Source organism: Plecotus auritus, assembly GCF_963455305.1.
Source record: "Plecotus auritus genome assembly, chromosome: 2".
Classification (NCBI taxonomy): domain Eukaryota; kingdom Metazoa; phylum Chordata; class Mammalia; order Chiroptera; family Vespertilionidae; genus Plecotus; species Plecotus auritus.
In genome coordinates this window covers 9,882,423-9,953,368 of record NC_137771.1, presented here as the reverse complement: position 1 = coordinate 9,953,368, position 70,946 = coordinate 9,882,423, and the positions used below count along the sequence as shown (strand labels likewise).

General features: G+C 53.2%; 1 protein-coding gene across 2 annotated transcripts; it reads left to right on the top strand.

The window, feature by feature from the left end:
• Window positions 1–12,981: 12,981 nt before the first annotated feature.
• Window positions 12,982–61,965, top strand: PADI2 (peptidyl arginine deiminase 2). 2 transcript variants are annotated; one of them, XM_080657731.1, is made up of 17 exons: window positions 12,982–13,182; window positions 25,126–25,309; window positions 26,268–26,340; window positions 32,993–33,054; window positions 36,771–36,888; window positions 37,313–37,438; window positions 42,707–42,772; window positions 44,184–44,362; window positions 45,242–45,345; window positions 46,083–46,194; window positions 46,942–47,049; window positions 49,699–49,850; window positions 52,109–52,253; window positions 53,172–53,265; window positions 54,934–55,019; window positions 57,740–57,868; window positions 59,019–61,965. In XM_080657731.1, exons 1-17 carry the CDS (start codon window positions 13,091–13,093, stop codon window positions 59,250–59,252), a joined length of 2,064 nt encoding a protein of 687 aa, XP_080513857.1. In that variant the 5' UTR covers window positions 12,982–13,090; the 3' UTR covers window positions 59,253–61,965. The 2 variants fall into 2 exon arrangements, with proteins under 2 accessions (XP_080513857.1, XP_080513856.1); XM_080657730.1 differs by lacking the exon at window positions 42,707–42,772.
• Window positions 61,966–70,946: the final 8,981 nt, after the last annotated feature.

The window sequence follows — 70,946 nt, the reverse complement described above, 5'->3', positions numbered from 1 at the left end:
GCCACATTTTTTAAACTTAAACTATATAGGTAGGTACATTGTTATTAACTTAATTAGGGTACTCCTAAGCTGGCCTTTCCTAAAAACTCAAGGGGCCAAAGAGCCGCATGTGGCTCGCGAGCCGAAGTTTGCCAACCACTGGGCTAGGGAAAATGTCACACTTTTAAGGCACAGTGGAATGTGTCTCATCTTGTTATCGATTTAGATGGCAAAGCGTGGTGCTTATTATCAATGACACTACATCTGTGCTAAGAGAATACAGTACATGTGTGGGGCCATGGCACCTAAATATTTACTGCCTGATGGTCTATGGAAAAGGTTGGCCGACCCCCAACTTTGGTCCATCTTGGCTTCACCGCAGCCAAGGGCCTGGACTGCAAGTTTGACTTCATTGCATGCCGATGTCGGCATGGTTTCCATTCAAATACAAGCTCCAACGCTCAACCTTTTATCTGCAACTTTGCGTGGGCTCCCCACAAGCGCACTTGACTCTTTTCCTCTTCACTCTGCCAACACCAGCCCTGCACTCGGCCCAGAGCCACCCCTGCCCCCGGCCCCCACCCCCAGCCAGCCCGGTCCTTTCTTTCCCAAACAGCCCGTCATTCTGCAACTATTTCCTGATTCCTCTTCTGTACCCAGCCCTCGGGAAGTTGACATTCGAGGAGGGTGGGGGCAATGCTTATGCACCAGACCTGCCCCTGCCTTTCCCACCCACACACTCAGCCATCTTCCTGAAATTAATCACGGAATCTGCAAATGACAGGGTGTAAAACCCAAGGCCCCTCAACTGTGTGAATTACAGAACCGCCGAGCTTTTAAGCTCTTGGGTTAGTAGAAGCTTAGAATGGACGAAATGCAGGACATTGGACCATTAAAATGTTAGGATTAGGAAATCTTAGGGTGTTGAATTGTTAAAAATGGAAACATTAAAATGTTGAAGTGGTGGACTTGTTTAACCTGGGCATGCTAGAATCGCAGATTCTTACAACAATGGAATATCGGAGTGTCCTGGTGGAAGAGACCTTCTGGGTGGTCAGGAACCCACGTCCTATTTGGGGCAGGAATCCCTTCCCGACCCCAGCAGCCTTCCTCTCCCTGTCTGACTTCGGTCCCAGGGTCTCATTGCCCAGTCGCACTGTGAGCTGCCACCCAGAGCTGTCCAAGTCTCCAAGCCATAATCACATGGTCCCCTCCGCCCGGCTCATCCTTCCCCTCTCTCTCACCTCCCTTCCTCTCCCTCTTGACAGACTAGCCACCCATCAAGGGTCTCCCCAGATGTCACCTCCACCAGGATGTGCCCCTTCATTTCCCTGGGCAGAGGTCACAGCCCCCCTCTATCCTCAGGTTCATCTTAAGACTACAAGTCACTTTCATTCTCAGAGCCTCAGTTTCAACATTGCAAAATGGCCAGAACGAAAGTACCCCCTCCGAAAGGATTGCTGTGGGAATGAAATGAGAGACACGGAAAACACGTAGGCCACACCTAACATTAGCTGAAGCTCCCAGGACATTCTGGCTCCAGAGCCCTTGCTGGGTGCTCCAGGCACACCCCTCCAGAGGCAAATGCAGAATCGTTTGAACACGGTGTTGAGCCTGAGCCAGGAAGAAGAGAAGTGTGCACCTGGCAGGGAGGTGCCCGTCCAGGAAGACTTTCTGACGGAGGATGGCTTCCCTTTGCCAGGAACCATTTAGATGGTGGTGGCAGATGAAGGTCAAGTATGGGGTGAGGCTAGCATGTGATTTCACCCCAGCATTGGATGAGTGACAGGTTAGAGGGCAGGGCTGGGGTAGGAATGGAGGAGTGTTTTGAGCAGATCTGGCTAGAAATGCCTGGGGGTGCTCACCTGTCCCCTGTGAGCTCCCCACAGACACCTCCCCCTTTCTAAACAAAAGTTATGACTAGATCAGCCCTGTGGTTCTTTTTCTTTTTCTTTTTTTCTTTTTTTTATTGATTTTAGAGAGAGAGGAAGGGAGAGGGAAGGAGAAAGAGAGAAACATCAATGTGAGAGAGAAACATTGATCTGCTGCCTCCTATACATACCACAACAGGAGATCAAACCCTAGGCATGTGCCATGACCAGGAATTGACCAGGAATGTCCTTCTGAAGCATGGAAGGACATTCAAGCCACACCGACCAGGGCCCTTGTGATTCTTATTACAATCACAAGATGCCCTTCAGCAAAAACCGTCAGGAAACTTGGGGGGATGGAAAGCCCTATTATCTGCAGGGCCTGGAGATTACATGGCAGGCCTGGGCCACACAGTGAGCTCACAGGTGCAGACAGCGCACAGGGGCCTGGGGGTCTGCTTTCACTGGGGTGGAGGTCGGGGTGGAGGCCTAGGGTTTCATAGGCCCACTATTGGCGAATGTAAAACATACGAGTGGGAGTTTAAAGTGCAGGAAGAGAACGGAACAAGTAGCCCAGACAGTCAGTGGTGGAAGCAACCAAGATTTCTGAAACAGAGCAGCCTCAACGCCGGGAGGCGCCCTGGCTCCGTACCGAGCCCTGTGGCTGGCCCCGGCTTTCATCGGGAGGCGTAGCTGTCATTGAAGTGGCCGCACTCAGAGCTTCAGCCAGCACTTGCTTTACAAAAAGGAGAAAACCCCCCAGTCAGGGCTACACCAGGGGGTCAGTCATCTAGCCTGGTGGGTGTTAAGGGCGTTAAGATTTTAGCTCTGACAGAGGCACCACAGCAAGCAAGGCAAGGAACCGTGCACTTATTGAGCACTTACTGTATGCCCGGTGCTATGTTAAACATTTGCTGTGGGCTGGTTTGGTCACCATCAGGCCCACTGTTTCGAATGAAAGTGTAACAGGAGAGTTACAAATCCAACTCTGCTGTGTGACCTTAAGCAGGTCATGCCCCTCTCTGAGCCTCAGTGTCCTTATCTGTAACACGGGGATAACAATATTAGGCTCAACCAAATAAATGTATCAACCTTTGACAATTTTTGGCCTATAAAAAGGGCAATTTCACATAGTTCGACCTGAAATCTACCCTGGTAAGGTACTGGGAAGATTAAATGAATAAATTCATCTAATTTCCTTGGCCTAGTGTCTGGCACATAGTCAGTGCTCAGTAAACAGTAGCTTGTCTTATTTAATTGTTCTCCTTGTTCTCATGACAACATTGAAGCTCAGAGAGGTTAAGGAACTTGTCCAAGGCCACCCAGCTGGCAGGCAGCAGAGCAGATTCAAAGCCAGAAGCAAACTCACTCCCCTCTGGAGCAGATGGGACAGGGAGCGATGCCCAAGTCTTCTTTGCACACCTGCTAGCTGGATCCTGGGGCTGGGCCCATGTTACCTGAATCACAACTGGCTGAGGCTGAGAAACAGGTGACAACCCAACCTTGAGGGCACCCTGGAAGGGCGGGGGGGGGGGGGGGGGCGTGTGTGGGTCAGGAGAACTCAGCCGGCAGGGATGAAGGGAGAGTGGGGTCAAGGTCAGAGCCGGCTACAAGCTTTTCTGACTCAGCTTCCTTTCCTGGCACAAAGAGCATGGCTCTCTGTACGTGGGAGTCTGGGAGAGGGAGTCCATGCCTGTGCGCACACGTGTGTGGGTGTGTGCTGCCTTGTGGAGGGGGCCTGGGTGGGTGGGGCATGAGCATGTGCATGAGCCTGTGTGTGTGAGATGTGCATTTCTCCTGCGTGTTTCGTGTGTGTGTGTGTGTTTGGTGTGTAGGGCGTGTGGGGCTATGATGACAGGTCTGAGGCACAGAAGGCCTGGGTCTGAACCCTGGCTCTGCCACTTGCCAGCCGTGTGACCTTGGGCAGGTTACTGCAAGTAAAACCCAACAATCCCAGACATGGAAGGAGAGAGATGGTTTCAGAAGGATTATTGCCCCCCTGTCCAGGGAAAGGGTTCCACTTTAAGGGACCTGACTTCACAACAACAGAGTGCCTGAACCCCAACCCCAACTACCTTGGGGGAAAGAGGTCCCAAAAGCTAAAGGAAGGCGCTCAGTGAGGTTAGACAGAGACAGAAGTCGTCCCTGATCTTTCAGGATCATGTGGGCTGGCACACGTGTGCGCACAGGCACGGACTCCCTCTCCCAGACTCCCACGTACAGAGAGCCATGCTCTTTGTGCCGGGAAAGGAAGCTGAGTCAGAAAAGCTTGTAGCCGGCTCTGACCTTGACCCCACTCTCCCTTCATCCCTGCCTGCTGAGTTTTCCTGACCCCTTCTCCTCCAGGCTCTTCCAAGGTGCCCTCAGGTCAGAAAACATCCCGCCTCCTTGCTGCGAAGATGGGTATCTTGCGCCACCTTGTGGTCACCACCTCTTCCATCACCCACCACCTTTTCCTTCTGTATCTTCTTGCCATTGACCCACGGATGCCCTGAGAACTCCAGAGCAATTCCAGTCTCTTCACCATATTTATCTCCGGTGCCCAGGCGACAAGGCTCACCCCAAGAGAGACTATTGTGAGCAAGGTGGCCACAGTCCCTGCCGAACAGTGCGGAAGAGTCTGGACCAGGGGTCCTCAAACTACGGCCCGCGGGCCACATGCGGCCCGCCGAGGACATTTATCCAGCCCGCCGGGTGCCACTGCCTGTCCTGCTTAGCAGCCGACTCCCGGGCTCGCAGTGCGCATAGGAATTTGTTCATAGTTTTTTTTTTTAAACTATAGTCCGGCCCTCCAACGGTCTGAGGGACAGTGAACTGGCCCCCTGTTTAAAAAGTTTAAGGACCCCTCGTCTGGACCAGCACTTCCGATAGAAATATAACACAAGCCACAAATGCACACCTCAGGTGGACTTTTACATTTTCTAGCAGCCACGTATTTTAATAAAAATAAGCAGGTAGAATTGATTTAAGTAAATTTTAATTCAACCCAATAAATCCAAAATATTATCATTTCAACCCGTAGTCAATATTTTTTAAGTACCTTTCTATTTTTTTTTTTTTTTTGCATACTAATTCTTCAAAGTGAGTGTGTTTTACACTTACCGCACGTCTCAATTTGGACCAACCACATTCCGAGTGCTCAGGGGCCTCGTGCGGCAGCAGCTATATTGTTGGAGCACGGCTATGTTTAACATAGCACCGGGCATACAGTAAGGGCTCAATAAGTGCACCACTCTACACAGACTTACTCTGGCCTCTTGACAGCCCTTCAGGGACTTGGCCCATCACGTCTCATTTGAGATTCCCCTTTGCAGCTTTGCTTTGGGCCGTGGAGTAGTTAAGAAGCAAAGTTTTGTCCTCCCACTGAGCTGAGTTTGAACCTCTATGACCAGGAATAAGAAGCTGGGTAAGTCATTTTACTCTGAAATGTCAGATGAGGATAACAGATGTCCTAACCTCTAGGGTTGTAGCAAGAAACCTGGCAGGAAGTAAATGCTCCATAAATGGTGACCTGACGAGCCAGAGTCTGAACCACTTTTCGGCACTGTGATGGCTAACTTCATGTATAACCGCATCTAGGCTATGGCACCCAGTTGTTTAGCCAAACACCAGACTGGATGCTGCTGTGAAGGGATTTTTTAGATGTGATTCACATGGGAATCAGCAGACTCTGAGTAAAGCTGATGGGCCTCCAGACCATGGGTGGGCCTTATCCAATCAGTTGAAGGCCTTAGAGCAAAGACTAAGGTTTCCAGAAGAAATTCTGCCTCACAGATGCATCATAGAAACCCGGCTTGAGTTTCTAGCCTGCAGATTTCATACTCTAGACCCGTGGTCAGCAAACTGCGGCTCACGAGCCACATGTGGCTCTTTGGCCCCTTGAGTGTGGCTCTTCCACAAAATACCACGGCCTGGGCGAGTCTATGTTGAAGAAGTGGTGTTAGAGGAAGTTTAAGTTTAAAAAATGTGGCTCTCAAAAGAAATTTCAATCGTTGTACTGTTGATAATTGGCTCTGTTGACTAATGAGTTTGCCGATCACTGCTCTAGACTATAACATCAACTCTTCCCTACTTTCCAGCTATGGAGCGGGAGGGAGGAAGGGAAGGAGGGAGGGAGGGACGGAGGGAGGGAGGGAGGGAGGGAGGGAGGGAGGGAGGGAGGGAGGGAGGGGAAAAAGATCCATTTCTGTAGGTGATGGTAGCCATGAAGGCTTTGCAGGGTGAGGACAGGGCAGGACACACCTCTGCTATAACTACTCACCTCTGCTCACTCTGCATACATGCAACAGGCAGCCTCCCCTACCGCTAAGGGAAAGGTGCTGCAGGACAGAGAGCTGAGGCAGGAGTGGAGATAACAAAAACAGACAAACAGAAGAAGTAGAATTAATGCCCCCATCCCAGAGCCCCTTGGTCTCCAGCTGGCCAGAGACCCCTGGGATCAGAGGGTGGGCTTTGCTGGGAGAAGGGGCTGTGAGGGAGCAAGGAAAGGCCTGGGTGTGGGAGCTGCTCTGAGGGCAGGCCTGCCAGGGGTCCTGGGACTGCAGAGGCAGGATGCGGGGAGGTTCCTGGGCACAGAACGGCTGCTTTGGGGATGGCTGGCCCAGGCTCCCAACACCTCACCAGTCTGTCCTCCTATGAGAATTCCTGTCAAGGTCAGCTCCACAGGGCAGCCAGAGAGATGTTCCTAACGCGCAGGTGGACGAAAAGGTGCACGTACTAAGCCGGACCAGCTCAGGGGAGGCCTGCACGGCGGGCCTCACAAACGCAGAGACCGAAAGCAAGCACACAGGATGGTCTGAACATAAACATTTCCCACTGAAATCGGGTCATGGCAGAAGTCACACTGAGGCCTTTAGCTTCCTTAACAAAGGTCAGTCTTTGCCTTAATCGAGCTTGTCTGTTGTCTTTTTTGCATCTGGGGTAAGAGGCCTTTGAAATGCCTCAGGAGACCACAGAACTCCTCACTGTTATCTTGTTCCCTGAATACCAACTCCATGTGCTGTAAAAGAGGTATGTGTCTCTCCATTTCACTGGGGATCCAATCCCAGAGATCTCCTCACTTTGCTTTCTCCCGCCCCCTCAGTCTACCCGCCGTGGATTTCATAGAACCCTTCTTTCGTCTCCTCCTTTGATTCTAATGTATAAAATAAGCTGCAAAAATCCATGCTCCGGGGCCTTTTCTCAATCCATTGAGATTGTGCTTCTCAGGAGTTGTCATCAGTTTGGCTCGAATAAACTCATAAAAATTCTCTACGGGTTTGGACATTTCTTACATTAGTACAACCATCACCTGCGTCATTGCCATGTTTCAAGGTCATTCCGAGGCTTTCCTGTGACCTTAGGATAAAGCCAAACATTGTTCATATGACTTACAAGGCATTACGTGACCTGACCATGGCCAGGCCAGCCTCTCCCCCAGCCACCTGCCTCATGGCTCTCCACTCTGCTTCCCTACCTCCCCCAACCCCATCCCTACCCCCTTCCCTGGCCAGGTGGAACTCGTCTGGCCCTTGCACATGCGCTTCCCTCTGGAACATTTTCATCTCCCTTCCCCGAGCTCAACCCATCCTCCAGGTCTCACCTTAGACACCGGCCCCCTCCCCTCTTTCTACATGACAGCCCTGCTCCCCTCTCCTGGGTCCCAAGGCCCTGGCCCCTCCAGAACTTCTATATAGGAGGGATTAGGCACGACCATGTGCTCAGGTGGCTTTGGGGGGCCTAATGGTGATCACAGGCACTCCCCTGTGCCCACCCTCCCCGCCCCAAAATGACCACAGCTTTACTGAAGCTGCCTGTTTTCACAACGTAGTCCCCCTGGAGCCTGGTCCAGCCTGGCACACAGTGGTACTTAGTCCATAGCATCCTCTCCTCCCTGCTTCCTTTCCTTTGCTGTCAGCTGGGTGACCTGGCACAGCCCCTTCCCCTTGCTGAGTCTCCTTGGCTAATTAGAACCTTGCTTGGACTTGCAAACTCTGTGAAGTTCTGGACAATAGGAAGGGGATGATGATCGCACCCTAGGAATGCATGCTCAGAACACATTGTGGAGGTTTTGTAAATCCTAATATATAAAAAGCCAGGGGCTGTCATGACCGAAACAACCAGATGGACGACCAGACACAGGCTGCATGGGGCGACAAGGCCAGCAGGGGGGTTAGTGAGGGATGACCAAATGACTGAACAGCAGGCTGTGTGGGGTGACCAGGCTGGCATGGGGGGGGCAGTTGGGGGTGACCAGGCCAGCATGGGGGGGAGTTGGGGGTGACCAGGCCAGTGGGGAAGGGCAGTTGGGGGCAACCAGGCCAGCATGGGGGGCAGTGAGAGGTGACCAGGCCAGCAGGGGGGGCAGTTAGGGGCAATCAGACAGGCAGACAGGTGAGCGGTTAGGAGCCAGCAGTCCCAGATTGTGAGAGGGATCCCAGATTGGAACGGGTGCAGGCTGGGCTGAGGGGACCACCCCCCCCCCATGCACAAATTTTGTGCACCGGGCCTCTAGTATGTTATAAAATAGCATGTCAAGCCAGAAGGTTATTTTTACAAAAATTTTAAATGACTGTACATATGTGTAGAAAATAACTACCATTCATTGGGACTGAGTTTATGCCAGGCCCTGATACGCTGAGCATTATCCTGTGTTACTCCTTCCCTCCGGGGGGCTGGGTGCTGCTATGAAAGCAGTCCCCCTTACCTGCAGTGTGGCTTTCCACAGTCTCAGTTACCCGAGGTCAACCACGGTCCAAAAATATTAAGTGAAAAATTCCAGAAATAAACAATTCATAAGTTTTAAATTGTGCCCTATTCTTAGCAGCAAGGGGACCCGTCTGCCATCCACAAATATGCCTTTTGGGGGATATTTGAGCTGGTTATTTTTAAGAAACAAGAGACTTGGGAAAGACCTTTGACCTTCCCCCTCAGTGCCTAAAAGAATGGAGACAGAGGACCTGCTTCAGGGAGGGAGCTATCATCACAGATCATTACAGTTTCAGATGAACTAGGTGTGATAGGGAGGAGCCTAGGAAAGCCTGCGGTCAAAACCCTCCTTGTGTCCCATTATTAAAGACGGCCCAGCAAACGTGTGTGTACCAAACGTGTGCTTCTCTCTCTCCATGTGAATTGCCTTCCTGCCCTCTGGAGCCCCAAACCACTGTCCCACCCCTTTCTCCTTAGAGCAGTGGTTCTCAACCTTTCTGATGCCGCAACCCTTTAATACAGTTCCTCATGTTGTGGTGACCCCCAACCATAAAATTATTTTCGTTGCTACTTCATAACTGTAATTTTGCTACTGTTAATGAATCGCTAGCAGGTTGAGAACCTCTAGCAGGGTCGCCTAAGACCATCGGAAAACACAGATATTTACATTACGATTCATAACAGTAGCAAAATTACAGTTATGAAGTAGCAACGAAAATAATTTTATGGTTGGGGGTCACCACAACATGAGGAACTGTATTAAAGGGTCGTGGCATTAGAAAGGTTGAGAACCACTGCCTTAGATCAAGATGGCATTTAAGCCTCAACTGCCCCATTTGTCCTGGGGCCCCAGATTCTTATGGGACCTCCATATGTACCTACGTAATTAAATTTGGTTATTTTCTCCTGGTAATCTACCTCATGTCAATTTGATTATTAGACCAGCCAGAAGAACTAAGAGGGGAAATTTTCCCTGCCCCACGGTAGCAAGATGAAATTTCATGCCCTCCCGCTCTGTCCTGCCTGGGATGGGAATCATCCCTTCGTCCATAGCATCCACGCTGTACAGGGTACCAGCCTGTTAGTCCCGTAGTAGCCAGCTCCGTTATCAGATTGACGGTCGCAGTATCACAGTGCTTGTGTTCAAGTAACCCTTATTGTACCTAATAAAATCACATTCACATAACTTTTATTACAGCTTATTGTTATAACTGTCTGTTGTTCACCTCTTACTGTGTCTAATTTAAAAATTAAACTTTATCATAAGTATGTATGTAGAGGAGAAAACAGTATATAGAGGGTTTGGTACTACCCATGTTTTCAAGTGTCCCCGGGGGGGTCTTGGGACATATCCCCCACAGATAAGCGGGCACTACTGTATCTCCCATATGAAGGAGAAAGCCGAGGCCCAGAGATGTCCCCCAGCCGGTTAGGGGCAGAGCCGGACTTGACCCCAGGTTAGCCAAGTCCAAAGGCCATGCAAGCTCTTTACCACCAGACTGCTGGTACCTCTGCACAAATTGGGGATAATAATAGCTCCCACCTCACAGGGTTGTTGGGAGGATTAAATGAGCTAAGAGGTGTGAAGCCCTGGGATCAGCTCCTGGCACAGCCTCCGGGCTCAGTAGGTGTGGTCCCGCACAGCCCCCTTGCACTGGCACTGCCTCCGGGCCAGCAGCCCTTGCGAGGAGATCATTCTCAAAGAAGGAGGTCATTCTCAAAGGCATTAGCAGTGATCATCTGGTCCTGGGGTCACGGGGAAGGAGGTTTTTTAAGTGTTCCCAATGGTCAGATATTACTTGTGTATTTCTTTCTTTTTAAATTCTTGCTCATATGATGCCCTCAGGGAGCTGTCAGGCTCCTTAAGGCCGGCCCGTGAGATGTCTGAGTCACCTTGCAGGTTCCCCCCAAGGCCTGGCACAGAGAGACCCCAGTCAAGGATCATAAGAGCCCCTCCCAGCCCAGGTTCTCTGGTCACAGGCCTGGCAGGAGCCAGAGTTGGGGGTTTGGGGTGCAGATCGGTGCCAGGAACCTGCCCAAGCTAAGCCTGCCCTTTGCTGGCATTCCCCAAAAGGCACAATGAGATCATGGGATGTCTCGGGGCTCTTCCGGGCCCCAGGGGAGCTGTGGGAGCAGCCTGATGCCTGAGACCTCCGGCCCCGAATCCACCAACAGCTGTGGCCACTTCAGCTATTTTAAACCCTTGGGCACCAGGAGGCTCCCATCACACCAGTGAGCCCTGCAGCCCAACATCAAGGGCCCTGAGCCAGGGGCAGAGCCCTGAGTGTGGGTCGGCAGGGCCAGGCTGGATTGTAAAGGAGAGGAAAATGTCTTTTTTTTTTGAGCTCTCCCTTTTTGCCAGACACTGCACTGGTGTTTTCCATAGATTGTCTCATTTAATGTCACCCTTACATTGATGCCGAGAGACCAGTTGTTCACAGATGAGGAAAGTGAGGCTGCGAATGGCAGGGGTGAAGTGTCCGAGGCTCCACAAAGCCTAGAGCTTTCTCACCTACCAATCAAGAGACAACATGCCTCCTCTGTTCTTACCGCTTTGCCCCCTCTGCCATCCCCGCTCCCCCCCCCACCTCCCCCCCACCCCCCGGGCCATGGCTGTGCAAGTTGCTACCCTGGCTCTGCCACTCTAAGGAGTCATGAGGCTAAGGGCAAATTCCTTAACCTTCCTGGGGCTCACTTGCTTGGTCTGTGAAGTGGCAGGGTTATTGGGAGGGTGTAATGATTCCATTCCAATACCTGAAAAGTGCCGGGCAACAGTGCATGGCTCACAGGAAGAATGAACAAGGCTTACTTTCCTCCTTCCCTCCTGGCAACCACCTGTCTGTCTCTACCCCGCCCCTGCTGTGACCTGCCCGGGCTGGGCTTCCGTGGGAGTGCAATGTTCCGCCCCAACTGTGGGCCCCACTTTCCCAGTGGGTGAAATAAGGGTGTCATGCTCTATGACCCCCAGGAGAGTGGGAACCCTGGCATATACCCAGGATCTGCCACACAGTCATTCCTGGCAGAGGGGTGCCCGGACAGGAGTTCACCTCAAAGGCCTCAAAGTGAGCTCTGAGCTGCACCTCTTCTTCCTCTTTGACAGGTGGCCACCAGCTAGCTGTCTCTTTATTGGGTGATGCACTCCAGAGCCCATCAGAAGTTACCAGCATCTCCCTGTGTCTGTGTGCCTTTGGGGTGGGGATGGAGGGGTGGGGGGAGAGACACGTGCCTCCCTAGCCTCACCAGGCTTTCCCCTTCCCCACCCACATTCTTCCCGGATCCTGGCCACCCCGGAGCAGCTGCGCTCTTCACCATCTCCTAACTTGGGCTTCTCGAGGAGCTGAGGAGGCCGCTGGGGTCAGGGGTGTGTCTGAGCTCTTCACCCTTCTGAGCCTCCACCCTTCGGGGCTCCCATCCTTCCAGCAGACCTTCTCAAACATTCATCCCCTCCAACCTGTCCCTCCCCTCTTATAGCCCATTCACACACACACCCCTCCGCTCCCGTCCCCAGCAAGGACTTGCTCACACGTGGCTGAATTATTTGAACAGACTTGGCGTCAGGGCTGGAGGGCCTGGGACAGGGGTGGGGGCTGGACTGGATGTCCCCCTGCACCTCAGCCTCCACAAGACACAAAGCTGGTGTCTGCAGCGGCACCTCTGGAACCCTCCTTTGCCCAGTGGCCCAGCCAGAACGGCGCCCCCTCACTGTCCCTCCACTGGAGCATCAATATTTCAGCTCACAAACACTGGCCAGATCAATCCCTTTCTCTCCAGCCCTCACGCAGCCCCAGCGGGGGTCTTCATTGACCCTCCCCAGGGGCACCTCCATGCACCGCAGCCAGAATGGCCCCTTTTACTTCCACACCTGACCACTCCTCGCCAAGCCAAGGCTCCCATCGCCCACCCACCAATGCATTGGCTTGGCAATGTGGCCCTGTAGGCTGCTGGGGTCCCACTCCCCATTCTCCCCGATCTGATTGTTGGGGGGTGGAGGAGGTGTCATGCTGTATCTGACTTCCTGCCTCTGCTCAGACAGCTCCCTCTCTTCCCTTCCCTACTTTGCAAAGGCCTCCTTTACAAAGGCTCTGGTCCCGGACCCCAGGCCAGGTTAGAGCCCCCACTCCTCTGGGCTCCCACCACCTTCTGTCCTCGCCCCTGTGGCAGCTCCGCATTCGTGTTATCTACCCCGCAAGGCTGGGGCGCCCGAAGGAGGCACTGAGCCCGCATCCTGGCGCCCAGCAGCTGGGAGCCCACTGAAAGTGTGCTGAATGAATGACCAAGTCAGCCACCGAAAGGAGAAAATTGGTCTCCGCTGATCTCCTCGCTACCGCAAGGGGGACGCCGAGGAGTTGAGGGCGTGGTCATGGTTGACTGACGGGCCCTCAGCCCAACGGAGAGGAGCCAGCAGACCGCCCCGCCCACGCCCCGCCCCCCGGCGGCCGAATAAGGGTGCGCGGAGCAGCGGCCCGCGCCGGCGGCTGCAGCGGCTCACCTGTGCCAGGTGCTTCAGGCGGCGGATCAGCGAGCACCCGCACGGGGCCGGCATTGCGGGGAAGATGATTCGCGAGCGGACGGTGCGGCTGCAGTATGGGAGCCGCGTGGAGGCCGTGTACGTGCTGGGCACGTACCTCTGGACCGACGTCTATAGGTGAGCAGGTCCCGCGTCTGCCCGACCACCTCGGACCCGGGCTCCGCGGGAGAGCTCGGCCCCAGATATCCCGATACCCTCCCGGGACTCGGGACCGACAGCCTTGCTCCAGCCTGAGTTGCCCTTCATCCCGCGCCCAGAAAATCTAAGAACCTCACCCAGAAACCTGACAGCCCCAAACCTTGTATCAGCCTCCCCGAAATCCTGAGGCCCTCCTAGACACCCCAGCACAGCCCCAGCGCCCTCACTGCCTCTTTCCCAGGCCCCCTCCTCTGCACCCCAGTCTTCGGCCCTCTCCAGCACCCAGGGCGACCTCAGCACCCCCTCAGCTTTCCCGCCTTCCTCTCCCCTTTCACTTCCCCACTCTCCCCTCAGAACTGCCCTTCTCTCTTATGCCCCCCTTTTCCTTCAGCCCCTCACCTTCCACCTCAGCCCAGCCCCTCACCCACTCCCAGCTCAGCTGAGCTTCCTCTGGGATTTGCTGGGAGCTGCCCTGGGGCGGACTCTGGCCCTGGGGGTGCTCAGGCTCCGATTTCACCCTGTGGGGGCTGCTGTCCTCGGGCACTGGCTGTGGGCTCCATGTCCCCAAATGCCTTCCCTTGAGGGTGCGGAGGTGGGGTCTTTGTCAGAAGAATGTCCCTATTCGGGACCTGTTCCCCCACCCTTCTGTCCATGAACGTGGTGGGGTGCAGGATTTCTGAGACAGCCGAAAGAGGGGTGGGGGAATTGAGGTCAGGGCCCACCCCAACCCTCAGGAAGCAGCCAAGTCGAACAATCCATCTCCCTAAGGTGTGTGAGATGGGCCTTGTGAGGGTGTGACTGATGCAAATGAAACACTGGGAAGTCCAAGGATCATGTAGCCTCTATTCCAAGAATTCGAAATGTTCCCCGTTGCCTGGGGGAAGGGCTCTGTGCTGAGAGCAGGGGGCAGGCAGGGCTGAGGTGGGACCCCGTGCTGATATCTCTGGGGTGGGTCCCCTAACATCTCTGTGCCTTCAGCTGAGCGGCAGGTGCCCAGGTGGCTTATTGCTCCCAAATCACTGTCACCTGGAGCGCCCTGCCTCTCCCAGGCCCCCACCAAACCCCATCCCTGTGTCTTCCCACACACCCTGCCCAGCCCAGTCTCTCTGACCCTTCAGGGCCCTGGCAACACTGCCCAGCCAGTCTCCTGCCACCTCAGCAGGCACTGGCCACGAGGACACCATCGAGCCCCAGGCTCCTTCTGAGGCGAAGGGCCCGCTCACTGCAGACCAGGAACCCTCCCCACTCGGCTGCCCTGGCCTCAGTTGTCCCACATGTAACTCTCAGGGAGCTTTCTGAGGGTCACAACACAGCAGTGGTGTGCAGCCCAGTCCGCAGTGGCCTGGGAGAGCTCCTCTTTTCCCACCCCCCATCCTGAACTGGGCACTGCCAGGGAGCCGGCCGGGAGCCAGGATGCTCAAGTCTCTAAGCCTCTGCTGTCACCATACCCGCCTGTTTATGCCCTGGATGCAGCCTGGAAGGCTGGCAGGGAACCTCAAGTGGGGGGTAGGGAGCAAAGAAGGGGGGCCCAGCCTAATTGGGGGGAGAGAGTGTGGGAGGTGTGGACACATCTTTGTCCTTTCTCAAGAAATCAGTCACGGCCACAATGACCCACACCTCCCACCCACACTTCACTAGGACCCTCCACCCCCCGCCGAGAGAGGTGCAGTCGAGACCAGCACTGCCCAGCAGCAGGAGAGTACCAGCCACGAACAGAACCTTGGGTCATTTTCCATTTTCCAGTAGCCACGTTTTGAAGGTTAAAATAAATAGGTGAAATTAATGTTAGTAATACATTTTATTTAACCCAATATGTGCAGAAGTATTAGCATTTCAATTCGTAATCAATATAACAATTATGTATTAGGTCGTTTGCAACCTCTTTTTCATATTAAGTCTTTGGGATTCAGTGTGTACTTTATACGTACATCACATCCCGGTGCGGTAACCGCATCTCAGATGCTTCATGGCCACCTGTCGCTGGTGGCCACCCTGTTGAGCAGCACAGGCCTCCCGGGTTTCTCAACCTTGGCGCTATCGCATTGTGGGCCAGAGAATTCGTTGTTGCAGGGACTGTCCTGTGCATCGTAGGGTGTGTGGCAGCATCCCTGGCGTCTGACCCCGAGATGCCAGTAGCAGTCCCCCAGTTGTGACGATCAGAAAGGAAGCCCCTTCTGGAACTAAGGAGGCTACTATTGTTACTCCTATTTCTGTAGTGGTAAGAGCTCCTGTCAGTATTAATAACAGCAGATTATATGAGTAAGCTCTTATGAACCAAATGCATTATCTGCTACCTTCCTCACCATAGACCTGGAGGTCCTGCTGGGATCAACCAATTTTGGAGATGAGGAGAGTGAGGCTCAAAGAAATGAAGCCATTTGCCCAACCTCACTTAGGACTCAGACCCAGTTCCGTCTGAACTCATACTCAGCCTCCACTCTATCCTGTGTGACCCTAAAACTAGCAGGTTGAACTGGATGACCCTCTCAGCCAGTGTCTCTTCAACCCTCCACCTGGGCCATGACCCCTCTGCCTCCAGAGACTCACCCACCTGCTTTCCACCCTCCCCTTCCAACTGCGTCCTCCCTGACCCAGACCAAGGTCCTGACTCAAATCCCCATATGATGCCCCCCAGGGTCTCCAAAGAGACACCAAAGGACAAGGCCTGGTGGACCCTGAGCCCAGTTACTTAGGGACTGGTATCCTGACTCCTCACTCCTTCTGAGCCACAGACCTAAGGGAACAGGCCTTAGCTCCCACACCCTTTCCCAAGGGCCCTGAGATGCACACACAGCTGGGCCCTCGCCTTCCTCATCCCCAGCAGGCCCTACGACCCACCCACCCTCTCCCAGCAAAACTGGCCCCTTTGGGGACCGATGCCCTGACCCAGCCACATTCCGAGTGCTAGACTCCGCAAGCTCTGAGCACATGCACAGAAAGAGGGAAGTGGGATTCTTTTTGTGGAGATGTACGTTGAGATAGTTGTTGAAGATACTTGCCGTTTCCTTCCCCTGCTCTCACATGCACTATCTCAGTCTGGCCGTGTATGGACAAACACATTCCCCCCCCCATGGTCTCTTTCCCTGGCCGTCGCTTCTTCACTGGGACTGGCCTGGGTCCCCTCTGATTATGACTTGAAGCGGGAGAGGGGGCCCGAAGGGAGTGGTGTCCCAGGTTGGTTTCCCATCTCTGGTGAGTGATGCTTTCCTGAGCTGGAGCCAGGGACACCCGTGGAGCCTGGAGAGAGTGGAGAAAGGGCAGCCTTGGAGTAAATTGACAGCGGGTCACACACCGCCCGGCTCTCCCACTGACCCACAATCCACCGGGGAAACAGCTCCTCCCGTCCTTCCCTCGGCTTCTTACATCACATCACATTACGTCACGTCTCAGTGCGGTAACCGCATCTCGGATGCTCCATAGCCACCTGTCGCTGGTGGCCACTGTACTGAACAGCGCAGGCTCAGGGTTCCCGACTGGGCAGCTACCCCCCAATCCCTGGTGGGGAGAGGCCAGGGTCTGTACCCTGACCCTGCAGGAGCTCCAGGGCACAGTAGATGTTAACAGTTGTCTCTTGCCCCTGCAGAGCAGTCTCCTGGTTACATTTGACCTCAGGATGAGCCCAGGAGGTAGGAGGTAGGAGGTGATCCCTGCCCCCTTCCCCAGGAAACCCCAAGGCACAGGCTGACCAGTCACTTTTCTCAGCAGGGCCTTGCCCCTCACTCTCTGGCAGAAGATGGAAAGAGGGTACCAGGGCAGAAGTTCCTAGATGTTGGCACAGTAAAACGCTGGGAAGAGTGCGATATGTCTCCCATCCCCGCCTCGCTCCCTCGACTCGCTCCCAGACTTCCTTCCTCTGTCTCTTGGTTGGTGTGTTTAGAAAGTATCCTCTCTAAACACACCAACCAAGAGACAGAGGGCGGACAAAGGCCAGGGAGGGTGCGCAATCCGGTCTGAAGCGATGGGGACCTGGGGTGTCGTGGTCTCCCCTCCCCACAGAGTGCCAGGCCCTGCCTCACTGATTTTTCTCCTGCCAACTCTCCAGCACAAACTCCACTCCGGCCACATTGGCTTAGGGACGCTGTCAGCCCTGGAGTGCAAGCTCACTCCCACCGCAGGGCCCTGCAGGTGCTGTTCCCGCTGCCTGGAGCACCATCCCCCAGACCTCTACAAGCCTGACATTCACCCATCAAGTCTCAGCTCAAATGTCACCTCCACCAACATGTCATGGTGCTCTTCCCCGAGCCCCAGGCACTCTGTACCTCACTACTGTGGTTTTTTTCTTGGCAGATCTTATTATTTACTGGCCATTCCCAGCTGACATTTAGTTAGCGCCTCTTTTGAACCAGGCAGCCTTCTCAGCACCTTGCATAGTCATCTTGTTCATATTTAATAATTTACATGTGTTTAAACGTCATGACAACTTAAGGAGGTAGGTGCTATCATTGCCCCCCTTTACAGTCAGCGAAACTGAGGTAAGGAGTGGACACAGCTGGCAAATGGTGGCAGCACAGACCCAGGCCCCTGACGGCGCTGCCACCTGGCTGCCTGTGGGGACTTGTGCTTTAGGTGTGACCCCCTCCATGCTCACTGCCTTGCTGGTTCCCGTGCCCCTCCAGCCCCAAAGTCAGTGAAGGGCTTCTTAGTTGAATGAATGAATGAATGAATGAATGATATGCAGCCTGTGATGTGTGTGGACTGGCTTGTCATTGGGCTGAGCTCTTCACCCCCGCCTCAAGGGACAGGCACCGTTGGGTGGGCCAGTGGAAGGTTGGGGCATGTGGCCGACCTTGGCCAGAGCAGCACCTGCTCCTGAGAGAATGATGGGCGGAGGAATCAGGCCAAGTCAGGCGGCCCCATAAATCACAACAGCACCCAGAGCCCTCAACCCTAAACAGGAGGCCCTGCCAGGAGCTGCTCCGGGCTCAGGTTTCAAGCTAATTCTCAGAGAGTGGTGAGGTTCCAAGGAGGACCAGGCCTGAGGGTCGAGCCCACAGCCTCCTGCACAGCTGGGGTCCCCGAGAGCCTTTCCTTCCTGCCCACAGGGCCCTGAGTCATGATGGGAGCACAGTAGCAGGGACTCACCCCAGTGCCCACCCCCCAGCTGGACAGCACACCTGCTAAACTTTGGGGGAGGCCAGTTTTCAGAGGCAGCTCTCTCCTGCCCAGCCATGCCAGACCCTATGCCCAGGAATTTTGACTGGTCCAAGCCTCAGTCATTAACCCAAGAGCCCAGGGCAGAAGCCAGCCTTTGCTGTCCCCTTTCTGGGCCTCTGACACCCACATGAGAAATAAGTAGGGGGCTCTAGAGGCTCTGAAGAGCTTCTCATTTGACCCTCTCCTGAGCCAGGCTTGCCACTCACCCCACTCCCCACCAGATGTCCCTTCCTGGAGGACCTTTAGAAAGGACTGTCACCTACAGACCCTCTCTCAGGAAGGGAGCAGCCAGGCCTAGAGCTGACCTCACCTTCTGTTATTACTGGCCCTGAGACTTAGGTCAAGGGTTTGCCCTCTGTGGGCCTCAACATGCTCATCTGTAAAATGGGATGACATTAATACAGGCTTCATGGGGTTATCGAAAGGATGGCCTGATATCATGTGGGCCAAGGGGCTGGAACAGTGCCTGGAACCCAATAAATACTCATAAGTAGTTATCATGAGTTAGTATTGGGTTCATTATATATTATTAAATCAAATAATAATGAGATATGGCCTCCAAGAGTTCATAATGCTCATGAGAGAGAAATGCTGAACATTTGTTAAGTGTTGTTTGAGGCACCAGCAAAGGGAGAGAAAGATGAGTCCTGACTGATGGATCAGGGAAGTCTTCCTGGAAGAGGTGGCAACCAAGATGAAGAAGGGACAGATGTTCACAGTGTGACTAGGACATGCTATGCAGACGCGGAGGTACCCAGCAGGAAACATGGGACACATCGGGGCTGAAAGGGCAGAGTTCAAGTGGCCTGGAAGATAAAGCTGGAGAGTCAGTAAGCTCAGACCAGGGTTTTGAATGCCAGGCTCAGGCAATGGACTTTGTTCTGTAGGCAGTGGGGAGTCATCAAAGGTGTCTGGGGAGACAGTGACCATGGAGTACATTGTTTCTTCCCTGAGAGGACCCGGGGCAGCAGGAGGCACCAGTGCCTAGAGCAGGGGTCCTCAAACTACGGCCCGCGGGCCACATGCGGCCCGCCGAGGACATTTATCTGGCCCGCCAGGTGCCGCTGCCTGTCCTGCTTAGCAGCCCACTCGTCCTGGGCCTGCAGTGCACATAGGAATTTTTTCATAGTTTTTTTTTTTAACTATAGTCCGGCCCTCCAACAGTCTGAGGGACAGTGAACTGGCCCCCTGTTTAAAAAGTTTGAGGACCCCTGGCCTAGAGAGAGGCTGTTGAGGTTACCAAGCAGAGAGGGAGGCTGGCTGAAGGCAGACATCAGGGTTGCCTCCGCCAATCCCTGTCTAGAAGCAGCCACCCACCTCAAATCCAGCCACCACCTTGCCAGTACGGAGGCCTTGCCTCCCTCCCCAGCCCCTCACCTTGAGGGGGCTCACCTGGGGTTGCATGCCAGGCTGGCACCCACAACCCCCTCAGCTTAGACTCCTGCAAAGGCCTTAGGACAGGATGTCATGCTCAGGCTGCCAGGAGCTGGGGTCACTGTGCAGCTGAGCCCAGTTGGTGTTAATGAGGCTCGGGGCAGGTGGACAAGCTGACAGCCAGACGCCAGCAAGGAGCAGGCATGCCGTGCTCACGCCTGGGGCTGAGTGAGCTCTCCCCCGCCTGCAAGGCCACACTGGTGACCCTGACCACTGACTGGGTGAAGCTACCGAGACTGGGTAGCTCCCGGCAGCTGTGAAGCTAGGCAGATGTTAAGTCAGAAAGCCCAGAATTCCCTGGGGTTGGGCTCAGTGAGCATCCCTCTTCTACGTCTGACACTGCTTTCCAGCCTTGCTCAAAGATCCTTTGACACCAGCCAGCCAGCCATTTATCTCCATTTCCATGGCCACCACCTGGTCCCAGACCACCACCATCGCTCACCTGGACAGCTGCAGTCGCCTTCTCGCTGTTTCCCTCTTCCCGGTATTGCTCTCCTGAAATCCACCCCACCCTGCACCCTGGGTCATCTGCCCACAGCGCAGAAACAATTGCCACCCCTGCTTTAAAGCGTTCATGCTCCTCGCCATGACCTGGCCCTCTCCTCCCACTACACCCCTCCCCCGGCTCACAAACTCCAAACTCACAGACCTCCTTCCAACTTCTCCCACGCGCTGGGCACACGTCCGCCTCAGACCCTCACCCTCCTGTCCTGGCTGCTTGGAAATCTCTGCCCTCCTTCCTCTCCTCGCTCTGTCCGATTCAGTGGTTCTCAAGCTGTGGCCCCCAGACCAGCAGCATCAGCGTCTCCCGGGAGCTTGTGAGAAACGCCTGTTCTCATTCACGGTGTATGTGTGTATCAAATCATCACATCGGACACTTCAAATACATACAATTATATTTGTCCAGTGTTCCTCAATGAAATTGGAGGAAGGAAGAAATACAGTTGCTCAGGCCCCAGCCCAACCCAGCTACATCAGAAGCTCTGGGGTTGGCCACCAAGCTATATCTTGCTGACACATGCTCAGATGAAGAAACACTGGTCTATTCATTCTTGTCTGTCCTTCAGAGGGGAAAGTGTAGATCTTAGCTCAAATGCCACTTCCTCCAGGAACCCTTCCTTGACTCTCCGGTCAGGGCCTCAGGCATACCACATGTCTCCTTTATAGCAACTACCACAACTATAAATACACAATTAATTGTGTGATTCATTGAAACTATTTCTCTTCCACTAGAACAGTGGTCGGCAAACCGCGGCTCACGAACCATATGTGGCTCTTTGGCCCCTTGAGTGTGGGCTCGGCGTTAGAACCACTTCTTCAAAATAGACTCGCCCAGGCCGAAAACTGACTTCTGCGCATGGGCCACGAAGTTTCAATCGCACTGTACGTGCACGCCCGCATGTGGTATTTTGTGGAAGAGCCACACTCAAGGGGCCAAAGAGCCGCATGTGGCTCGCGAGCCGCAGTTTGCCAACCACTCTCCTAGAATATATGCTCCATGGGTCTAGGAAATGTTTTTTGTCAATCTGCTCCCAGCATCTCGTACCTCGCACATAATAAGTGCTCACTAAACACATGTGGAACAAATGACTAATGGCATAAGTAAGCCCTCCTCTTCCAGCCCTTCCTGCAGCAAATATTTCTATTAACTGCATGCCTACACTGGGCCAGATGCTGAAACGAAAAGAAAGACAGCCCCTATCTCCAAGGAGCTAACAGCCACAGGGGAAAATAAACATGGGGACAAATCAACTAAATTGTGTCTTCAGGTAGGGATGGACAGTTGCCAGGCAGAGAATTCAGGGGAAAGTATTGCAGGTAGAAGGAACAGCATAGGCAAAGTACACGGTGAGATGGAGATGGAACAGTGCAGGCAGCTGAGAGGTTGGAAGAAGTTGCAGAAAATGAGTCTGGAGAGTCGAGCTGAGACGTCGTGGTGAAATGCCACTGAGTGAATCCAGGCTAAAGAGTTTGGATTTTATTGTATGTATGGGTCGGCACTGGGGAGCCACTGCATAATTTCAAGCAGGCGAGTGACCTGGTATCTTTTTTTTTTCCTTTTAGTCACTCCATTTACAGAGTTTGGGAAGCCAAGAAGGGTGGCTTCATTCATTCCTTTATTCCCAAAGTCTATAGTGAGTATGGCCATGTGCTGGGATACCGTGGTGGGCAGAGGAGATGTGGTCCCAGGACCTGGCAGCCTGTCCTCTGTCCACACCATCTTTGTCTTTGCTGCTATCCCATAAGCAGGAGCTCACAGCCACCTCCAACACCCCCACTCTCATCCTGGGCACCTCCCTGCAGCCTCCAGGGGTAGCAGAGGCGCCCACTGCCCCTGGCTCTCGGGTTTCTGTGGGGGATTCTGAGAGGTTCTTCTGGGAAGGGCGGCAGCCAACAGGATCCGCCTGAGACAATGGGCGCCTTTGTTGCTTCTGCCAGAGCTGCTCCAAGAATAGCTATTTGCTCAGCTCCAAGCAGGGCTGGTGCTGGGTAGTAGGAGGGTGTGGGGCCCTGGAGCTTTCGCGTGGGCCAGGCGTTAACCCCCTGAGCCTCTGGGCCTCCTCCAGCGTCTCCCTGGCCGGGAGGAAAGAAGGCAGCAGGAAGCATCACTTACAGCACTAACTATTGCCAGTCTGGGTCCTAAACCAACATCCTGCCCTGCGAGTTTATAAAGCATTTTTTTCCTAAATAGAATTGTATGCAGAAACCCAATATATAAAACCAGGTGGAATAACAGTGGCTCTAGTTGAAGTGGGGATCCAGCAGAGAGAATCCCAGCTTTTCAGAACCTAGGACCTTAGCCTTAGCCCCGGACCTGGTCCCATTCACTCAATTAGCACTTGATGAAACAGAGAGCGGAGAAGCGCCTTGCTCCAGGCCACCCAGGAAGTTGGTGGTCACAGCAGGGACTTACACTCGAGGAATATTTCCCAGGACGGAGCCCACAATTGCCCAAGCTCTTGTGATTTTTTACCAAAACCATATTTCACCTATAGTGCTGTTAACAGTGTTCTGTAAATTAACTCACAGTTTTCTTCTAACTTTATTTTAAATGGAGATCTTATATCATTGCCATACGTAGCAAGCCTTCAGCAATTGCCTTAAAAAGATAACACATTTAATAAATACATACATCTTTTTAAATGCTCATCCGCATGCCGCATGAAAGCATCTTACACGTGTACCCACACCTCCCTTTGGGAAGTGCTTCCTGGTGCTTCTGAAAGGCTCACCTCCGTCCTGCTCAGCCCCACACTCACAGCCCCCTTAGCAAGCCAGTGGCAAATTGGGCTCAAACCCACATCTTCTGTGCACGTGTCCCCAATCCAGGCTTTTTGCTTAGACTCGGCTTCTCCTAATGCTGATACGGACGGAGGGCAGCAGGCCATGGCCCACAGGCGTCCAGCCTCAGCTCAGCCCAGTGTTCCCACGATAGGCTGGCGATTTAGAGGGTAGATGGACACGAATTTGAGTGGCCTTGGCGGCTCCTTTCCCAGCGATGAGGATGAGCTGCCGGGTCCTTGACCACTCTCTCCTGCCAGTGGCCATGACCCGTGGCCTTTGCCAGGAGCCCCTGTCGTCTGGGGCCCGGGTCACGGAGACCCTGTGTGGTGGCCTCTGCAGATTCACACTCACCACAGTGGCCACCCAGGGCTCTACCCACCAGACGGCACTGCTGAACATCTAGACCAGGGGTTCCCAAACTCTAGCCTCTGGGCCAGCAGCCCCAGCAGCTCTTGAAAACACGGTGGAAGTGCACATTCTCAGGCCCCACCCCAGACCTACTGAATCCGAAACTCGGAGGAGGGGTCCAGCAGTCAGTGCTGCTGCTGCTGCTGCTGCTGCTGCTGAACTTCAAAGAACCATTGGTCTAAACCTCATTCAACCCTGGCCACTGTTCACACCTTCAGCCGCCCAGCCACACCTCAGTCCTGCCAGCCAGACTCTCCGGGGATGGGATCCATAAGTCTGTAGCCTTAAAATAAACCCTGAGGATTTCAACAGCACGCCTGATGATTCTAATGCCCAGCCCATCGTGGAGAACTATTCTGGTACCCAGGAGCACCAGGCCCTCAAAATAGCAGATATGCCCTTGAGGCAGACACGTGTCCCTACATCTTAGTCCCAAATCCCATGAGAATCCCACCTAAATCCCTCTGAGCCCTCTTTGACCTTTGGGAACCTTCAGGCCATAAACTGGATTTAGCAAAACCATCAGCCTTAGGTACCGTTCTTGCCTAGCCTCTTTGTCCTTCCTGTTACCTCCCCTTAAGCTAGTGTCTTAGGCAGCTTGAGCTGCTGTAACAAAATAACATGGCTGGGTGGCCTAAATGCAGAAATTTATATTCTCACAGTTCTGGGGCTGGAAGTCTGAGATCAGGGTGCCAGCATGCTCAGGTTCTGGTGAGGACTCTCTTCCTGGCTTGCAGCCAGCCGCCTTCTCACTGTGTGCTAACATGGCCCTCCTCATGGGCGAGGAGAAATCTCTCGTCCTCTTAAAAGGCAACCAATCCTTATAAGAAGAACCCCACTCTCCTGACTTCATTTACCCTTAAGTATGTTCTAAACGTCCTATCTTCAAATACAATCGCATTGGGGGTTAGGGCTTCGATATGTGAATTTGGGGGGACACAAACATTCAGTCCATGGCAACTGGACCAAACCTCTTCATTTCCTGCCCTGAAACCTTCATGGCTTTTCAAGAAATTCCAAGTATTTCCCTCTCCATAGAAAACCACTCTGGAACCCCAAGGAATGACTCAGAGGAGGGGACTCCGAGCTGTGGAAGCTGTGGCGGGAAGGAGGGATCTCTGTGACAGAGCCAGCTCACTTTTGCCCCTGTAGGACCCACGTTCCAGGCTCCGTCCCTGTGCAAACCCAGCACTTGGATGACCGCCTCCTTACCTTCATCTGAGTTCTCCTGGCCTCCAGCTCACATACCAGTTGGGGGGTGGGAGACAGGGTCCAGGCTTACTGCTGCCTTGGAAGCGAATTCATTCCTCGCCTTGGCCTCAGTCATCCACCCCTACGGCACCACAGAGCCCCCACAGCTGGCTGCCCATCAGAAGCATCAGGAAGCTTGCTGAGCATTCAGATTCCCAGGCCCCACACCCTCGAACATTCTGACTCAGTAGGTACAAGATTGGCCTGGGAATCTGTACTTTAACAAGTGCCTTCTTCACCACAGGTGATGGCAGTATAGCTGGGTCCTTTGGAGTCCCCCAGGCCAGACAGCCTCGGAGGGTCCCTGCAGCCTCCAGGAGTCTCCTCCTGAATCTCCTTGTCCCACCTGCCCCAGGGATCCACCTAACCTGCTTTCCTCTCTCCCTACAGCGCAGCCCCAGCGGGGGCCCAGACCTTCAGCCTGAAGCGCTCGGAGCACGTGCGGGTGGAGGTGGTGTGTGACGGGCAGGCCGAGGAGGTGGCCACCAACGGCAAGCAGCGCTGGCCTCTCTCGCCCAGCACCACGCTTCGGCTCAGCATGAGCCAGGCCAGCACCGAGGCCAGCAGCGACAAGGTACCACGGCTGGGGAAGTCCACCCCACGGGTCAAGGGAGCCAGGGGCCGCGCTGGAATCGAGACAGGCTAGGCCAGAGCTGTGCCATAGACACAGCATGCAAGCCACATGTGTCCATTTCCTAGGAGCCACATTAAAGGAGAAAAAGAAACAGGTGGACTTAATTTTAATAATATATCTTACTTAACTACATATACCAAAGTATTACCATTTCGGCATGGTACCAACATAGAAAACATTAATGAGGTAGCTTACACTCTTCTTTCATACCAAGTCTAGATCTGGTGAGAGTTTCACACGTACAGCACATCTCAATCCGGACTTGCCACGTTTCGAATGCTCAGTAGCCACCTGCGGCTAGTGGCTACTGTGGGAGACAGCTCCGTGTTGACCAGGGAATAATGGCTTCATGGAAGGTTAAAAGTGCGGGCTGCTGAATGATGGCATATTAGAACCATTGGGAGTTACCGCCACAGGTGTCCTGGTTTTGATCATGTATGAAATGGGCTGCTGGGTGCCCATGCCACCAAGTGGTTTGCCCAGGTGGTAAAGCCAAGACCAGACTCTCCTCACTGGGTTCTCTAATGATGAACTTCATGTGCCCCATGGCAGTGATGGGGCTGGGCCTTATACAAGGGAAACAGCCTCAGCCCTGCCCCTGGGTTGCAGATGTGGGGACCCCGCAGGCAGCAGGATATACCAGGGGGCACAGGTGGGCAGTCAGCACCCTGGATGCACTCTGAGAGGATGGGAATCCCCTATCTAGTTTGATAATCTGGGGCAAGCAGCCCACCAACCCAGGAGTGCTTCCTGGAGGAGAGGGTTCAGATGTTTGGAAAAAGCTGGCTTGACGGGCTGTGAGGTAAAAGGCAGGGAAGGTGGTCACTGTAGAATTTCCTGCCTGTGATAAGTGATCTCTGCTCTTCTCTCCCTCCCACTGCACGCCCTCCCTACCAAGATCACTGTCAGCTACTATGAGCAGGAGGGAAACAGCCCCATCGACCAGGCTGGGCTCTTCCTTACAGCTATCGGTGAGTTGGCAAGGCTCTGGCCTGGGTGCCTCATCCCAGGGCCTGGCATGCCGCCCTTCTCAGCGGCACGTGGGCTGTTTTCAGTGCTGCAGGCCTGGCACGCAGAGCTTCCTCTGAATAATGCAGGACCTTCTCTACTAGGGTGGGGGGTGTTCTACTAGGGAGGAGGTGTGCCCTGTCTGCCAGCAACTCACCCCAATGTCAGGGTCCCCGTCCCAGGCTCTCTGGATCACGGGGAAGAGAAGCCTGTTCCTCCCCCTTCTCCCCTGCAGCCTGGAGAAGAACTTGCCTCTTATAGTGAGGGTGATGGCCTGCCCACAGTCCTTGACCATCTAGCTACTCCTTTACCCTCCCTGGACCCAGAGGTGCAGCCTGGGTCCTTAACTCACCTCGTTCGAGACCTTCATTTAACTCATGAGGGCAGTGAGGCCCAGAGAGGTTAGGGGACTCATTCATAGTCACACAGCAACTCGGTGGCAGGTGAGTTCAGAACTCAGGATTACTCCCTCCCAGGTTTTTCCCGTTGCACAGCAATCCCCTGTCCTGGGTGGAGCCCAGCCTGGCTCAGCAAGGCCCAGTGGTGTGGTCTTCTGAACCTTCCGTGATTCAACTCTTCTGCAGTTAGGATGTTCATTAAATGTATTTTTAAATTTTTTAAACATAGAAGGTGACTATATTTCATAGGATGATTTGCCCATCCAGCCTTAGTTTAACATTGACAGTTGCTACGGGAGGGCGGGGGGGGAACAGGGGGGCGGGAGGAGAGGACTGCCAGCTATTGAGTGTTGACTACGTGCTGAGTACTTAAAGAATGATACTGGTGTCTTCCATTTATTGAACACCTACTCTGTGTTCAGGACCATGCTGGGGGCTTTGTGGCAGAGGAGGAGGAGAAACACCTGACATTTATTAAGCACCTACAGTGTGCCAGGCTCTAATACTTGATGTCTTACTGTCATGATCTTAGTCTAGTCTTACCACTGTTCCAAGGATAAACACTTCTGTTGGCCCCATTTTACAGATGAGAAAACCAAGGCTCTTGAAAACTAAAACAAACAAAAACTTTCCTGAGGCCACACACCTGGAAAGTGGTTTGTGAGAGCCAAGTCTTTTCCGTTATCTCGTATTCTCTGGGGATCTTGGAATTCCCCCTATACCTCCCCCTACCCCCCCCCCCCAAAAAAAAAAAAAACAGCTAGTTCCCAGGCCAGCCTCTCCTTCTCCAGCCTGTGCCTTTAGCTGCCGAAATAGGCTCTTCTGCATCTCAGCTTATTCCCTAAGGGCTTGGGTGCCAGTCACCCTGTCCCTCCTACACCGAGGGGGTGCCCAGCCTGGGGTGGGGTCCTCAGGACAACCTCAGGGTCCTAGAGAGATGGAAACTAGAGCTTGCCAAGCTGCAGCTGAGGCCTGGCACGGGCGTGGACCTCGCATGCACACATAGCCCCCAGGTTGTCTCAGATGACCGCCCCGAGGAAACCTAATCCCACAGAGATGGACACCTGAGGACGAAAGCAGGAAGGGCAGCGGCCGGAGGCCTGTGAAGTGAGGTGATCCCAGGGGCTGGCTGCAGCATTCACCGAAGCAAGGCAGACTCGGGATAGATGGCAAATAATGCATTGTGCGGGGGGCAGGACTGGACTTCCCCTCGCCCCTAAAGACGGCAAAGCTTGTGCTGACGCCCCGGAAGATACTAAACGCACCCAGGGTGCATGGCCAGGCTCGTTCTTCTGACATTCTGAGGTTGTTGTTTCACTGAGCAATTATTTTTGTTGTTGTTGTTACTCTTTACCAGGGATATTTTTCCATTAATTTTTAGAGTGGAAGGGAGGGGGAGAGACAGAGAGAGAGAAACATCGATGTGAGAGAGACACACCGATTGGTTGCCTCCCACACGCGCCCTGACCAGGGCCAGGAATGGAGCCTGCAACGGAGATACGTGCCCTTGACCAGAATCGAACCCGGGACCCTTTAGTTCGCAGGCCGACGCTCTATCCACTGAGCCAACCCAGCCAGGGCACTGAGTTATTACTTATTTAACTACCACAAGGTCCAGATATTTAGGTCCCACGGGCCAGTAAAATGCCCACCCCCACCCCCACACACCAAAAATAAATAAATAAGACTGGCATCTTTGATGCTGGGCCCAAAAAAAGACATTAATAATTTGTCATCAATGATCACATTTAGGTGTTCATCAATGATCACATTTAGGCAGGCATAATCTCAGCACAAAAGAGACATTAGCATCGCAGAAATAAAGCTTTATGAAAAACTCACCTCCCCGAACTGTTTCCTGTTCCACCAGGGACCCTGGTGAGAATTTGGTCTTTCTGCCTTTCCAGGTCTTGTCTTCTCTCGAGCATCTACCCAGGGGTGCTTGAGCCCCACATCCTGAGTAATCACTCGGGGGCAGCACCTCAGAGGCAGGAACAACCCCAAGTGGTGGGGTTGTCTCCCAAGGCCATCTCTGAGTCTGGCTCACCCCAGTTCTGTCCTGAGCAGAAAGAATTCTGGACCAGAGTAGACAGAACTAAGTCTAAGTACTGGCTCTGTCCCCTCCAGTCCATTGTGACCATCGCCCCTCTGGGCCTCGGTTTCCTCATCTGCAAAATGGGCTCGCAGTGCAGTCTTGCACATTGCTTGCAAGGATTCAGTGGGATGGGTGTGCAAAGAGCCTGGCATGGAGTAGGTGCTCAGGCAATGCTCTCTTTCCTCTTCCCCCTTCCTCTTGGCGTGGCTACCCCTTCCCTCTGCCTGGGTGAAGTTGAAGAGGAAACCTTACTGCCCTCAGTCTTCCTCGTGGAATTTGGGTGTAAACCCACAGTGCCCTTGGCCAAGTCAGGTTCTAGGTCTTGGTCTCAGGCCTGCCAAGGACTTGCTGTGGGACCTTGACAAGTTGCCCACCTCCTCTAGACCTCACATGTTTTAGGCTATAAAATGAGGGGTTTGAGCCCTGGCCAGTGTGGCTCAGTTGGTTGGAGCATCGTCCTATACACCAAAAGGTTAAAGGTTTGATTCCTGGTCAGGGCACATACCTAAGTTGTGGGTTTGATCCCTAGTCCTCTGAGAGGCAACCAATTGATGTTTCTCTCTCTCTCTCTCTCAAATCAATGAACATATCCCTGGTGAAAGTTTTCTTTAAAAAAGAGAGGTTTAAGTTCATTGATCCCTGAGGACCTTCAAGACTCCAGTTAGGACTGATTTGCAAAACTCTCCTCTTAAGGGAGAAGGTGGAGGTGGGAGGAGAGAGGTCAGAGTCTCACCCTCTTTGCTGTGGTCCTGGCACGGGAGCAGTACACCAACATGAGCCTTGACAATTTTTAGCATCCACCTGAGGACCTCCTCCCTTGCGCCCCCTTCCCAGCGCCTAGGATGGCTGTGGGGGACAGAGACCTCCCCCACCACACCCCAGGCTGCCCGTTAGGGCAAGAAAGCCAGGCGCCCTGCCACTGTCCATGGGGCTGGCAGCCCCCCAAAATGCTTGTGGCTCTATGTCAGAGCTAAGGCTTCAGTGTCTAGATTCTCACTCAGGCAGACTGCCTAAAAGCCAATTTGGCATTTTCCGTTAATCTGCCCCACACCCCAGGCGCCACCTGACACCTTGGGGCTATTCCCAGGAGCTGAGGTAGGACTCGGAGCCTCTGGGGAATGTCTAGAGCCCCAAGACCCTCCCACAGATGTCCTCGCCCTCCTCCCCAGGAAGGCATAGCCATCCCAGGAGGGCAGAGGTCACGCCAGCCCAGCTCTCCAACCCCACGAGGATCATCCCATTGGAATCTCGTTAAATTGGACACTGGGAGAAAGGTTGGCGGGGAGAAGTCCTCCAGGGATGGCTTATAGCTTGGAGGGGATCCCGAGGGAGGGAGGAGGGGCGAGAAGGCCATTTCAGTTGAATTTGGAGACGGCTCATGGGTCATAAGACAGAAAATGTGCAGTGGGCGGCTGGAGGGTGGGTGACATAGAAGCCCAATTACGTAATGCCCGGGTTGCATAACGGGGAGCCAGTGAAACCTACCCGAGTTTCATAAACCAAGAAAGAGCAATAAGCGTCTTATTTAGTGTTTGGAGGTTGCTTCAGGCAGGTGAGGGGACAGGCCTGCTGGGGAATGCTGTGTTTCCTTAGAAGCTATTCGGGACTATTCGATTTCTTGTCTGTGATGTCCACATATTCATAAACTTTTTTTTTAAATATATTTTTATTGATTTTTTACAGAGAGGAAAGGAGAGGGATAGAGAGTTAGAAACATCGATGAGAGAGAAACATTGATCAGCTGCCTCCTGCACACCTCCTACTGGGGATGTGCCCGCAACCAAGTTATGTGCCCCTGACCGGAATCGAACCCGAGACCTTTCAGTCCGCAGGCCGACGCTCCATCCACTGAGCCAAACCGGTTTTGGCTCATAAACTTTTCAATGTAAGAAATCCTAACGAAGTAAAGCACAATGAAGTGCTTTATCCTGGATCTCTGTGAGCCACTGATCTCAGGGACACACCCAGGAGCCAACTCCTCTGGGCATGACCTTCAGGGGAGCAGGTCAGGTGTGTGACGGCGGCCTTGGCTTTGGGAAGCAGCCCAGGGCGGTGGGCAGCCTGGATCCGTGGAGGGAACAGCCCAGGGCAGGGGTCTGGATCCAGAGGCCCGAGCGGGACTCCTGGCTCTGCACTCTCTGGGGACTTCCTGTCACTTCCCCGCTGGTGCCTCGGTTTCCTCATCTGTACGGGCGGGATAGAAGGGAGAGCGTGCATGGGAAGTGCCTGCCGCTGCCAGAGGGAACTGTACACCTGGGAGATTATTATCTTAAAAAGCAAAGAGAGCGACTCCTTCCGGAGGCGGGTCTGTGGCCGGTTCCCAGGGAGGAGTGTTCGTGGGGCGTGTCCAGCTGGAAAGTTCCTGAAGGTCCGGGAGCCAAAATCAATACGGTTCCTCCACCTGAGCCTGCAGCCTCTTTATCAGCAGCGGGTGGTCTGGCTTTCCCGCTTTCTCCCTAAAGTCCTTAGCCTGCCCCAGCCTCCCAGATTTCTGACAGGGGACGTCTCTGAGTCTGGGTTTGCTCACCTCTAAAATGGGAACAATGCTGTGCATCCCATCGGACGGGACTCCTGGAGAGCAGGCCCTGTGCCCCAGTGGCCCACCTCTAGGGCTCTGGACCCAGATGCTCACCCGTGACCTGCTGAGGGAATGGGGCCAGGAGGGAAGATAGCTGCCTTACGGTATCTAACGGGCAGGAGGGCTGCCTACGTGGGGGCACTGGACGGCCCCTCTCCCAAGGATCAGGTGCCGTTAAAGCTGCCCCTCCGCGGCCTCCTTCTCGCCCCAGAAAAGCCCCGTTCGAGGGTGGGAGGGAATCGAACTGTGAGCAAAGGGAAGACGTGAACTTAATCCCCAGACTCGGGATGAGCCACCCGAGGAGGGCTGACATCAGTACCCTTCCTGAGCCAGGACCCTCCGCCCCACCCGGTCCAGGGAGAGGCACGCCTGCCAAGGGGACTCACCAGGAATTCATTCATTCCCACCCAACTCCCATCGCAGTCCAAGTCATGCCCAGCGTGAGGCTGAGCCCTCGGGGCCGTTCCCGGGCCTGGATCCGGCTCATCTCGTTCCGTGTGATGCTCCCATCACCTTCCCAACAATTCCCCTGCCCCGCCCGACTAGTCTCTGGTGCGTTTTGCCTCGCGGGGACATTCGGCAATATCTGAAGACATTCTGGTTGTCACGCTGGGGGATATTGCTGACACCCAGGACGCAGAGGCCAGGGAGACAACCAAACATCCCACAGTGCACAGAACAACCCCCACACACAGAAGTGTCCACCTCAAAATGTCCGTGGTGCCTACTATTGCAATTAGTGCAACTCCTCTGGCTGGAAAGGGCCCCATTTTGCAGGTAAAGAAACGGGATCAGAGAGGCTGCTTAATCTGGCCAAAGTCACACAGCTTATAAGCAGAGAACCAGAGTTCGAACCCAGCACTGTCTGATGCTGCATCTTGAATTCATGTCACTGCCCCACACAGGTTCCATGAAGCCTGTCCCCCACAAAGGTCCCTTCCCCAAGAGAAAGGAGAAACAGGGACCCCTCCCTGGATCCTCTGTCTGACAGCCTGGCCTCTCGAGCACACTCAGATTGAGAGGGGTCAGAGACCCAGTTTCCCGCCCAAACTAAAGCCCTCAGTCCCTGGAGGTGGGATCTGGGCCACTGCACTGAGAATTCTGGGAGAGGTGCACACGCTCAGACACACCTGTGCACACATGCCCTGGCCACGCTGGGAAAGGCAGTGCGGGAATCCTGTGGCCGTTTTCAAAATAAGAACTTCAAATCAGACCAACCGCAGGGCCTGCCCCAGTTCCGCTCATGCCACTGGGTGACCCTGGGCAGGATCTGGCCTCTCCGAACCAAGGCTCCCAGATCTGTACAGTAAGGCCCACCCCACCCACCACCCATAGCTGACTGGTGGGAGATCCAGACGTAGCTGACCGCACCTCTCGAAGCCATCAGCAGGCAGGGGGTATTGAGGCAGGGGTTGGAGGAGATGACCACAGCAAGGCCCTCTCCTTCCAAGGACCAGGCAAATGGTGAGCTACACCCTGATGCCACTGTCCCTGCCCCACCCTGCCTGGCAGGCTCAACAACTCACCCGTGTGTCTGTCCCCAGAGCTCTCCCTGGATGTGGACGCAGACCGGGACGGTGTGGTCGAGAAGAACAACCCAAAAAAGGTACCTCGCTACCAGGGCAGACTCACTGGGGGCTTCCGGGGCAGAGCCCATGCTGGATCCTAAAGCAGCCTGGTCCTCCCAGGAAACACACGCAGCTCTCAGTCTCAGAGGAGGAGACTGGGGCCCGAGACAGGCTCCCCGACACACCACACACCGCGACAGACACACCCCACACCATGAGAGACACACCGCACACCGCGACAGACACACCCCACACCATGAGAGACACACCGCACACCGCGACAGACACACCGCACACCGCGACAGACACACCCCACACCATGAGAGACACACCGCACACCGCGACCCACACACCCAACACCATGAGAGACACACCGCACACCGCGACAGACACACCGCACACCGCGACAGACACACCACACACCGCGACAGACACACCCCACACCATGAGAGACACACCGCACACCGCGACAGACACACCGCACAACGCAACAGACACACCGCACACCGCGACAGACACACCACACACCGCGACAGACACACCCCACACCATGAGAGACACACCGCACACCGCGACAGACACACCACACACCGCGACAGACACACCCCACACCATGAGAGACACACCGCACACCGCGACAGACACACCGCACACCGTGACAGACACACCCCACACCATGAGAGACACACCGCACACCGCGACAGACACACCGCACACCATGAGAGACACACCGCACACCGCGACCCACACACCCAACACCATGAGAGACACACCGCACACCGCGACAGACACACCGCACACTGCAACAGACCCACGGCACACCGCGACAGACCCACGGCACACCGCGACAGACACACTGCGACAGACCCACCACACACCGTGACAGACCCACGCACACCATGAGAGACACACCGCACACCGCGACAGACACACCGCACACCGCGACAGACACACCGCACACCGCGACAGACACACCGCACACCGCGACAGACCCACCGCACACTGCGACAGACCCACGGCACACCGCGACAGACACACCACGACAGACCCACCGCACACCGCGACAGACACACCACGACAGACCCACCGCACACCGCGACAGACACACCACGACAGACCCACGGCACACCGCGACAGACACACCACGACAGACCCACCGCACACCGCGACAGACCCACGGCACACCGCGACAGACACACCACGACAGACCCACCGCACACCGTGACAGACCCACCGCACACCGTGACAGACACACCGCACACCGCGACAGACACACCGCACACTGCGACAGACCCACCGCACACTGCAACAGACACATGGCGACAGACCCACCACGCACTGTGACAGACCCACCGCGCACCGCAGCAGACCCACAGAGCAGCCACACTCCTGTGGAAACAGGCTCCCACGTCTCAGTTTCCCCACCCACAGGATGGGGACCCCGGTTCAGAGAGCTGTTGGAAAAATTAAATGTCCTGCCACAGAGGAAGTGCCACCAAAGTATTTGCTCTTATTATTTTGCTTTTTTTTTTTTTTTTAATCTGAGCGGGAGAGACCGCGTGGAGCAGAAGGCTGCATTAATGCCCTCAGTTCAAGTTTAATGCTGCGTGCACAACCCCTCTCCTGTTTACTTATTCATTCATTCATTCATCATTCATTCGCTTTTCTTCCTCTTCGGCTCCCCACAAAGGACCATTCTGATGGCTTTACTGTGTCCCTTTCTGTTCTTAGGATCCTTACAAAACCCGCCAGCTGGTTGGTGTGCGTGTATTTTTAACTCGTGCCAGTGGCACAGTGTTCTTGACCTCATTCCGTTCCGTACTTTTGCCTCAACCCAGTTTCTTAAGCTCCATTGGTTTTCCTCTGTTACATCCTCTCATTATCTTCCTCAACAATCCAAAGCCTGGTTGAAATTATACATAGATGAATATGTTAACAAGTTAACTGAATACCCCCGTGAGGAGACTAGGGACTAGCTACTGGTCCCCAAATTCCCTGCTTGTTGCTTAGAGGGGCCTCTAGCCTATTGGGGAACCCCTTCTCCCAGGCTCCTCAGTGGGGCTCTGCTCTGCTCCTGCCTTCCCACAGCCGCCGAGGCCGCCTCACTCACTCAGTCTCTGTGTCGGTGGCCAAGAGGTGACACTAGACTCTCTGAGGCCTCCAGCCTGGCCCGAGGGCAGCAGCCTTGGTGAAGGCACGCAGTCCCTGTGGGCCTGAACTTACCAGGCTTTCTCCGTGAGGGCCAGTGACGTTTCATATTTCATTTATCATTTCATAAATATTTGTTGAGCATATTTTACATTCCAGGACTGGGTCAGGCCCTGGGGACATAGCTCCTGCCCTCAGGGAGCCCACAGGCCAGTGGAGGGGGGTGAGGGACACCCACATTAAGTGAAGAATGTCGCAGGTGGCTGTTTCATCACAATTGTCCTAAATCCGCCCCCAGAAGAGCATGTACAGTGTCATAAGTGTAAACCCAGGGGGCTGCTCTGGATGGAGACTCGTAAAGGCTTTCCGGGGAAGTGGGACCATTTTGCTGTGACTGGGAGGAGGAGTGGCATTGGCCAGGTGAAGGGAGAGGGGACAGGGTTCCAGGTGGAGGGACCAGTGCAGTGAAGGCTGAGAGCTTGGCATCTTTGGGGAGCAGAACGGCAGTCAGTGTGGGGGAGCAGAAAGGCAGCCAGCGTGGGGGAGCAGAAAGGCAGCCAGTGTGGGGGAACAGAAAGGCAGCCAGTGTGGGGGAGCAGAACAGCAGCCAGTGTGGGGGAGCAGAAAGGCAGCCAGTGTGGGGGAGCAGAAAGGCAGCCAGTGTGGGGGAACAGAAAGGCAGCCAGTGTGGGGGAGCAGAAAGGCAGCCAGTGTGGGGGAGCAGAACAGCAGCCAGTGTGGGGGAGCAGAAAGGCAGCCAGTGTGGGGGAGCAGAAAGGCAGCCAGTGTGGGGGAGCAGAACAGCAGTCAGTGTGGGGGAGCAGAAAGGCAGCCAGTGTGGGGGAGCAGAAAGGCAGCCAGTGTGGGGGAACAGAAAGGCAGCCAGTGTGGGGGAGCAGAAAGGCAGCCAGTGTGGGGGAACAGAAAGGCAGCCAGTGTGGGGGAGCAGAGTGGGAGAGGAGGAAGGTGAGGGGCACAGATGGAGAGGTGGCAGGTCTCTCCGGGCCTTGCAGGCCACAGTGACTTTATCCTGAGTCAACAGGGAGCGCCCGACCCGGGTGGAAGCAGGAAAGCAACCTGATCTGGGACGAGTCCCTTCTAAGCCACCCTGGCTGCTGGGTGGAAAGGGATTGCCTTGCAGGTCCCATTGGGGCACTTAGAGGCTGTCTGGAAGCACTGGGCGTCTGTCCATCCAGGCGTCTTTCCCTGAGCCCCCTGGGCACTTCAGAGCCTGTCGCAGAAGGCTGCCTGCCCCTTTCTCTGGCCGCCCTCCGTCTCCCTGCCCCCACCCCTCTCCGGGCACAGGCACAGGCACAGGCACAGGCACATCCAACGTGAGGCTCAGGAGGGCCTCAGAGCCTTCCAGTCTCTGTCTCTCTCTGCCACCATCCGTCCGCCTCCTGGACTTTCCGTCGGTGCTTACATGGATGTCTCTGGGCATCAGACGTGGGATTCCAGTTTGCCAGGTCACAGCTGCCCCGATGGGGGGTGGCTGCCCTTTATTCTCTTCCTGGGCCGTCTCTCCGGAGTCCTGTGGGGTCTGGGCTGGGACTGTCTACCAGAAGGTACAGAAGAGAGAACTGACCTCTCCCCCCTGCCACTGCAGGCGTCCTGGACCTGGGGCCCCGAGGGCCAGGGAGCCATCCTGCTGGTGAACTGTGACCGGGAAATACCCTGGTTGTCCAAGGAGGACTGCAGGGACGACAAAGTCTACAGCAAGAATGGTACCAGCAGGGCCCACTCGTGGGGCTGGGGGCAGGGAGGAGCAATGGAAGCAGTCCTGCTGAGTCCTGGGCTGGGCTGAGGGTGAGGCAGGAGTGACCTCGGGTCTCCTGGGGATGGAGGACTCAAACAGCCACTCTTGCTAAAAACAGAAGACAAAACTATTAATATAGTCCCATTGGAACCATGTTTTTTAAAGAAGATACACATACATAGAAAAAAGACGGGAAGGAAATTCCCCAAAGGTTACTGGTTGTCTGTGCAATCGGAGATGACAGCCGGTTTTTATGCCTTTCTATAGTTTCCATCACACTCATGTGTGGGGTTTTCTCCGTCCTGATTATAAAAGTAACAACCGCCCTTTGTAAGCCAGTATGGCAGCCCCAAGTGTCTTCATTCTAACCTCCTCGCGTGTCCACCCGTCAGACCTCAAGGACATGTCGCAGATGGTCCTGCGGACCAAAGGCCCCGACCGCCTCCCCGCGGGATACGAGATCGTCCTCTACATTTCCATGGCGGACTCGGACAAAGTGGGCGTGTTCTACGTGGAGAGTGAGTGGCCCCGGCCCAGCCCAGCCCTCGCGGTCCTGAGCCATTCAGCGCGCACCGAGCTGCCCCGACTCGGACCCAGCTCTGCCCTCTAAGGCTCCCAGGCCTCCCCTACGCAGTGGTGGCCCCCACAGGGGCAGGCGCTGCAGAGAGCCCCCTGGCCTCTCAGTAAGCATCTGGGCCGCTGAGGAACAGAGACGATTACTAAGTCATATTACTAGGAGTCGTCATCGCTGTCCCATGAAGTCAGGAGGCCCCCTGGGCCAGATCTCCCCTCTCTCAAAGGAGGAGGTGGTGCCGCAGGTTTAGGTAGAACCAGAGGCCCTTCTCCCCGTGAACCAAGGGAGGAAGGCCTTTGGAGGTCCTTTTCCGGGGTCATGTCTCCTTCATGATACCTGACACAGGCACCTGCCCCCGGGTGTGGTTTGCCCATCTCGGATTTCCTGGAGCTGAGCATAACCTCCCAACTTTTATATATATATACATATATATATATATTTTAATTGCTTTCAGAGAGGTAAGGAGCAGGAGAGAGAGAGATGGAAACATCAGTGATGAAAGAGAATCATTGACCGGCTGCCTCCTGCACACCCCACACTGGGGATCGAGCCCACACCTGGGGACGTGCCCTGACCAGGAATCGAACCATGACCTCCTGGTTCCTAGATCAACGCTCCACCACTAAGCCAGCCCCGCCGGGCATGCCTCCGACTTTTAAAGAGCCCCTGGCGCTGCTGTGGGCACCCTGAGGGGGCTGACCCCCTTGCTCCTCTTGTCTGTGACGGGCACCCTGGGCCCCACTGTGTAGGGAATGTGCTTCCGCCACAGAGCGACCTGCTCTGACCCATTCCTTCTATAAGTGCGTGTTGAGCGCCCTCGGCGCCAGGTGCTATTCCCAGCACTGGGCTCCCCACAGTGAACTCTGCAAGCACACACTGCCCTGGGGAGGTGACAGTCCAGTGAGGGAGACATAGGAACTAGCATGATTGGAGGAAATGACGTGAGAGAGAGTGTGCGGGGTAGAGGTGAGGTACTGCCAGCCTGAGCAGGTGACCGAGCTGAGACCCAAACCAATAATGAGAAGGAACCAGCCCTTTATGAGCCGAGGGAAGAGTGTTCCAAGCACAGGGAACAGTACGGACAAGGCACAGAGGAGGGAACCAGCCTGGAGGAGCAGAGGGAAGACCAGAGCGAGGAGATGTGCTGGAATCAAGGTCAGCGAACTGGGCGGGAGCCAGGGCGTGCAGAGAAGGCTCCGCCTTTCCTCTGAGGGCAGCGGCAGGGTTTTAAGCAAGGGACTGCCAAGAGCTGATTTATGTGTTAAAATGCCCTCTAAGCAAAATAGTTAGCATTGCATTTTGCCATGGGTGCAGGGTGGGGCTTCCCCTGCGTGCCCAGCTGCCTGGATCGCTGGCCTAGCTCTGGGGCCCACCTCTGGACCAGCCCACTGCAGCCAGGGCAGTCACTTGGAGGAGTTGGTCACAGGGTTCTCTGGACCCTCGCCTCCGGGAGTGATTTGGCCAGGACAGCAATGGACAGCTGCCACCTGAAGCCAGTCCTCCTCCTGATCCACCCTGGGCTCGGGCAATGACCTCATACAGGTTGGAATGTCCCCAGAGTCAGGCCGGCTCTGCAGCCCCAGGGGGCCAGAGATGTTGATGTTTACCCCGGCCAGGCCAGGGTTGCCACGGGGGATGGGGCTGCGGGCAGGGGCTGGAGGGGTACAGGCAGGACCTTCACCTGGGCTTCTTGACCATGGCATTGAATTGTGACGCCTGGATGTTATCCAGAGGGCTCTTTTTACTGATGGGAGTGGATTGAGGTCTGGCGCTGTAAGCACATCCCTCCCCGTCCCTCGCCATCCCAGATGGGTCCTGAGCAGACAAGAGGAATCACTACGCAAGCGCTTTGGATGCTTTGGACAGCGGTCCCCAGTCTGTGTTATCTGGGCTGGCGTCCTACAGGGGGGGTGGCGTTACAGAGACAGACAGCGATGATCCCAGAATAGTCCGTTTCCCACAAAATGTTCCGTCCTGGATGGCTGCTCAGGGTCACACGAAAGAACAGGATGGAAAACGGTCCATCTGTGGCAGTTACCTTTTCTCCTTTTTCTTCTTTTGGGGTGGCGTCAAGATCCAGGTACACCTGTGGGTGAGAGTGTGTTGTGTTACAGGAATGTCATGTGTCACCCACTACCTGTCACTACCAGAACCAGTAAGTAGAGAGAAGGATTGGATCTTTATGGGAGCTTTATTCAGATGGCCAGTGATCTGAGAAGATGGTGGGTTGTGTACCCTAAAAACATCATCTTACATCTCATCTCAAGGCGACCCTTTTTATAAGGAGGAAAAAAGTGTAGGTAAAGAGTTTGGAATTCAGGGAGAAAAGGTTAATCAGATGGTGATTCTTTAGATAGATAGATAGATAGATAGATAGATAGATAGATATTATTGATTTCAGAGAAGAAGGGAGAGCGAGAGAGAGAGAAACATCAATGATGAGAGATAATCATTGATCAGCTGCCTCCTACACGGCCCCTACTGGGGATCGGGCCTGCAACCTGGGCATGTGCCCTGACCAGAAATTGAACCATGACCTCCTAACTCATAGGTTGGCACTCAACCTCCGAGCCACATCAGCCGGGCTAGATGGTGATTCTTCATCTGCATCCTGGGCAGGGACACTCTCTCCCTGGAGCACAATGGCTCAGATACCGTCTTGGTCGCTTGCAGCCCTCCTGGGGCACGAAGGTTGGATTGCTAACGGGTCTCCTGAAGTCAGGGCAGGTCCCGTCATACACTCCAGGCCCCGGAACAATAGCTTCTACATGCACCAGTTACCAAGCCTAGTAATTATATAACTAAAACTAAAAAGATTTAACTTCTTGAGTTCCCCATCAGGCAGGGGGCTGGACTGGAGGCTAGGGACCCCAAGAGGGGGGCTCTGGAGCCCAGGAGATTCAAATCCTAGATCTAAGCAAGTCTAACATATCCAGACCTCTTGCTCCTCATTTGTGATATGATTTGGAGACAACAAGAGGCCTGGCTGAGCCCCTGGTAATGGGGATTCAAGAGGAGTGAGTGTCAGACACTCAGCACAGTAGCTGGTCCATGGAGCGCTCTCTCTAGATGGCACTTGTTGCTTTTGTTGGAATTATTATGATGATTATTAATAATCATTAGAAGTCTCGAATGCTGTTAGGAAGATCCAGCCTCAGCTTCAGCCCCAGGGTCCCAGAGTTAGGTCCTGGCCGCTTCCTACCAAGGATACAGAGACCAGCTTGTCCGTTTGCCCAGGACCTTCCTGGGTTTAGCACTGAAAATCCATCCCCCCAGAAATCCCCTCAGTCCCGGGCACAGCAGGACAGTGGCTCACACTGTCACACTGAGGAGTCTCCTTGGGAGGTGGAATATCTCCAAAGTGACCAGAAAGCCTGTGCCAAATCATACCATACGCCCGGGCAGGGCCAAGGCCTGGGGCTAAGGAGAGGTCAGGGTGGCCGGCGGACACAGCTCCGGGCATGTGGCCGCTCCATAAAGGGGCATTGTTGGTTCCTGTAGGGAGAGCCAGCCATGCCCAGGCGGGCCTGCACCCAGCTGGGGACGGGGGACAAGGGAAGGAGGCTCCTCAGGACAGGGGCTGGATTGTTCCCACCGAGGAATTGATCTGCCTAGAGCTGGCCCAGTCCGCCAGAAAGAGAGACACATGAAGGTCGCCGGCCGGGAGAGGGAGAAAACTGCACGCAGATGGGCAAGATCATGTCCCTCCACCTGACCCAGCTCCCCTGGCCAGGCCCCTGCCCTCCCCCACCACAGCTTTGGAGCTTTCTGCAAAGATGAGTCGCCTCCTAGGCCTGAGATCTCTCCCCCTGAGCATCTATCGGTTCAAGTGCAGCCTGGGTGTGTGGGCAGTTCAGGCGCAGCCTGGTGTGTGGGCGTGGACGAGCTTGAGCGCCGAGGGGGGAATGTTTTTAGTTATGCAGATTGGGACACAGGGCACAAGCTGTCCTTGCTGAAGGAGGAGGACTTCACCTTCTGTGTCGGGCTGTGGTGAGTTCCTTGGAACATTCAGTGCCTGAGTCTATACGCCTCATTTCTTGGGCCCATCCAAGGGGAGGTGATGTGAGGTTTTATCTCTTTGGCTTCTGTTGTTCATGAGCCGTTTGATGAAAAGGTCATGACTTTTTTTTTTCAGGGAGGAAGGGAGAGGGAGAGAGAGATAAAAACATCAATGATGCCCTACCTGGTTTGGCTCAGTGGACAGAGCGTCGGCCTGCAGACTGAAGGGTCCCGGGTTCGATTCCAGTTAAGGGCGCATGCCTGGGTTGCAGGCTTGATCCCAATCAATGATTCTCTCTCATCATTGATGTTTCTAATGTTTCTATCTCTCTCTCCCTCTCCCTTCCTCTGTGAAATCAATAAAAATATTTTTTTAAAAGAAACATCAATGATGAGAGAGAATCATTGACCGGCTGCCTCTTGCACGCCCCCCACCGGGGGTCAAACCCAGAACCCAGGCATGTGACCTGACCAGGAATGGAACCATGTCCTCCTGATTCCTAGGTCGATGCTCAACCAATGAGCTCCACCAGCCAGGCGAAAAGGTCATGAGTTTTGCATAAGGGGTGTGCTGACTCATTCACGGTTCTCATAGTAGTGATAGCAACTGGTCCCAGCTGTGTTACCGGTGGTTACCCATGGTACTAAGTTTACCGAAGTTACCGAAGCTGTATCATTTTATCTTGCAATGACCCAATGGCATAGGCATTGTTACCGTCCATTTAACAGATGAGTAAACTGAGGGGAGGGGAGGGTAAGTGAAATCCCTGAGGTTTCACAGCTTAGAAAGCCAGAGTGGCATTTGAATCAGGTCTCTCTGACTGTGGAAGCCATAACCACTCAGGTGACCGCCCTCAGTGAGGTATACAGGCTGGGGAAAAGTAGGTTTGCAGTTGTGAATACTCGAAACACCAAGTGTATTCTTGTATTATTATTTATGAATTAATGTATTATTTTCCATATGAACGATTGTAAACCTACGTCCGCCCCGCCCTGTGTGACCAGGGTCCAGTGGCGCACACTATCCTATGTGAGGAGCCATTCGAAGCCTGAACTGCGTGGTTCTTTCATTCACTTTGCAAGTTTTAATCAACCACCCTGTTTGTGCCAGGACTGTTCTGGTTCCATGTTCTAACCCTTGGGCGACTGGTCACTAACCATTACCGTTGTTGGTGACCATAGCGCTAAGCTGAGTCTGATTCTGCCCTTCCAGCTCTGCGGGGCATAAAGAATCTCCTTCTGGAACTGCGTAGGGTCCTACGCCCATGGCTTTGCCAATGCAAGTACCCCTCTCCTTACTCCCCCCACCTCTGCCACCCCCAAGGACATCTCAAAGCCTGCCCCCCTCTGCTCAAGTGCTTCTTCCCATCCTGCCTCCTTCCCCTGTCCTCCCCACCCCAGTAACCCCATGGGCTCGCTCCCCCACAGCTCTGTTCTGACGCTTCCCATCTCTGCTCTGTCTTACCATCAGCTGAGCGCTGCTCTTCCACAGAGATTCTGGGCCTCTCTCCCCCAAAGCCCTTGCCCGTGCTGGCCACAGAGTAATGAGTCAATACATGCGCTCTGAATTGGCCTACAAATTCTCCTACGGGGAGCAGTATGGGAGCCATATGGGAGCCAGCGGTTCAGTAGACATTTATTAAACCCTGAGCCAGACCGGCTGGACCCGTCTCTGCCCCCACAAAGTGACAGCCTCTCGGGGCCAACAGTGAACACTGCGGTCATCGCCATTCAGAAAGGCTGGGATGGGGAAGGACGGGGGCTGCGGAGGCTCCAAACAGAGCCCCTGGCTTGGTCTCTGAGGGACCCGGGCACAATTCTCAGAAGTGACACAAATTTTAAAAAAAGTGACACAAATCAAGGCCTGAAAGGAGGGAGATGGCTGTTCCCAGCAGAGGAGCAGCACTGGACACACCTCCTAACCTCCCAGCCACGAAGATGTACAGCCAGGGACCCACGCCTGGGTCTTCATGCAGCAAGTTCCCCTCCAAGATTACCTGGAGGGGAATCTGGGTGCAAATGGGCACACTGTGTTTTATTCTGTAACGGGGAAGGGAGCTTGAGGGTTCGGGATTGGACGTGACTTTGAGTCCCAGCTCAGCCACTTACTGGCTATGTGACCTCAAACAAGCCATTTCTCCTTTCTGCGGCTCCGTTTCCTAGTCATAAAACAGGAAGAAGGATCGCTTTCTCAGCGTCACTGGCTGCTCAGTCGTCCCCTGCCATCATCCGGGAGCACCATTCCTGGGAAAGTTGGCTCCTTTTTTTATTTTTTTAATATCCTTTTCATTGATTTCAGAGAAGAAGGGAGAGGGAGAGAGAGATAGAAACATCAGTGATGAGAGAGAATCATGGATCGGCTGCCTCCCGTACGCCCCCATACTGGGATGGAGCCCGCAACCCAGGCATGTGGCCTGACTGGGCATCGAACCACCATCAGTGTTCGCTCCTTTGCAGACAAGGAAGCCAGAAGCCAGAGAGGTAGTCTGGCTCAGGGCCACACGGCTAGCCCACGGTAGCGCTGGGACAGGGACCAGGCCACGGCCCCTCTGACGGCTTTTCTGCTTGTGCGTTTTCTCTCTTCATCTGGAGGACAAGTTCCTCTGCCCTCTTGTCCCCCATCAGTGACCCCGCCTCGCTGACCTCTTCCTGGTGGGGCGGGGGTCCGACATTGGTCCTTCTCCCTCCAGACCCGTTCTTCGGCCAGCGTTACATCCACATCCTGGGCCGGCAGAAGCTCTACCACGTGGTCAAGTACACAGGCGGCTCGGCGGAGCTGCTGTTCTTCGTGGAAGGCCTACGGTTCCCCGACGAGGGCTTCCCTGGCCTGGTCTCCATCCACGTCAGCCTGCTGGAGTATATGAGCGAGGTGAGGGCTGCAGGCCTCCCCCATGCAGGGCTGCCCCTGGGCGCCAGGCGGGATCCTTCCAGAGGGCCAAGCCCGGGATCCCCTGCCCCCCGCTCTCCCCCACTGTGCTCCACTCCCCTCAAAGCACCAAGAGAGAGTCCAGGCTTGGAGACCTAGATGCCCCCACCATTCACGTTCCGATGAGACTGGGTCCAGCTTACATTGACCAGAACAGGCTCTGGAGTCACTGCCCAAGTTCAGGCCCATGAGACACCTGGCAGGTGAACTGACTCCCTGGGCCTTGGTTTCTGACAAACGCTCCTACTTCCTGGGATGGCTCTGAGCATCCGAACTTGTAAGAACTCATTCACAAAGCACCCTCAGGTCCGTGGGAAAAGGGAAGGCAGAAAAGGCACAGCTAACAGCACGGGTGGGGAGGGGGCCTGGCTGCCAGGGTCTCAGACTGGCCGCTCCAGCGGGCACCGCAGAGACTCACAGGGCAACCTGGGCGGGACCAAGTGGGCCGACTTCAGGAAGAGAACTTGGGTGGGGCAAGATCAGAAAGTGGTCAGGAGTGTGCTCTCAGCTGTCAGACAACCTGGGTTTAAACCCAGCCTCTACCACTTACTAACCATGTGCCCTTGGGCAGCTACATAAGAGGTCTGTGACTCAGAGGTCTGTGACTCGGTTTCCCCATCTGTAAAACAAGGGTTATAGTGTAATCTACCTCCTGGGGTAAGGCAGAAATGAGTCGGTGCTTGGAAAACCACCACAGGGCCTGGCACATAGTAGGTGCTCAATAAATGTACTATTGTTATCAGTGTCCCCCGCTTGGGAAGGCAGGAGTGACAAGCACCCTGACGAGACTTTTGGGTCCCCTCCCCTTCTCTCCCACGCCAGGAGATTCCGCTGACACCCATCTTCACGGACACCGTGGTGTTCCGGATTGCTCCGTGGATCATGACCCCCAACATCCTGCCTCCCGTGTCCGTGTATGTGTGCTGGTAAGCAGTGGCCATGGTGCAGACGGGCAGTGTGGCAGAGTGGCTATCGCTGAGGCTTCAGGGCAGACAGACCTGGGTTCAGATATGTGACCTTGCAAAACTCACTTAGCTTCCGTTTCTCTGAAATGCTAATGTCACAGAATCTCTGTGAGGATTAAATGAGACGAAGCAGGCAAAGTATCCATCCAAGGTCCTGGCACAGAGTTTTCACTCTAAAAATAATAGTTACCGTTTCTTTTCTTACTCTTGGCCCATGCTGTGAAGTTGGGAACGTCCTGTGCAATGGATATTCATCTCATTCATTCAGCAGGTGTTTTTTTATTGAGCCCCTACTATGTGCTAGACAGCCGGAGCACGATGAGAAGCAGGGGAAAGAAGTGCCTGCAGGTGGGTGCTGGCCACACTCAAGGGCCTGAGGTCCGGGCCCATCCCCTGCCTCCGTGCTAAGCAGACCTCCGCTTTGGAATCCGGGGGAGTCAGAGATAAGGCTTGGGGACAGGTGGGGGTGAGAGTCCCCCTCCGCATTTTACTTGTTCATGACCTTGGCAAACACCGTGTGTGGGTGAATTTACTTGGCCCTTGGGTCCAGCGGCCTTTGCAAAGGTGACTGAACACAGGTGTGGCCTCACCTGCCTGGCACAGCCTCCAGGTGCCAGCTGCTCTTGCCGCCTCAGTGGCCCGGCCCTCGTCCCTCCTCACCCTTTCTCCCGGCCTTCCTCTCTCCCTAAACTTCTCAGCATGAAGGACAATTACCTGTTCCTGAAAGAGGTGAAGAACCTGGTCGAGAAAACCAACTGCGAGCTGAAGGTCTGCTTCCAGTACATAAACCGAGGAGACCGCTGGATCCAGGTGAGGAGCCGGGCTGGAAGGGCGTGGCCCAGAGCTCAGGCAAGAAGAGTTGGCTTAACGTCAACATCCTGGCACCGCACCGCGCCACGTGTGGGAATTCTGCCGTCAGCTCACACATGCACGTGTGCTCAGAGACATAAATGTTTAAGGCAGTTCACTGCAGCCTAGGCAGCAAAAGCCTGTAAAACAACCCAAATGTCCCTCCAGGGGGAACGGGGGGCACACATATGATAGGGCAGCCTTCCCGTGGAGGGGTCTACAGCAGCTAGGACAGTGGTCGGCAAACTGCGGCTCTGTTGACTAATGAGTTTGCCGACCACTGGGATAGGGGCTTAATCACAAGGAACAACAACAGCCTGTAATTATTGGAATCGAGAGTCTAGGTCAGTGGTCGGCAAACTCATTAGTCAACAGAGCGGCAAACCGCGGCTGGTGAGCCGCATGAGCCGCATGTGGCTCGCGAGCCACCGTTTGCCGACCACTGAGCTAGGAAGAAGCCCACTGTAAATACAGAAGGAGCTCTAAGTTCAGGTGTTTCTTGCAGGAGGATGTGCCCAGTGGTGTTTTATAAAACGGGGTTGATATGAACACACACACGCTTGCCATGTGCAGAGCCCGTCCGTGGAAGGATGCGTAGGAACAGAACCAGAGCCGTCACCTGCGGTCAGGAAGAGAATTGGGGGTACTGGCTGCTACTCACTGGTGGTGCTCTGACTCATCTGATGGCTCCCCTTGGTGTCCCCACAGGATGAAATTGAGTTTGGCTACATTGAGGCCCCCCACAAAGGCTTCCCCGTGGTGCTGGACTCCCCCCGAGACGGAAATCTGAAGGAGTTCCCAGTGAAGCAGCTCCTGGTGAGATGCTGAGGGCCACCCTGGGACGGGCTGGGGTGCCGTCCTGGGGACTCTTACAGGACGGGAGTGGTCAGCAGACCTTGGCACCCTTGACAAATTAGTCTGTTGCCCAGAGCCTCCGTTTTCCCACCTGCGAAATGGGTCAGTTGGAATAGTGATCTCTAAGGGCCTTTCCTGCTCTGGTAACTGATGCATTTCCAACAAATGGAGGGTTTTCTGTTAGATGAAAAATAGGAACTGTGTGTCACAAAGGCAGGTCAGGGGCCCTGACTTCTGCCACTGCCCCACCCCCAACTTGCAGCGAAATAAGTTTCCAAGAGGAAAATTATAGTTAAGCAGTTATCAAAAATCATGGTTACAACTTCACAGCTCATTAAAGCTGTGGTCTTTCAGTGGATGTGTGTGTTTTTAATGTTTTCATTGATTTTTAGAGAGAGAGGAAAGGAGAGGGATAGAAAAATAGAAACATCAATGAGAGAAACATCATTGATCAACTGCCTCCTGCATACCCCTCATTGGGGATCAAGCCCACAACCCGGGCATGTGCCCTAACGGGGAATCGAACTCTTGGTTCGTGGTTCAGCGCTCAACCACTGAGCCACACCGGTCGGGCTGCATTTGTTATTTTTTTTAAGCAATTTGACCCCCCCCCATTTCCACTCCCCTTTAATGCCCTCCGCAAGACATCAGGGCTACTCAGAGGCGACCCCTTTGCCAGGTTCACACCTGCTTCTTGTGAACCTTCACTCACCTATCCCCCTCGTCACAGGAGATGGGGAACCCCTTGGTGTGAGCGCAAAGCTCTGGAATGCAGGCAGACCTGGCCTTGAGTCCTGGTTCTACCCCTTAGCAGCAGTGTGGCCTTGGGCAAGCAACTCGCTCTCTTTAGGAGTGGCCTGACGCCTCAGCTTGCTCATCTGTAAAATGGGGATGGAAACAGTATCCACCTCCCAGGACTGTGGTGAAGATCAGAGGCCTTCTCTCAGGCATCCGTGCTGCACCTGATACACTGCCCATCACTAGCTGTCGTTATGTTTGTCGTCCCACAGCCCTGGATACTGTCCTCGGTGAGGACTGTCCCTTCCCTCCAACACTGGGAGGGGCAGAGTCAAACCGGCCCGCCACAGGCATGAGAACTGAGGCTTCCCAGACCCCTCCTCTCACGGTCCCTGGGTCACCACCTGCCCTCAGTGTTAGCTGCCTGCTTGCAAAGCCATGGGCTGCATTGTTCCCGGAGGCCTGTGCCAAGCCCGGCTCTGTGCCGAGTGCCTGCCCGCCTGTGTGACGCTGAAAAGCCCCAGCTGCCCCAGCCTCCCGCAAACCGCACCTTGCCATCTGGGCTCCCAGGCGAGAAAGCGCTAAGCTTCAGCCATCCATCCCACCCGTCACAGCTGTCCCTGGAGCCTCTCCGCTGGGCCAGGATAAGCCACACATCTTCCCACTTCACTTTTCTTATTACACGGGTTTTTGTCAGACAAGCTTAATCCCAGCCCCAATGCAAGTTCCCAAGCAAGACCCCTACTTTTTTTTAAATAAAAACAAAAAATCATAAAAGGAACCGTAAAATTCAGGTGGTCACCAAGGTTATATCAACTGGGGACCACTGGGGTTATGCCAGCTCCAGAGCTCTGTGCCAAGAAGGATTCTGAGGCTACATCTGGGCTCGGTGGACAAATATGGTTGTTTGGGGACAGGTTGGAATGTCGTATGTCACCTACCTGCCATTCCTGCATGTATCAGTCAGCTTTCACTAAGTAAGGCTGCAGTAACAAACAACCCCCAAATTTCAAAGCTTGACAACAGCAAAGGTCCATTTCCTGCGTACACTCGTGTTGGTTGCTGGTTGGTTGTCTGCAGCTCTGCTTCCTTGTTCCTTCCTCATTCTGGAGCCCAGGCTGCAGGAGCAGCTCCAGTCTGAGTAATGCCATTCTCCTAGCGCGAGGATGGGAGAGGGTGGACAGGCATACGCAGTGAATCTATGGCTTTGGCTCTGAACTGGCATGTGGCACTGCTGCTCACATTTCATTGGCCAAAACAAGTCATATGACCAAGTCTGATACTGGGCAAGGAAGTATATTCCTTCTACAGGGAGAAACCACAAGTCACACAGCAATAGCTCAGGATGCAAAATCCTCTTACTGAGAAGCGGGGAGCAAGTCTCTGGGAGCAATAATACAATCTACCACCTTGCCGCAGGTCACCTGATCCAACACCTTTGACAGCTGGGGAAACTGAGGGTCGGAGAGCTGAAGAGATGAGCAGGGACATCCATAGCACAAAATGAGGACTAATCCTGAAATCACTGATGTACCTTCGTGTTTGGGAAATACTAGTAGAGGCACATGCAGAAACTCAGATGCATACGTGCACATTCACACACACACACACACACACACACACACACACACTTACATGCTCATGTTCATGCCCACACTCACACCAACATGCTCACAAACTCAACCTCCCCCTGCCAGGCTCTACTCTTTGGTGGGAATAAGAAGGCCATGGATGACCCCTGCCCAGAGCCTACGTGCCCACAATGCCAGACCTAAGGTGGTCAAGGCGTGATCATCAGAAGGTGACTACGTTGGGGCTAAGGACACTACGTGGCTACAGGACACTAATGATGGGTGTGTGCCCCCTGCCTAGGGCCCAGATTTCGGCTACGTGTCCCGGGAGCCCCTCTTTGAGCCTGTCACCAGCCTCGATTCCTTTGGGAACCTGGAGGTCAGTCCCCCAGTGACCGTGAACGGCAAGACATACCCCCTGGGCCGGATCCTCATCGGGAGCAGCTTTCCTCTGTAAGAGAAGCCAGGGTGGGGTGGGGGGCAGGGTGGGAGGTTACTCCGTCTCTTTAGGAGTGGCTTGGGTTGCTCACACATGGAGCAAATGACTGAGAGAACGAACCCCTCCCTTGACTCTCTGATGAGATACAGACATTTATGGAAAGAAAACCAAGTTAGCCAGTACATCTCAGCATAAAGTAGGATCAAATATAAACCTAAATAAAAAGCTATCTTCCCGAAAGGGGAGGCTCTATAGTGAGATTATAGGCCACGTCGGGAAGGGATGAGGAGTCTGGAGAAGGAACACTGAAAGAGAGGAATGGGAGCACACCAACCAGTCCTAGAGGGGCCATACACAAAAGAGTCCTAAGACGGCATGGCCCTGCCCCAAAGCCTGAGTGCCTGGCTCCATGGCTGGTCCACAACACCCTCCTTCCATCCTCAGATGCCCCCCCCTCCCCCAGTCAGTGAAAAGGCAGAGTCTCCCTTGGTCAGGCAGTTGCTGGGGAGGTAGTGAGTACTGTGGGTCCTCACTTCACAGAAGGGCTGCCAGGAACCTGCACACAGGGGACCGGCCAGGATTGGTGCACCAAGTCCCTCAGCCACATGGGATGCCCTACCTTCTTAGTGGAGGCCACTGGCACGTCAGTGACCATTTGCCCGCCTTTCTGTCCTTCTCCCTCCACTCAGTAGCCTCATCCATTCAGCAGGCATTTCCCAAGCACCAGCCAAGTGCCCAGCCCTGTGTCAAGCATGAGGCTCCATCAGGAAGCCCAGGCCATGCCTTCAAGGAACTGGTGATTGAACAGACATGAAACAAGGGGGTGCACAGTGATATAAGGGATGTTAGGGAGCCCGAGGAACCCAAGGAGGGGGTCTCTGGCCCCCATGGGGAGTTCAGAGAGGGCTTGGAGAGACAAATATTTATTGAGAGCCTTCTCGGTGACCAGGCATTATTCTAGGCCAGGGGTGGGCAAACTTTTTGACTCGAGGGCCACAATGGGTTCTTAAACTGGACCGGAGGGCCGGAACAAAAGCATGGATGGAGTGTTTGTGTGAACTAATATAAATTCAAAGTAAAGGAGCGGAGGGGAGAGCAAGAGAACCGGATAGAACAGCCGGATCCGGCCCACGGGCCGTAGTTTGCCCAAGGCTGTTCTAGGCTCTGGGGACACAGCAGTGAGCCAGACAAAGTCCCAGCTCTCGGGGAGTTTTAATTAGGGTGGGGGGAAGTACAGGAAATAAACATGGAAGCAAGAAAATAAATAAGACACCTCTGGGTGCTAATAAGTATAATGAAGAAGATAAAATAAGGTTACATGATAAAGAGTGATGGGGCAAGGGTACTTTAGCGTTTGTGGTTTTGAGAAAGTAACTTGAAAATGAGGGCTGGGTGATGAAAAAGAGGCAGCCATGGGGAGATCAAAGGGAAAGAACATTCCAAATAGAAGGAACAGCAGTGGCAAAGCCTTGAGTGGTAACAAGCTTAGCAGGTAGCTGGAGCAAATAGAACAAGAAGGAAGAAGGGGACATGAGGAAGGAGAATCGGGCAGGGGCCCATCAGAGAGGAATTTGTTATCTACCATAAGGACCTTCTGTTATATTCTAAGGGTAATGGGGAGATTGAAGACCTCAAGGAGTCTGGAAATCAGGAAGGGCTTCCTGGAGGAAGTGTCACTTGAATAGATTAAAAATTAATTAAGTAGAAGTTAATGTAGCAAAGAGGCACAAAGGCTAGGGCAGATTTTGGAACCATGCCTGTGCCCTAGACCAGTGGTCGGCAAACTGCGGCTCGCAAGCCACATGCGGCTCTTTGGCCCCTTGAGTTTTTAGCAAAGGCCAGCTTGGGAGTACCCTAATTAAGTTAATAACATTGTACCTACCTATATAGTTTAAGTTTACAAAATTTGGCTCTCAAAAGAAATTTTAATCGTTGTACTGTTGATATTTGGCTCTCTTGACTAATGAGTTTGCCAACCACTGGTCTAGACCTTCTAGCCGTCCAGGCAGGACCCCTGAGCACAGAAGCTGGGGCTGAAGGCTGGGCTCCAGGCCCTTTGCACAGGCTCTAGCTGCAGTGAATGCTCCCTTCTCTCCCCTTCGGCTCAAACACCTCCCTGCCTGCACCAGGTTCTCTCAGCCCTGCAGCGCCGGCTCCTTCCCATGACTGCTCTGCTGATGCCACCCTGGGTCCAGGGGCTGCAGGCCTCCTGGTGAGGCAGGCATGGTGGGCAGCCTTCTAAAACGCTGCCTCCTCCCCAACCCTGCCCCAGGTCCGGCGGTCGGAGGATGACCAAGATCGTGAGGGAATTCCTGCAGGCCCAGCAGGTACAGGCGCCCGTGGAGCTGTACTCAGACTGGCTGACCGTGGGCCACGTGGACGAGTTCATGACCTTCATCCCTATCCCGGGCACAAAGGTGAGCTGGCTCCTGAGGCTGGAGTGAATAGGATAGTGGAGAACCCATGTGCTTGTCAGCAGAGGGTGGGATCTAGAGGAAGTGGAAGAAGGAATTAGGCCGAAGGTGGTTTGTATGTTGTAGGTGTAGCAGCTAAATTTTTTTAAATATCTTTTTATTGATTTCAGAGAGGAAGGGACAGGGAGAGAGAGATAGAAACATCAATAATGAGAATCATTGATCAGCTGCCTCCTGCACGCCCCTACTGGGGATCAAGCCTGCAACCTGGGCATGTGCCCTGACCAGGAATGGAACGGTGACTTCCTAGTTCACAGGTCGATGCTCAGCCACTGAGCCACACTGGCTGAGCTAAATTTTTAACCCAATATTTCCAAAAGATTAGCCTTTCCACATGTTAGCAATGATAGATTTTGCATTCTTTTTTGCATAAGTCTTTCAAATCTGGTGTGTGTTTTCCTCTTAACATCTCAATTCCGACTAGGCACAGTTCAGATGTCCAATAGCCGCACAGGCTAGTGGCTACTGCTTTGGCCGTAACGCCCCAGAGAGCATGCGTATGGGCCTGGGGCTCTGGAAAGAGGTTCTCTCACTCTCTGAAATAAAAGGAATGGCTGCAATTGCATACCCTGGCAATTGTGTACAAATGGCCTGGCCTCTTGGCCACTTGAAGAAGCTCTTCCCTATGTCCAAGACCACCCGTGACTCTGAGCTTTGACTCCCTGGAGGGATTTCGATAGCTGGGAGAGTGGGAAATATTCCTCTGACATAAGAAAACCCCACCAGGCAGCCTTTGCCACGCGCCGGCCGCTGGGCGTGGGGGGGCTTGAGACAAATGCAGACAGGGCTCTGGGTCCTGAGGGCAGGGCTCCCTCACGCTCCGCGGCCACTTCCCCTCAGCTGACACTGTCCCTCTTGCAGCAATTTCGGATGCTCATGGCCAGCACCTCGGCCTGCTACAAGCTCTTCCGAGAGAAGCAGAAGGAAGGCCATGGCGAGGCCATCATGTTTAAAGGTGAGTGCCCACGGGGCCCAGGCAGGGAGCGGGGGCTGAACCCCCAGACAGACCCTGGGGAGGATGGGGCTGATGACCGGGTTATATTCTAAGGGTAATGGAGGAGATGTCACCTGGGGTTGCCCTCCTGTCCCTGAGCACCCAGCTCCATGGGCGTCTGGTCGGCTCCAGGCTGTCTCCGTGGTGGGAAGCATCCTGGACCGTGAGCTGCCCACTGCTCCTTAGTGTATCAGCAGCAGCGCCGAGGGCTCCTCCGGGACCTGGAGTAAACTTTAAATGGCCCCAGACCCAGAGGAGACTGAGATGGTTCAAAACTGATGTACAATCTGCCTTCAAGGACCTCGTGTTTTAGAAAGGGAGAAAGGGAGAAACATACATCCTGCATTTGAGGGGCAGGAAGAAAAGGGGGAGTCAGCAGGCCTGCTCTACAACCACCACTGTCAGTCCCAGCGTGGGACTTACCTGCGTCCTTGAGACAGCCACACAGAACTGGGACAGACATAGGCGGGGGTGAGGTTTGCTCTTAAATTAATCATGGGAAGACGGACAGCGGGTCAGGCGGGGAGAGTGAGCCAGGTCAGATGGGCCATGGCAGTTTCTTACGCTTTCCTTAAATTACCTTTGGTCCCTTGCAGGTTGGTTTCTCCTGGCCACCTACTTCCAAAAGGCTCCTCCCTTAGGCGGGCTGACACTTACACACATGGCTGCCCTCCCCGTGCAAAGGCAGGGTTCCTGACAGGGACTGCTGGCTAGGACAGGCAGGACCAGTTTAAGGACAGACAGGACCCGTTAAGGCCGCTGTCCTTTTAAATCCTTCACTGATGGAACTTTTTTTTTCTGGGGTTGGCAGGCATGAGTCTTGACTTTCTGGAGGCTTCGTTCTATACTAAACATGCCTCCAAAGCTATCCATAAGATCTGAAAACCATTATCTTTGTACAAATACAGCTCAGCTATAGGGTGAGAGCCCCAATCTGTCTGCACTGACAAGCTATAGGCTGGGAAATACAATGTATCAGAGACTCTTCCCAGGATGTGCCACTAGCTTTGAGACGGTGGCCAAGTCATAGAACTTCTCTGTGCCTCAGTTTCCTCATCTTTCATTCTAGCGCATAGAAATGTGGGAAGATTACTGAGTTAATCCATGCAAAACATCTGGAAGCATGCCTGCACACAGTAGGTGCTCGATGAGCACCAGGTGTTACTCATCAGCGCAGAAACCACATGGGCCACGTGGTGTGGGATAGAAGGTAGATGCCGGCACAGAGCAGGGCAGGGGCCGAGCGTGTGGCAGGTCTGGAAAACAGGAGGGTGACACCTCTGGGCATCTTGCTCCTGCCATCCTCACCCTGAGGGCTGCTCATCCTCAGAAGCAGGCTCCAGGTAGAAGACTCAGGTGGCTCACTGTGCCACCCCACCCTCTAGCCAGAGAGAGAGTAAGGCAGCTGCCACCCACTCGCTGGCCTAGGGGACATGCCCTCCCCTCCATCCCCCCCACCCCCCAGAAAGGAGTGTGTGCTGCCATCCCAGGCAGAAGGGGCCTCGTTTCTCCCAGGCTTGCCCTCCTGTGCCCCAGCCTGTTCCCAGCCCCATCTCCCTCGCCCTAGCAGTCAGCCCAGAAGCTGGCATACCTGAGGCTAAACTGTCCCCTGTCCTCTGATCCCCACAGGCTTGGGCGGGATGAGCAGCAAGCGAATCACCATCAACAAGATTCTGTCCAATGAGAGCCTGGTGCAGGAGAACCAGTACTTCCAGGTGCTGGGCGGGGCAGGGGCCCGGCTGCTGCTGGGTGGGGTGGGGCAGAGGGCCCCTGGGACTGTGCCCGCTGTCACCTCTCACATCCTCAGGGCTTCCGTAGGGAATGGCCAAGGGTTCAGAGCACATGAGAGACGGAAAAGCTTCAGTGAGCATTGGGTTCAGCCTCCCTGTTTGACCCCGTGCTAAAGCCGGGAGCTAAAGGGTGACAAAGACAGGATGTGCGTCCGCAGAGGCTAAAACAGGGGTGGGCAAACTTTTTGATTCGAGGGCCACAATGGGTTCTTAAACTGGACCGGAGGGCCGGAACAAAAGCATGGATGGCGTGTTTGTGTGAACTAATATACATTCAAAGTAAAGGAGCGGAGGGGAGAGCAAGAGAACCGGATAGAACAGCCGGATCCGGCCCGCGGGCCGTAGTTTGCCCATGGCTGGCGCTAGAAGCAGACAAGGGACCTGGGAAGGTAGGCATACCAGGCAGCACTGAAGAGCCCAGACTCTGTAAGGCTAGAGAGCCCATAACATTTGGGGGAGATGCACCCCTTTAAAATATGATGAAAGCGCCAGACCTGCTCTCCAGAAAAATGCATATATGAATACATGCCCTGAATTTAGCAAGATGAAATGGGTCCCTGGGTGAGGAACAAATAGTCACAAGAATAGTATGTGAAATGCTACCAGGTATGGGGCATTACTTTACATGCATGACCAGGTCAGGACAGCAGCCTGTCCTGGAACCAGCACTTCGTGGGAGGCAGGGAAGGGGTGCTCATTTATGTCAGAATGAAAAGCAGTTATGATCAGTCTCTATGGGGGGTTGCAGTAAGCAATCTTCGCTCTGGCCTGAGTCCAGCTCGCGGGTCCAGCAGCAGTTACATCATTGGAACAGTCTCTCTCCTCCATAAGTACCAAGTTTACAAAAATAAAAATAAAAAACACAGAAAACAAACCGATTTAAACAAAAACACGTGATTGGCTCATATACGAGGGAAGTCCCGTCGTGCAGTGGGTTTCAGGCACAACTTGATCAGGACTCCAGCTCCATTTACCTGCACTTCTTGGGTCTGCAGGTGCCCTTGTGGGTGGGAGCATAGCTGCAACAGTTCTCACATCCACCCAGAACACCACCCATAAAGACAGAGGTCTTATATGCCCCCAACAATGAAACAAAATGCCTTCCACCTGATCTACTTACTGTCCATCCCTGAACCCGTCCCTGGGGCAAGGCGGTAAGGGCGAGCGTCCACTAATTAGCTCTCACCAGAAAGTGCGCGTGTGGGCAATCCAAGGCAGCCTTGCAGGGGAAGGGGTGGAGTGGAGGCTGGAGAAGCGAAATCCACAAAACCCAAGCCAAGTTCACAAAACCCCTCGGTGGCTATCTGAAAGTTGACGTTATTAGAATATCTGCTCTCTGGTCATTTTTTGGCATTTGATAGATCTGAGGCGAATTCTGGGGTGAATTATGAGGTGAAATCATGCCCCTCCCCACTTTTGGCAGTACGACCTGGGGGACCTCACTAAGAACTCCATGTCTTCAGTCCTCTCAACTGGGGTTCACCTGCCTCCGGGTTCCAGGTGGCGACCCCAAGTATTCATTCCTTACCAGCCTCTCCCACACCCCCTTGGCTTTCTCCCTGCGGAGTAGACACCCTTGGCTAGCCTCCCCATTCCCCGAGGGTCCAAAATGCCGTTAGAACCTTCCCTGGAAGCAGATTCTATCAGAGCAGCCTTCTCCATCTCCCAGAGGCTCCTGCCTCACCTTTCTCCTGGACACAGGCTCTCCCAGATGCTTGGGGCTTCTCCCCAGACAGGCATCCTTGTGGCCTGAGAGTTCAGTGTGTCCAAGGCCCTGGGTCAGCCACACCCATCTCCTCTTGCCTGGTTCTCAATTCTAGGGCCCCCCTAGTCTCACCTCCTGGGGTGGCCTGAAGAGTCCACGAGAGACTGTGTGGCAAGCACTTAGCACTGGGTCTGGCTCATTGACTGAGCACTTACTGGTAGGATTGCTGTGATCTCCCACTCCATTACTGCTGTGCCTGAGCCCTGCTGAGGGCACTGGAGAGGGCAGGGGCGCTAGATGAGCCTGGAAGGCTCCCTGAAGTGCTGGGCGCTGGCTCTGATGCTGCAGACAAGTGTGGAGTTGACAAAGGTGGGGCAACCAGGAAAGCCAGCGCCCCTGTACCTGTCACTACAGAACCAATAAGCAGACAAGGATTGAGTCTTTCTGGGGCCGTTACTCACATAGCTGGTGATCTGAGAAGGTGGCGCGTTTTGTACCCTAAAGACCATCTTACATCTCATCTCAAGCCGGCCCTTTTCATAAGGAGAAGAAAAGTGTAGGTGAAGGGGTTTGGAATTCAGGGGGGGGGGAGTAAATCCGATAAAAGCTGCAGTCTAGTGACCTTCTGAGCATCCCCTGAGCATCCTCTCATGACCAGTGATTCTTCATCTGCATCCTGGGCAGGGACTCTCTCTCCCTGGAGCACAGTGGCTCAGATATCGTCTTGGTCGCTTGCAGCCCTCCTGGGGCACGAAGGTTGGATTGCTTGCGGGTCTCCTGAAGTCAGGGCAGGTCCCGTCATACACTCCAGGCCCCGGAACAATAGCTTCTACATGCACCAGTTACCAAGCCTAGTAACCACGTACCTACAGCTATATACAGTTCTGTATCAGTGGCAGGGATGTCCTCTCTCATTGCCTGCCCTCCCTCCCCCTCCCAGCGCTGCCTGGACTGGAACCGTGACATCCTCAAGAAGGAGCTGGGGCTGACGGAGAAGGACATCATCGACCTGCCTGCTCTGTTCAAGATGGACGAGGACCGCCAGGCCATAGCCTACTTCCCAAACATGGTGAGGCGCTCGGGGCCCCAAACCCCACCTAGGCCAGTCAGGGGGCAGCCAGATCCAGAAGGACCCCTGGGCTGAGGCCGTCCATCGGGAGGCCCAGGTCCCAGTCCTGGCTGAGCTGCTGTGTGGCCTCAGCACCCACCCCAGGCGCTTGGCCTCTCTGGGCTCACTCCCTCTGAAGGGAGATAGGCTCATCCTGGCTGCCTCACTGGCTCCTGGGGAACCCTTTACCTTAAACAGATAGGAAAGGGCTGGGTAAGTTAAAAAGGCCTTTATGGAGCCCTAGATTGTGTGGATCAGTGGATAGAGCATCGGCCTGTAGACCAAAGGGTCCCGGATTCAATCCCGGCCAAGGGCACGTACCTTGGATGCAGGCTTCTTCCCAGCCTGGGCCCTGGTGCAGGAGGCAACCAACTGATATAATACTCACATCTATGTTTCTCTCTGTCTTTCCCTCTCTCTTCCACTCTCTCTAAAAATCAATGGAAAAATATCCTCGGGTGAGGATTTAAAAAAAAAAAAAAGACCTTTATGCACAGGGGATAGACAGGGGAATTCTTGTTATCATATGACAGTGGTCGGCAAACTGCGGCTCGCGAGCCACATGCGGCTCTTTGGCCCCTTGAGTGTGGCTCTTCCACAAAATATCACAGCCTGGGTGAGTCTATTTTGAAGCAGTGGTGTTAGAAGAAGTTTAAGTTAAAAAAATTTGGCTCTCAAAAGAAATTTCAATTGTTGTACTGTTGATATTTGGTTCTGTTGACTAATGAGTTTGCCGACCACTGTTCTACGAGATAGAAAGAGGTTCAAACATACACAAATAGATACATGTACGCATTTACATGCATGCATGCATGTACACACAAATACACATGTGCATTTACATGCACGTGCTGCTGCATACATATATAGCTATGTGCACGGGCATATACATGCACCTACATACAGAAGAAAGCCTGATTTTCCACTTCAGCTCTGCCATGTATGAGTTGCTTAGTCCCCTCTGTGCCTCAGTTTCCTCATCTGTAAAGTGGGGACAAATCACAATACGTACTTCATAGAGTTGTTGGGACGGTCCAGTAAGTTTAGAACAGGGCTGGGTGCATAGTAGGTGCTCACTAAACAGGAGCTGTTGCCCTGCCCTCCATCACAGGTGAACATGATCGTGCTGGACAAGGACCTGGGCATCCCCAAGCCGTTCGGGCCCCAGATCGAGGAGGTGTGCTGCCTGGAGACGCACGTGCGCTCGCTGCTGGAGCCCCTGGGCCTCTGCTGCACCTTCGTGGACGACATTTCCGCCTACCACAAGTTCCTGGGAGAGATCCACTGTGGCACCAACGTCCGCAGGAAGCCCTTCGCCTTCAAGTGGTGGCACATGGTGCCCTGACCTGCAGCGGGCGCTGTGTGCCGGTCTCAGCCCACCAGGAAGCGGTATTGCGGCTAGGCCGGCCCTGTGGTTCTTATGAGGGCAAGAAGCCCCTCAGCCATTAGCATCAAGAAACTTTGAAAAAACAAAACAAAAAAGTTTATTACTTACAGGACCTGAAAATTACCCAGCACACCTGGGGCCACACAGCGAGGTCATGGGGCGAGAGAGCGCACGGGTCTGGGGTTCTGCTTTTATTGGGGTCGAGGGTGGGGGCCTAGGGTTCCCCCAGGCTCACTCTTCATTGGCACATTTAAAACGTAAGAGTGGGATGTGAAAGCCCAGAAGAGGAAAAGCCAGCTGCCCAGATGGTCAGTTATCAAAGTCAACCAAGATCTCTAAGAGACAGGAGCCCGGGGAAGTGGCCGGGGTGGGGCCGGCAGAGAGACGATGTGCGAGAGCCATCATCGAAGTGGCCGCCTCGGCAGTCCGCTTCAGCCAGGCTCCTGCATGGCAGCCCAGAGAAAACCCCAGTCAGGGCCACACTACCAGGGCTCGGCACGTCCCTCCCCTCCCGAGTTCTCCCCCAGAGCTCCCCCTGCCCAACCAGACCCAGTGGGAGGCCTGCAGGAACTGGGGAGGGATTTGGGATGTCGGTGCCTTGCCCTCCCTCAGAAGGCCCTCAGCATCCACTGATGTCACCCCCAGGGAACCTCAACTCTGTCCTTCCTGAAAAACAGCCGGGCGCTTGGCCAGTATCGGTACAGCCCTGACATGAAAACAGCCAAGCCGCAGCTCCCCAGATCCTTCCCCAGAGAAGCCCTAGTCCCTTGTCCAAAACTGCGAGCAGGTGAGGGGAGGAGGTTCAGGGCTCGCCAGTTCTCCTGGTGGCCATGCCCTGAAGGCAAGGTCGGTCACATGGAGAAGGACTTGGGACCCCGATGTACCTTAAGCTGCCATCATCATTTCAAATTCACCAGCCTCCGGGTTCCAGGTGGCAACCCCAAGTATTCATTCCTTACCAGCCTCTCCCACATCCCCTTGGCTTTCTCCCTGTGGAGTAGACACCCTTGGCTAGCCTCCCCAATCCCCGAGGGTCCAAAATGCCGTTAGAACCTTCCCTGGAAGCAGATTCTATCAGAGCAGGCTTCTCCATTTCCCAGAGGCTCCTTCTGCCTCACCTTTCTCCTGGACACGGGCTCTCCCAGATGCTTGGGGCTTCTCCCCAGACAGGCATCCTTGTGGCCTGAGAGTTCAGTGTGTCCAAGGCCCTGGGTCAGCCACACCCATCTCCTCTTGCCTGGTTCTCAATTCTAGGACCAGTCCCTGACCTCCCTCTTCTCACAGGTGCCTCTACTTCTCATTCTGGCCTTGTCCCAGGGTATAATTAAACACCTGACCCTCCTCCCCAGTCATCAGACCCAACACCTAGGGACCCTGGCCCAGCCTCCAGCCAGAAGAGCCAGTTCCGGGCCAGCTGCTGGCCTTGGGGACAGATTGATTCTCCCATTGAAGTTCACCAGGGCATGTGCTGCAGACCCTCTCGTGTGGACATAACCAGGTTAGTTCTCTGGCTCCCCTGACAAGACTCAGCTGCAACTAAAAAAAAAGTTCCTTCAGCACCAGCTGATGTCAGGAGAATACATGAATTATAGTTCCACACTGAGGATTAAAACGAACCAATTTATAACCGATGAAAAGATGATAAATTTGTATTCTTGGGAGACAAGGATTTTCTCCCTGGGTTATTTCACTCAGTCATCCAATAAACATTTGCTGTGTGCCTACTAAGTGCCAGGCACAGTGCTGGGTCCTGAGGCTACAAGGGTTAGTAGCAAACCGAACGTGGCCCCTTCTTCACGGAGCCAGCAGTTCCCAACATGGCATGCCCACCTTTAAAAAGCCAGCATTTGCCCCTTCAGTGATGTGCTCTTTAGAAATGCCGGGCTGCTGTATTCAGAAAATGCACCGGGCACGCAGCTTTCTGCAAGTCACTGTTTCAGAGAAATAAAAGGCTGGAGGGGGGGTGGGGGGAGAGAGCGATCTTCATGACACAGACCTCCTTCCTGTCCAGCTGGGCCAGGACCACCCGAAATATCAGACCCCAGAGCCTTCCGAAGCAAATGTGTCCCTGTGGGGACAGTGGCCCCTGTCTTTGGGGGACAAAGCCCCAGATCTTCTCTCCAACCCCAGAGCTGAAGACACCAAGTGCCTATTGGAGGTTGTTTTTCTGGAGACTTAGAGTTTGTTGTGTGTGTGTGTGTTGGATTAATGTGGGTTTTCAGGCTTGCTTTCATTTTTTTCTAGTCTAAAGGGGAAGTAAGTGCTTCCCATGAAGAGACAGTGTGTATTTATAGGTTTTTCTAATGCTCTCCCGGTCGATAAGTCAGTAATTCCTGATGATTCTGGAACCCTCAGGACTCAGGCACCTGTTCCCATCTTGCTTGCCCACCTGTGTGACTACCCTGGGTGTGGACACTCCCTCTCCCCCCGCCCCATGGACTCATTGCTCTTTCCCAACCCCACTTCCTATAAATTGTAGGCCTAGAATACACTTCTGTGTTGCAAAACTCAGCAGAGTTCCTGTTTCCATCGTTATTTTGAAATACGTTATGTAAGAGGGCAGCGTTGTTGTCAAGATGGCACAGTTTCAACTTTCTGGACAAGAGGCCATGATGGAGATCAAAAGATGTGGGGGAAGAGCCTGATTAAACAGCAATAAAATAAACGGTGAGAGGCTGTTGGTATGATGTTCATTGCTGCCTCCTGGACACGACCTGGAGGGACGCCGACCACATGGCCCCTCTCCTGGTCCTACAGCCCCTGCTCTTCTGGACACCCTGCTTTTCTGGGCACAGGGTCGGGGCCTCTCAGCAAGGGTATCCCAAGGGTTTGGAATCCCCCACATACTCAGTGGATGTGTATGACATGGCCACCACCCAAGGTCAAGACCAATACCCACAATAAAGTCTGACTGTGTTTTTCTGGTGGGGTTCCCCAGAAAAACCCTGAGATGAGCATTTGAGAACCAGTGATTTATTAAGGAAGTGCCTCTAGGAGACGCCAGGAAGGGAGTGAAGAGAGCAGGACGTAAAAAGAGAAGAAGCCAAACAAGAGTGTGGTTTCAGGTGGAGCCCCCGCCTGCTCACTGGGGAGCTCTGGAGTCTGTGTGGTGTCTCAGAGTTCCTGCATCTGCAAATGGAGTGTTGTGCACCTGCACCAGTCAATCATTATCTATGAGAATAGTGGCTCTCAGAATGGGTTCGAGGGCACTAGTAACCCATGGGTAATCATCTAAAGAGGATCGTAGCTGTGGTTTTTAGCAGCAAAGTCGCAGGAACTGGGGATGAGCTCCCAGAACCGGAAAGGGATCTGGGCAGGGCACCAACAGTGTCCGCTGCTCTGGGGAGTACCATGTTCTCACAACGTGGAATTGTTACACATAGGTACTTGTGATTTAACCCATGGTATAAAAATCCATACAACGCAGCCATGGTCTAACAGGGTCTTTGAGGCCCTGAAGTTGCTTGCTGAGCCTAGAAGCCACTTCCAAACTCTTTGGGGTGCACTGGGGGCTTCTTACCCCTTAGTCCCATCTTGGGCTTCTGGATTGATGCTTTGGTGCAGCCATTTTAAGGGGCCACTGCAAAACAAAAATCACTAGTTCTCTTACTCTCAGACGTAACTCATAGGTCCAGCCCTCTAAGATCTCTCTTCTCTTTTATACCCAACTCATGTGGCCCAAGCCACAGCAAGGCCAATCTTCAATGGGTTTTCCTGACCCACTTGTTTCTGAGTCTCCCTAAGGGATGCTGGTGTGCTAAATCCATCCTGGTGGTGTTTTCACATTTGGCCACTCACTCGCCTCAGGATAGATGAAAAGTCACCCCAGAGTCTTCTAGAATAGTACTTCCCAATAGAAATATAATGCAAGCCACATAGGTCATTTTACATTTCCTAGTAGCCACGGTGTTCAAAGTAAAAAACTGGTGATATTCATTTTAATAATATGTTTTATTTAATCCATCATATCCAGATAATTGTCATTTCAACATGTTATAAAACTTTATAAATACTAATGAAATAGTTTACATTCTTTTTGGGTAGAAAGTCTTTGAAAGCTGATCTATACTTTACACTCTCATCTCTATTCAGACTAGTCGGATTTTGAGTGCTCAATGGCCACAAGTGGCTATCATACTGGAAGGCATAGTTCTGGAAGTCTCTCTGCCAGGCTGTAGAAATAGACACATTTCTTAAGTCCCCAGAGTCCAGAGAGTCTGGCTGACATGCCTAACAGAAGTTTAGCATTGTAATACCAAAAAGAGAAGTCTAAAACAAGCACGGGTCCTCTCTGCCCTGCTGTGCAGAGCCTCGCCCCTCCAGAGGGTCCTCCTGCCTGAACCATGGCTGACGCTTTGTTACCAGGTCCGGCTTGCTTTTCAGCAAGGGGGGTGCCCTTGGCCAGGTCAACATGGGAACCCTACCAGCCCCATGGAAAGAAAAAACACTCCCTCACCTCTGGCCTCCTTCCCTTCACCATTCCCTGGGACGCAACTTGATTCTGCATTTTAATGTAAGATGTTGTCCTGGGGTCGCAGGTGAAGGAAGTTGAGTCCTCATTATCCCAGCCCCTTCATTCCAGCTCTGAGCCGTACTATGGCACAGCCTGTGGAAGTGGGGTTCTCCCCTCCCGCCCCCCAACAAAAGAGCAACCAGGGATGAATTCTGCCTTCCAGTGGGACTTATCCAGGATCCTCACCCAAGTGGCATTAGGTCCCAGGGGCTGATGGCAATGTTATTTGTAACTTAATATAGTAAGTGACACCAAAGGACAGCTTGTGGACTCTCTTCTCCAGATGGACAAGCAGAAAAGGACTTGCTCAGGCAGAAAGCTCAGCCTTGTCCCCTGCCTGGCTGAAGGGAGAAGCCACCCCCTGACCAGCTGGTCTCCTTTTCAGCGCTGTTCTCTAAGAAAGCACAGGGCTGGTCCTCGCTAGCTGGTCACGAAGCAAACTGCCAGGTTCGGGTCAACTTGCTTTGCCTCAGCCCCTCGTGCTCTGCAAGCTGAGGCCCGCTTTCTCACAGTCATGGGCCTACCCCCAGCCGACTCTCTAAGAAGTCCCTGACCAGCATGCCAGGCCCTATTCACAGGCGACTGTGCTACTGAATGTGTTGAAGAGATACAGTCAACCCTTAAGAGGAATGTCTTGTTTCCTTCCTGATGGCAATTTCTCGCACATCATCGGTGCTCAGCAAATATGTTTTGGATGAAAGCATGAAACGTCTGTTCAGCCAAGCAACAGAAGCAGAAATAGCAACCCAACCAGATGTGAAGTAATCACAGCCACTATTTTTTTTAACACTGACTACATGCCAGACACCTGCCAGATTGAAGTATATGACATGCCATTTTGAAGGTCAAAACGGTCACCTGGAGTGGTTCAGCCTAATATTTTACATTCATCGTCTCATCTAATTCTCACAACAAAGCTATGAGGTTATTATCCCCACTTTACAGATAAGGAAACTGAGGCTCAGAGAGAAAGTGACTTGCTGAAGGTTACACAGCATGAAGTATGGGATGGCTCCACCTGCTAAACCCCTGCTCTTGACGACCTCATCTTGGAAATAACTTCCTAACCCAAGTTCAATGTCATCATTCTTTTATTCATAAATGTTGCCTTTGCACCAGTCATTTTTTTAACATACTAGATGGTCCTATTAGAATCTTACATTTAGAAAACCCTGTTACCTGTAAGCAAGATGTCTAGAGATTATAGGGTTCCTATAAACCCCTCAAAGGCAATACAGCCCAGAGAGAAATGACCTCTACACAGCACAGTATGTGCTCTCGAGGCTTTAGCTTAGAATAAGATGGCATCGCTAAATCATGAAAACCAAATAATATTCATTCATTTACCCATTCATTCTTTTTTTTTCTCCCATTGACGTTCACTGTAAGCATCTATTGTCAGGAAAACTAGAAAGATCATGTAAGTTTTCATCTAAACCACAGTGAAAGAGGGCACTACAAATAATTCCACCGGGATAGCAGGTGGAAACCAGAACCAGGCTGGGCAAACCGGGATGTCTGTTCTTCCTGGAATGAGACACGATCTCAGCCCCCAAGAAACTGACTGACAGCTGGGTCAGGGAGACAGACAGGAGAGAGCAACGAGGCAGGCTGATGGAGCAGGCACTTGATAACTATTTGCCAAATCCTATATAATAAAAGGCTAATATGCAAATAGACCAAACGGCGGAACAACCAGAACAACCGAATTGCCGGTCACTATGACGTGCACTGACCACCAGGGGGCGTGTGCGGAACATGGTGGGCATTGGCTGTGGCAGGATGGTGGAGCAGGTGAGCAGGGGCGCCAGACCAAGGCAGGGCACCAGACGCTGTCATCGGGGCGAGCCTCTGGTGGTTACTGAAAATTCTTTGCTCCCGCACACCGCGGTCCCGCCCGGTACTCGCACCCGCAGCCAGTGCCAGAGCCACCACTTGCACCTGCTGCCGGTGCCTGGTGCCCATCCTGATCACTTGGCGCCATCAGCAGGTGCGAGCAGCAGCTGCCGGCCCTGATCACCCCTGAGGGCTTCTCCACCTCCCCCTGCTCCTGAGGGGCTATTGGGGCAGCAGCCACCGTGTACCCGCTGACAGCACCAGCCCGCTCACACCCACTGCTGGCACCAACCCCAATCGCTCCGTGCCATCAGCGGGTGGAAGTGGTGGTGGTGGGAGCGGGACTGCAGGCAGAAAGGGGACCAGGGGCCACAGCAGGAGGGGCTGAGTGGGGGTGCGGAGGATGGGCCAAGACCCGCCCCTGAGCCTACTGCAGCCTCGTGGCCCACAGTTCCTTTCAAAGTACACGAATTCGTGCACTGGGACCCTAGTGGAGAAATAAATCAGGTACAAAAGGCTGTGGATTCACACACACACACACACACACACACACACACACACACATACACACACACACACACATACACACACCACAATTATTTCCAGCTGGGAGAGGGTATTCATTTGGGCTAGGATGAGTGGCTGTGGAATGAATGAAGATAGGGATGAATGACGGGGGAGAGAAGGGAGAAAGAGATGCCAAGCTGAGTAGCAATACAAAGAGGCATGTGTGACGGGTTTGGGAAATGGTGATCACGATGGCTAAGATAGAGACTGAAGTCATGCGGGAAACACTAGCGTTTGAGCAATGGGACCCCCTAAATGTTTGGAGTAGCTGGATCCACATGACCAATCTTGTATTTTAGAAAGAGGACAGTAACATGTATTTCTGGATTGCTATTAAGCCAATAGGAAAAACATTTTTTAAAAACTGCCCGAGGAATGATCAAACCGTGGTACATCCCCACGCTTAACTATTTTGTACCATGTAATATGAAATAGATCCACGTGTACGGACAAGGGAAGAATTCCAAGACAGAGCACTTGATGTTGGCTTTTTTTTTTTTTTAATCTAGCAAAGCCATGGATTTCTGTAGCAACATACATATGCTTATACATGCAAAGAAAAAGATATGGAAGCGATCCCTTGAAACTAACAATAGCAATCACTTCTGGGAAAGGAAGTGTGTGACTGAGGGGATTTAAACTTTATGTTGCTTGAAATTTTTACATAGTGAGAATTTAATTATGTATTTTTAAATAATAGTTTAAAGCTGCCTGAAACCCTTGGGATCTTATTTATGCTGAAGTCTCCCCCTCCTGATTAGCATAATCTCTTTCCCCTAATAAGTCACAGTTCTCTTAACCTCCTGTTTTCCCCTAACTGGGCTTCCTACCACCAGGTTAAGAGTGATAGCTCCTCACAGATATTAATTCATTTACTCCTCCTCCATGTGAGATGATTACGATTCTTTTCCCCACTTTACACAACAGGAAACTAATGCACAGAGAGGTTAAGTAACTGGTTTAAGGTCACACAGTAAATGGCTGGTATAATAGGATTTGAATTCCCAAAGGCCTGCATACTTAGCACTCCACCTCCCTGCCTCTCTAGAAGGTCGACTTCCTTTTTTTGTAATAAAGACCCCTCTTTTAAAAAAAAAAATGTGTTTTTATTGATCTCAGAGAGAGGAAGGGAGAAGGAGAGAGAGAGATGGAAACATCAATGATGAGAGAGAAACATTCATTGGCTGACTCCTGCACGCCCCCTATTGGGGATTGAGTCCACAACCAGGACATGTGCCCGGACCAGGAATCAAACCATGACCTCCTGGTTCATAGCCGATGCTCAACCCCTGGGCCACACCGGCCAGGCTTGACTTGCTTTTAACGTTCTGCATCCCTCTGACTGGTTCTGTTGCCTATGAGCGGATATGTCACCACTACAGATGAATAGTTACCACCATTGCTTTTCTGCATTTCATTACATGGTTCTGTCTCTGATAGAAAGGAGTGCTCAGAATTCAGATCAGCTGGAAAGGGAGTTTTCTCATGGACTGTGTTCACAAAGCGCACACCCACACACACCCAGAGGATCAAATTAACCGCTAATTTGAGAGTATGCTGGTGATGTGGCAAGCAGATGGGAGTGGCACAGAGGTTAGCAGGGTGAGTGAGCTCGTGTGTGTGTGTGTGTGTGTGTGTGTGTGTGTGTGTGTGTGTGTGTTGCTATAGGGTCCGGCAACGTGACAGTCCCCAGAAGGCGTTGGGCCACTTGCTAAGTCCCAGCAGCTGAGCTGACTTCAGCGGTGTGAAACACAGCCCCATCTGGAGCGGGGGTGGCTCGTGACTTTTGCTCCGGGAGTTCCAAAGACTCTGCTCGTGAAATTGGAGAAGACTGTAGCATATGCTTGTCCCCATCCCACTCAGAGAGAATATTTTGAGAAGTCTAATTATATGGTGCAGTTTAGAGGGAAGAGGGTTCTAAGGGCAGGTTGGGAAGCCCTGGCAGTTCTGTGTGGTGAAGGCGCCCTCTGCAGGTGGAGCAGAGTGGTTGCAACCACTACGTTCCCATTGACCTTGGGCACGTGCTGGCAGCGCAGTGGTCTGCCTAACTGAAGATGCTGACCCCCCAGCTGTGTGACTTATTAGGGGGAATTGTTGACTCTCCTGAGTCTCAATTGTCTCAACTGCAAAGGAGGACAAAAATCCCTACTTCATGAAGGTTCTGATAATTAAAGAGAGAGAATGTATTCAAAGTGCTCTGCGGAGGGCCTGGTAGGCACTGAGTCCTCCAAAGATGGCAGCTATGAGCAGCAGCAACAATGGCAGCCCTGCCATCATGGTCACCGGCATCTTGAACAATAAAAGCAAAGATGACCACCAAGTGCCTTTACCAGGACAAAAAGGAATCAGAGCGATTGCTCCCCGTTCCCTTGACTGACTGACTGGGTTTTCTTTGAGAACAGTCTCTACTCAAAATTTTGACATTTTATTCATCATGGATTTTTGCATTTTTACTTTTTTAAAGATTGCATTAAAATATTATTTATCTTAATGACTACAGTTTTATAATATATTTTTTATTTCAGAGAGGAAGGGAAAGAGAGAGAGAGAGAATCATTGATTGGCTGTCTCCTGCACACCCCACACTGGAATCAAGCCTGCAATCTGGTCACATGTCCTGACTGGGAATTGAACCAGGACCTCCTGGTTCATAGGTCAATGCTCAACCACTGAGCCACGCCGGCTGGGCATGACTGAGTTTTTTGACCCTCTTAACTTTTGTGTACTCACCTTGCCTTAGACCTGACCCAGAAAATAAAGTTGCCTGAATTTTCACTTGGATCCCTGCCCCCCTAACCACCCACTCCACCCCAAGTCTCTCCTTTTACCTTCTGCAAGGAACAGGGACAGCACATCCTCTGTTTTTATTTATTTCTTCCTTCAACCAACCAACATCTAAGCATAGCTACTGTGTGCTAAGTCCCAAGCCATCTGTGGAAACAAACACGAATCTGTTCATTCATTGAGCATTTATTGGTCACCTGCTGTGTGCTCTGGGGACACACCAATGAACAAGACAGACATAATTCTTGACCTCTGGAGTGGGAGGCTCAGACAAAAAAAAATCTATAATAATAAAAGTGTAATATGCTAATTAGACTGGACGTCCTTCCAGACAAAGCCGGGGCTGCAAGGGAAGGCGGGTCCCGGGTGCCAGAGTGAAGCCGGTGCCAGCAGCCAGGGGAAGGAAGGCCTACTCTTACATGAATTTCATGCATCGGGCCTCTAGTATATTCATAAGGAACTAAAATTAAACTTGCAGATAGCAATAAGTTCTATGAAGAAAATAAAGTGAATGGGCCATGTCCTCAAAATGTCACAGTCTGGGAAGACAGATATGTAAATGGGCAATTGTTAAACCAGATGTGTGTGCATTGGTGGCAGATACAGAAGATGTATTGATGTGAGTGGCAAAGGGGTGCTTTCTTTTTTTTTTTTAATAAGTCTTTATTCAGATTATTACAATTGTTTCTCCTTTTTCCCCCCATAGCTCCCCTCCACCCAGTTCCCACCCCACCTTCTGCCCTTACCTTCCCCCCACTGTCCTCATCCATAGGTGTATGATTTTTGTCCAGTCTCTTCATGAACCCCCCATACCCCTTTCCCCCTGAGAATTATCAGTCCACTCCCTTTCTATGCCCCTGATTCTATTATATTCACCAGATTATTCTGTTCCTCAGGTTTTTAATTCACTTGATTTTTAGGTTCACTTGTTGATAGATATGTATTTGTTGTTCATAGTTTTTATCTTTACTTTTTTCTTCTTCCTCTTCTTTAAGAATACCTTTCAGCATTTTATATAATACTGGTTTGGTGGTGATGAACTCCTTTAGCTTTTTCTTGTCTGTGAAACTCTTTATCTGCCCTTCAATTCTGAATGATAGCTTTGCTGGGTAGAGTAATCTTGGTTGTAGGTTCTTGCTATTCATCACATTGAAAATTTCTTGCCACTCCCGTCTGGCCTGCATAGTTTCTGTTGAGAAATCAGCTGACAGTCGTATGGGTGCTCCCTTGTAGGTAACTGTTTTTCTCTTGCTGCTTTTAATATTCTCTCTTTGTCTTTTGCTCTTGGCATTTTAATTATGATGTGTCTTGGTGTGGTCCTCTTTGGATTCCTTTTGTTTGGGGTTCTGTGCGCTTCCTGGACTTGTAAGTCTATTTCTTTCACCAGGTGGGGGAAGTTTTCGGTCATTATTTCTTCAAATAGGTTTTCAGTATCTTGCTCTCTCTCTTCTTCTGGCACCCCCATAATTCTGATGTTGGTACGCTTGAAGTTGTCCCAGAGTCTTCTTACACTATCTTCAACTTTTTGGATTTTTTTTTTTTTTTTTTTTTTTTTTTTTGCTTTTTGCTTTTTCGGTTGAGTGTTTTTTGCTTCTTTGTATTTCAATTCTTTGACTTGATTCTTGTGTTCCTCTAGTCTGTTTTTGGGTCTCTGTATAATATTTTTTATTTCAGTCAGTGTATGTTTAATTTCTAGTTGGTCCTTTTTCATATCTTCGAGGGTCTCGTTATATTTATCGGCCTTTTCTAGGATATTCTTGAAAAGCCTTATAACCGTGGTTTTGAATTCTATATCCAGTCGTTTGTTTTCCTCCATTTCTTTCGTTTGTGATCTGATTCCTTGATGCCGCATTTTCACTGCTTCCCTGAGTTGGTAAGGTAGATTTGTGTGCTAGGTTTCCAATATGGCCCAGTGGGTCTGCCTCCCCAGTTAACCTGAGGTGGACACTCTT

Coding starts and splice junctions, on each gene's coding strand:
- PADI2 (XM_080657731.1), top strand. CDS start 13,091: ATGATTCGCGAGCGGACGGTGCGGCTGCAGTATGGGAGCCGCGTGGAG. Junction 26,341..32,992: donor GCTCTTCCTTACAGCTATCG/GTGAGTTGGCAA, acceptor GTCTGTCCCCAG/AGCTCTCCCTGGATGTGGAC. Junction 52,254..53,171: donor TCCCTATCCCGGGCACAAAG/GTGAGCTGGCTC, acceptor TCCCTCTTGCAG/CAATTTCGGATGCTCATGGC.